This window comes from Zingiber officinale, chromosome 4A, assembly GCF_018446385.1.
Source record: "Zingiber officinale cultivar Zhangliang chromosome 4A, Zo_v1.1, whole genome shotgun sequence".
In the NCBI taxonomy this organism is placed as follows: Eukaryota; Viridiplantae; Streptophyta; class Magnoliopsida; order Zingiberales; family Zingiberaceae; genus Zingiber; species Zingiber officinale.
Genome location: NC_055992.1, coordinates 17783205 through 17854755, shown reverse-complemented (window position 1 = coordinate 17854755; position 71551 = coordinate 17783205). Strand labels below are relative to the sequence as shown.

At 39.3% G+C, this 71551-nt stretch overlaps 5 protein-coding genes across 7 annotated transcripts; 2 read left to right on the top strand and 3 right to left on the bottom strand.

Annotated features, from left to right (window-relative positions):
* The first annotated feature begins 26375 nt into the window (after positions 1 to 26375).
* On the top strand, positions 26376 to 29105 carry LOC121969651 (probable receptor-like protein kinase At5g24010). The gene has a single exon (XM_042519858.1). It carries the CDS (start codon positions 26427 to 26429, stop codon positions 28977 to 28979), a length of 2553 nt encoding a protein of 850 aa, XP_042375792.1. The 5' UTR covers positions 26376 to 26426; the 3' UTR covers positions 28980 to 29105.
* Positions 29106 to 30759: 1654 nt separating this feature from the next.
* Positions 30760 to 31677, top strand: LOC121969649. Its single transcript, XM_042519855.1, has 2 exons — positions 30760 to 31389; positions 31484 to 31677. The coding sequence occupies exons 1-2, from the start codon at positions 30973 to 30975 to the stop codon at positions 31493 to 31495; spliced, it is 429 nt and encodes a 142-aa protein (XP_042375789.1). The 5' UTR covers positions 30760 to 30972; the 3' UTR covers positions 31496 to 31677.
* Positions 31678 to 34399: 2722 nt separating this feature from the next.
* Positions 34400 to 41743, bottom strand: LOC121969648 (uncharacterized metal-dependent hydrolase YabD-like). Of its 2 annotated transcripts, XM_042519853.1 has the most exons (8): positions 41503 to 41743; positions 41359 to 41432; positions 41200 to 41281; positions 39875 to 39925; positions 39661 to 39761; positions 37946 to 38099; positions 37662 to 37847; positions 34400 to 34678 (listed from the first exon to the last, which is right to left on the bottom strand). In XM_042519853.1, exons 1-8 carry the CDS (start codon positions 41623 to 41625, stop codon positions 34559 to 34561), a joined length of 891 nt encoding a protein of 296 aa, XP_042375787.1. In that variant the 5' UTR covers positions 41626 to 41743; the 3' UTR covers positions 34400 to 34558. The 2 variants fall into 2 exon arrangements, with proteins under 2 accessions (XP_042375787.1, XP_042375788.1); XM_042519854.1 differs by lacking the exon at positions 34400 to 34678 and having other exon boundaries at positions 37684 to 37847; positions 37950 to 38099; positions 41503 to 41741.
* A 2632-nt stretch (positions 41744 to 44375) lies between these two features.
* Positions 44376 to 45193, bottom strand: LOC121969650 (heavy metal-associated isoprenylated plant protein 39-like). The gene is made up of 3 exons (XM_042519857.1): positions 45052 to 45193; positions 44903 to 44978; positions 44376 to 44814 (listed from the first exon to the last, which is right to left on the bottom strand). The coding sequence occupies exons 1-3, from the start codon at positions 45058 to 45060 to the stop codon at positions 44477 to 44479; spliced, it is 423 nt and encodes a 140-aa protein (XP_042375791.1). The 5' UTR covers positions 45061 to 45193; the 3' UTR covers positions 44376 to 44476.
* Positions 45194 to 45495: 302 nt separating this feature from the next.
* LOC121969646 (beta-carotene hydroxylase 2, chloroplastic-like) lies at positions 45496 to 47342 on the bottom strand. 2 transcript variants are annotated; one of them, XM_042519851.1, is made up of 5 exons: positions 46631 to 47342; positions 46291 to 46557; positions 46095 to 46238; positions 45950 to 46006; positions 45496 to 45841 (listed from the first exon to the last, which is right to left on the bottom strand). In XM_042519851.1, exons 1-5 carry the CDS (start codon positions 46991 to 46993, stop codon positions 45767 to 45769), a joined length of 906 nt encoding a protein of 301 aa, XP_042375785.1. In that variant the 5' UTR covers positions 46994 to 47342; the 3' UTR covers positions 45496 to 45766. The 2 variants fall into 2 exon arrangements, with proteins under 2 accessions (XP_042375785.1, XP_042375786.1); XM_042519852.1 differs by having other exon boundaries at positions 46095 to 46220; positions 46631 to 47336.
* Positions 47343 to 71551: the final 24209 nt, after the last annotated feature.

Sequence of the window (71551 nt, the reverse complement as noted above, 5' to 3'; positions counted from 1 at the left end):
TGTTTGACTTGACTTTTTGCCACATCACTAGTGAGTTGGCAAGATGTGGACCAATAGAATTGCTCCACATCATCAATGTGTGCCACCTCATGGAGGTTACAAGCCTCCATAGCATTTAATGTGGCCGGCCCACATTAAATGAGGAGGTTACACTTGTTGCCATGTCATTTAGTGAGGTGGCAAGATGTGGACCAATAGTGTTGATCCACATCATCCTAGAGTGCCACCTCATGGGGGTTACAACTCTTAATGGTCTCCACATTAATTGGAATTAATGTGGGGGTTACACCTCCTAGAAGGTGGCCGGCCACTTGAATGTGGAGAACAATTTTCATTTTTGAAAATTGATTCTATCATTCATTCCTTCTTCTTCCTCCTAGAGTTCTTCTTGCTCTCTCCCTCTCCTCCTTCCTTGGCCGAACCACATAGGTGCTAGCACACCTTGGTTTTTGGTCACCTCCATCTAGTGTGTCCGTGTGGATACTTCTAGAGGACCGTGCGCTTGACGGTCTTGAGATCCGGCAACATTTGGACGAGGCTGTGAGGCCGATCGCTACATTATGCTGTGCTAAATTACTATTGCAGAAATCTGGATTGATTAAAATTTTACTAAACTGATTACTGTAAAATCTGAACTTAATATTCTAGGTGTACCTAGGAGTTGTACACATGCTAGGGAAGATAATCTATGCCTCTCGGATGTCCTGCTAGCTGTAATCAGGCATTTCAATCGATCCATGAATCGATTGGGCTGCTAGATCGATCCAGTGATCGATCGGAATCTCTAAGGCACTGGATCGGTCGGTGACCGATCCATAAGCTATTGCTACGGCTATGGATCGGTCTGACCGATCCGGTACTGATCGGTCGGCCGATCCGAGCTCAGCGATCGGTCGGTGACCGATCGGTGAGCTCTACTCTGTTCACATTTGGATCGGTGGTGACCGATCCATATGACATAACTCTGTTACATTTGGATTGGTCGGTGACCGATCGATGCACAACCAATTCGATCGATCGTAGATCGATCCGGTTTCTGTTTCGAATCGAACCCACGATTTGACACTATTTCGTGCCCAACTCATACACATCAAGTCTATAACAGCTAGAAACATTTTTAACATGTATGAGCTAATATTCTAAACATGATATCACGCATGGTTCACTAATTCATGGCATGCAAATGTACTATGTGTAGAATAATAAGGTTCTAACAGTTAACTAATTTTGCTGAAAGTTCTAATGCATAAATAAAGCTTGTTAGATCCCTAAGATCTTTTATTCCAAGTTCCTTCCACACACATCTTCATCGCATTGTCCTCCAGCCTCCACTAGTCCATTTTCCCTTTACCTTTATCTGCAGTATAAGGAAAAAATATCTGTAAGCTTAAAGCTTAGTAAGAAACCAGCTACCTCACAAAACATGCACACGATGCAATTTATGTTTTGAAAACATGCTATTTGAAATACGTACTGAACATAGATAAGCATGACATAGCAAAGTTACTAAGCACAAATACTGAAACATAGCATGCATATCAAAATCTAAGCATGGAGCTAACTCATAGTATCAATCAGGAAGAACTAAACTGAAACTGAAACTGAACTAAACTGAGCTGATACTGAATTAAGTCCTGATAACATAGGTGACTGCGAGTTTTAAAAACTGTATACATAAGTAGATTAAAATAATAATCATGCTGCTGAGGTCCCTGGCAACTGTACGTGTTGTGCGCGCATCCCTAGCTAGACCCGGGATTGCAAGTTCCAAATCTAGTAGGGTTTACTAGGTTATCTGAACATAGGGACGACTGTGGGAGTCCAACCGAATGGATATCTGATCCTGTACAGTGCCACTGCTGAAAATAAAATACTGAATAGCTGTACTGTTTTATTTAGCCGTTTCTAGGTTATCTGAACCTCGAGCTAGGTTGTCTGAACCTAGAGGCGACTGTGGGAGCCCACCCATTGGACATCTAGTCCCATGAAAGCTGTAATAAAGCTAATTAACTGGATCAATACGTTTATACGGCATTTAACTGGGTTGAATAAATGCCCACTGAATCAAAAGCTGTCCTAATCTTTTTATCGAGCATTTGGTGTGCTCTAACTCTCCTCTCTAGTAGGGAGACCACCTCTAAGCACTCGACAACGTCAAACACCTCAAACTGAAGAGGGAAAACGCGTCCGGCCCATCTAGAGGTGCTCGACTAATCCCTAAAGCTGCGAGGAGGGTTAAATACACCCTAGGTGTCGACAAAAATCCGAGTAAAACTAATCTAAAAGCATGCATTCAAACGGAAGCTACTTATACTGCAGGTAAGGGGTTTCTTACCTCTTGTGCGAAGATTCTTACAACTCTAAGCGCTAGGTTTCCCGAAAGAACGCTCTTCACGACGAACCGCTCGCGTCCACGTGCTCTTCTCGCGGAGGGGAACGTCATCGTGTTGGAGTCGTCGCCAGAAAGTGATCCGAGAGCCCTTGGGGGCTTGGGCACCGATAGAGATGGAGAGGGAAAGGGGGCGGCGGTGACTAAGGTAGAGAGGTTGCCGAACCAACCAAAACCCAAAAACAAACCCCTTCTAATTAATTTGCTATTTATATTAAGTGGTTTATTTAACCAACTCTAATATAAATTTAGCTAATTCCCTTTTCTTTCAGCACACCCCTGCTGGGGCCTCCTGGCTAGCCGGATTCACTAGAGTCCCGGTTCAGTCCAAGGTCGCGGGTTCAATTCCCCGCGTGAGCTATTTACGGCGCTAATTATTTTTGCTACTTACTCTATTCGAAAAAATTCTGAAAAAATATTCTAAAATTCTAGAAAAATCGTAGAATATTTCTAAAATTATTTTGAGAATTTTCAGGTGTTACAGTAGCTAGTTCCGAATCTAGTAGGGTTTACTATTGTAATGACCCGACCCATTTGGCGACCCTCGGGTCGTCGACCGTCGACCGTCGACCGTCGGCCGTGCCGTTACTACTAGGTTATCTAAACCTAGGGACGACTATGGGAGCCCAACCCAAGGACAACTAAGAGTCCAGCACAGTGCCACTGATAAAAGTAAAATACTTGTTATCTTTTAATACTTCTAATATATAATGCCTTGGCATTTTAACAAGCACCTTGTGTGCCAAAAATCCCTAAAGTCTTGACTTTGGGATCTACTTAAGGCCTTGGCCTTTTTCTTTCTTTTCTTTATCTTTCTTATACTTGTTAATACCTCTAATAAAATAATGCTTCTTTAAAAACTGAAATGTTTAAACAAATTCTAACTTTGAAATGCATAAACAAAAAAAATCTGCATACTATGCTAATCAAAATTCTGCATACTATACTAATCAAGATTATGCATTCTATGCTACACTATTTCCACATACTATGCAAACATAAATTCTGCACTATAATATTTTTCTTTAAAATCTGCACTATAAGCTTACATAAAAATATGCACTATAAGCTTAATTAAAATCTGCACTATAGGCTTAATTAAAATCTGCACTATAAAAATCTGCACTATAAGCTTAATTAAAAATCTGCACTATAAGCTTAATTAAAATCTACACTATAGGCTTAATTAGAATCTGCACTATAAGCTTAATTAAAATTTGCGCTATAAGCTTACATAAAAATCTGCATTATAAGCTTAATTAAAATCTGCACTATAAGCCTACATAAAAAATCTGTACTATAAGCGCTTCTCATGCTTTGAATTCAAGAAGAACAAAGGTCTGAAACTACTACTGTAGGTGAGAAGCACTTACCTTTGCGTTCTTGGGCTTACAACCGGAAAGAAAACTTCTAGGGTTTGCGGGAATTGCAAGCTTCGACCCCTCCTTCGTGCTCACGGTTTCCCCTTGACAAGAGGATCACAACTATGTGAAGATCTCCCGGAAATCTCCTTTGGGCGACCGCCGGAGAGGAACCCTAGATCCCCCCCTTTTTTCCTTCGCCCAAACAGGAGACGATGTGCCGTCGAGAGAGAAAAGGAGAGGAGAGGTTTAGGTTTTGGAAAATAATCCCTAAGTTCTCCCTTTTTATAACTTAATATTTCTGTTAACTATCTTAAATAAATTCGCTACCTTTTCTAAACAAACAAATCCAACATCAACTTATCCCTTTTATAATCCAATATTTTGTTAACTATCTTAAATAAATTTTTCTAACTTTTCTAAACCGATTTGTCCGTTTGCATTCTTGGTCTACCGGATTTGCCCCCAGTCAGAGGTTGCGGGTTCGATTCCTCAGCCGAACCCTTTTTATTCCAATTTATCTCTTATTCTTTAACTACTACTTAAATATATATTTCTTCGTTTTAATCTGTAATGTTCGCTGGAACAGTTGGTCAGCCACGCGTTGCTTAAAGCTTGGCTCGTGGGTTCAAATTTCGGCTGCAACTTTTTTCTTCTTATTATTTCCTGTTATCAACTTCTACTACTTAAATATATTTCACTTCCTATTTTACCAGCAACGACCACTAGCACACTTGGTCAGCTGGGTTTTGACCGAGTCAAAGGTCGCTGGTTCGAACCTCGACTTGGATATTTTTTTGTCAAAACTTCCTTCGTTTAGTAAAAATACCAAACGACCTCCAAAAATTGTATAAAAATACTCTAAAAATTCTAAAAATCCCTAGAATATTTCTATAGCATTTTTAAATATTTTTAAATTACTTTTAGGACTCTAATTGAGGAAATTTGGGGCATTACAGGCAGATTATTTGAACTTAAGATGCTTATATCAGTGCATCAATACAAGTCTAGGCATTAAATACCAAACTAACAGTAATCATGTTAAGTTTTTTCAACTTAGTCAAACACTAACTGGATAAATTAACTTAACTTAACTAGCCAAGTAAAAATTGTTATCTTCTAATAGTTAATAAGTAACTAATGGTTAGATAGTTAACGACATTTTTTTGTTGTATATTTTGAAATAATGTCAAGTTCATGGAGAGGATTAATAACTTAAAAATTATTTTGAAAATTACTTCATTTTTTTCCTACTAGCATTTTCAAAACTGTAAAGTTTGTAAACACTTCAACTTTATCACTCTTAGTATTTTGTAAATTAGTTTGACCACTATTTAAGTTTTTGAAATATTATTTTGAAAGATATTTTTAAAAAAGAAATTCAAATATTTTCAAAAGTTATCTTAAAAAACCTAGTTATTTTCAAAATATTTCTTGTTTTTAATTTTCTAATCTTTAAAGTTGTTTTTTCAAAAACTTAGAATTATCAAATTTTTGTATCTTTTGGAAATCTTATATTTTCAAAATTTTTGTAGATTTGGAAAATAATTTTAAAATCACCTTATTTTTGGTAATCCTGACATAAAGTTTTTACTTTTAAAAATCACTTTACATGATCCTCTTCAAGTTAATTAACTTATTTTCTAAGTTGTTTTTAACTCCCCCAAGTAATCCTGAAAATCTTCTATTGTCAAAATTTTTTTGGTTACTTTACTTAGCAAGTTTTTTTTAGTATATTGTCTATTCTTATTTTTTGATGAATGTCAAAGGAGGAGGGTTAGATGGATTAAGTTAGCAAAATACCAAGCAATATCAAAACAAGACTAACTTAAAAACTATGTCATTTATTTTTGCATATTATTTTTTTCCTAACTTAACCCAGGTTGTCATTACATCAAAAAGGAAGAGATTGTTGGTGCAGGTTGCACTAATTATCTAAATCAGATTTTGATGAATGACAAAGTAAGTTAAGTTAGGTTTAATGTGATTTAACAATTTAACTAAGTGTGCAGGAGAAGTCCAGATAGGTCGACGGGCTGACCGTATATCTGGCAAGAAATCTAGCTAGGTCAACAGGCTGACTAGATAGCTGGTATGAAGTCCAGATAAGTCGACGGGCTAACTGGATATCTGGCAAATCAATAAGTTAAGGTAAGTCACTAGATGAGAGTAACTTGGTAAGGACGCGTTCCCTATTTGAGGGAGCAGTTGGCGTTGATACAACTAGATCCATTTGGGAAATCTAAATTGAGATCTTGATTAGATTCTGGTCTCGAGAAGACAGAATCTAATTACTACTCTAGACTATAATTGTGATCACACTTGTTTTGTAGGGTAATATAAGTTTTATTGTCTCAAACTAACTTCATTTTTCAAGAAATAAAGGCTGCTAGAAAAGTTGGTCCGGGCGCCCGGAGTGGTCCAGGAGCCCGGAGTGGTCCAGGAGCCCGAAAGTGATCCAAGCTCCCGGAATGCCTAAAATCAATCTTGTCGCCAGCTTGGAGCGCATTGATTAGATGGCTGACATCACGGTCCAGGCGCCTGAAAGGGATCTAGGTGTTCCAAATTGCCTATATAAGCAGCCTTCCACCAGGAGGAAAAAAGAGAACTTCTCTCTGCAACTGCTTTCTTGCACGCTGCTCCAAAGACGCTCTTGCGACACTGTGAAGCTTCTCCGACAACCTGCGACTCAGTTTTTATTTTCCTTGTTGTCGATAACTTTATTTTATAGTTCTTATACTTATTGTGTAATTCTTTTTCAAATTATTAGTGGATTATCCAACGCAAGCACTTCCATGTGCGGGCCTTGGAGTAGGAGTCAATAAAGGCTCCGAATCAAATAAAACTTGGTATGTTAGAGTTATTTTTGTTATTATTTCTGCTGCCTACTTTGACTCAATAACGATTTTTTCAACTATTGTTATTCACCCCCCCCCCCCTTTAGTGTTCTTTTCAATCCAACAAGTAAGGGCTTATAAGCCCAGTGAACGATCGCTCTTAGCCGTTCAATCAAGGGTTGCGGGAAATGAAGACAAAATCTGGCCATTAAATTCAAAACAGTGCTTGTCATATCAATCACGGATATCCGCCTGTCATCTCAAGCGTGCGGCGACAGAGATCAGGACACATGGGGTGGGCAACAGGGGAAATTAAGGAGTCTTAATTAAAAAGCATGGGCAGCATGCTCAACAATAATGATCAGAGATTTGCATAGTCTTCTAGAAATTGAGATGACGTCAACAACCAATAAAAAAGCACTTGTTCGAGGAAGCGACGAGATGTGGAAAAATTACTAAGCGTTGTTGCCAGCCATCCCAACCGGCAAAGATCTCTGACTAAATCAATAGCCAAGTGGTGGCTCTAAACTAGGGGCTTGGAGTGACTATAGTATTCCTTATAGTTGAGCGGCGGCTCTAAACCCAGGTTAGTAATTGATAGCCGAGCAATAGCTCTAAACTCAGGGGATAAAATAACTTCAACATCCTTTATATCCTAGCGGCGGCTCTAAAATAATGACAGCAAGTGGTAGCCGAGCGATGGCTCTAGAAGTCTAGAATTACCGATCAATCGTGAAGGTTACCCGAGACACTCCTTTAACTAGACTTAAGGGGAAGGCTTATAATGCGGCGATAAAGGGTGGCCCACTGAGCATGTGTTAAGGGCAAAGACACCAGTCGACGTGGAGGTCAAAGTTAAGGAAGTCAAAGCCAGAGGACCAATGGGCTCACCAAAAGTGGGTCGAGCGGTATTCGACGCCAACTGTCGATCGGTCACAATGTGTCCGATCGGCCAACAGGTTTATGGGGGCAGATTGTAAGTACCCCGTGGTAATTTTGATGTAAACAACCAAGTCAAGTTAGGTCCTGTTGTTGTTTAACCCCTATGTCTAAGTGTGCAGGAACTTAGGAGCACAAGAAGTCGAGCGAAAAATACAGCTAGTGAGAAGGATGACATGGGAGAGAGACGACGGGGTCGGTAAGTCCGAGGGACAAGGTGTTGCGGAAGAGTACGCTAGCGGATGAGAAGAAAGTGTGTAGTGTTTCTGAGGGATGAGAAGACAGAGCGGAAGCTTACTCGAGAAGAAGGTCGGAAGATGGGTTTGAGTGAGCCAAATTCCTGATAGACGAAATCACTCAATCGATCGGAGTAGTGGAAGAGCAAAGGAGCTAAACTACCTTATAGAAGGCACGTTCCATGACTTGGAAGGCGCCTTCGATGAACAGTGCGAAGGCACCTTCAAGCCATAGAAGGCGCCTTTTATGAAGTGTGAAAGCGCCTTCCCAGTGACCATTAGCGAAGATAAAACTTTATCTTCACACGGATAAAATTGTCATGCTGGAGGCACCTTCCACCCTATTGAAGACGCCTTCTAGACTTAGATAGAATTTTTTTAGAGGCTATAAAAACACCCCTAGAGCTAGGAATAATTCAGCAACTCTGATATTCATTTTTGAGCACATTTCTAAGCGTTCAATGAGTGTAATAGGCTTCTCCGCCTACACGAAGGAGATCTTTTCAGTGCTTTCTTCTGTCTTGGATTAACAACCGCCTAGGTTTTAAGCAACTCCTTAATGTCTTTAATTTATTAGTTGTTTAATTTCCTTTTTATAAGTCTACTACTAATCTGATTTGAAAGATCGAGAAGGGTTTTTATTTTATTTTTTCAACAGGCAATTCACCCCCTCTTGCCAGCCCAACCTGGTCCATCAAGTGGTATCAGAGCAAGAATGCTTCAGAAGGACTAACTGTCGATCGAAGCACAAGAGATGGCTGGACTGAGCATCAATCCACCTAAGTTCGAGGGGGAGTTCACGATTTGGAAGAAAAAGATGGAGGTATTCTTTAAGACCAATTTTAATTTAATACTAATTATGAAATTTAGTTTTGAAGAACTAGAAGGTAAAGAAGAATACTAATGGACGAAAAAGGAGCAAGTCGACTTTGTGGTAAATGGCAAAGCAGTGTTCCATTTGCTGAGCATCTTATCGCCACAAGAAGTCAACCAGATTGGAGCCTATGAGTCAGCCAAGGATCTCCGGGATAAATTTCTCGAACTACACGAAAGTACCTCAGAGGCAAAACTCACGAGACGGGATATGCTCCGGAGCCAGATCAGCAACATCAAATTAGAAGAAGGTGAAACCATCGCACACCTTCACTCAAGAATAAAGGAACTCATCACCAAACTCACAAATCTCGAAGAAAAGGTAACTAACTGAGATTCACTAAGGTACACACTTAACGCATTTCCTAGGACTACCGAATGTGCATCATTAGTAAATTCTTATTATATCTCTAAGGATCTAGAAGTAAGTACCCTAGAAGAATTGTTTTCAACTTTTGAAGTTCATGACACGAGATGTGCAAACCTGAAGAAGGAGCCCAAGCACAACCTCACCTTAAAGGAAAAAAATGGACAAACCAGATTTTGAATCTTCTCTCGATGATGAAAAAACGACATTCATGGTAAGGAAATTTAAAAAGTTATTTAAAACCAATAAATTTAATCAAGTGTAGGGTAAAAGAAGAAAAAGAAGGGTAAAATGCTACCACTGCAATGAACAGGGGCACGTGAAAGATAACTTTCCAAAATTGAAAAGCAAGGACAAGGACAAGGAAAAGAACAAGAAGTCAGCCCAGAATAAGTATAAAAAACTAAAGGCAACATGGGATGAAACGTCGTCTGAATCAGAGATCGAAGCTCTCGCCGAACTTGCACTAGAGGCATGTCACCAAGAAGATAAAGACGAATCAAGGTCGCCCGAAGTGAGCATCGAGAGCATCGATGAAGGGGGGTGACATCCAAAGAAAACAACACTTCAGGGGGAGCTTCAAATTACGGGATTAACAAGGTAAGTCAAGTACGGTCTCTACCTCCTGATAAATTATTTTAGTTTATAAAAATATTATCAAAAAATTCCTATAAATTAGAAAATGATAAATTAAAAGAAATTCTAGCAACATCTTGTCGATTAGAAGACTTTGACAAGATAAAAATAGAAAATGAAAAATTCAAAGTAGAAATAGAAAAGTTAAAAAAATTGGCATACTCACATATTCAACAAGTTAGAAGATCTAATGGATTAAATCGGTAGTTTAAATATCATAAGAGATATATTAGAAAAATATCATAGAAATATATTCCTAAGAAATTTTTTATTAATCCTATATGAAGGAATCTATTTTGGGTTCCAAAATCATATTTAAGTTAATTTTTTTTTACATGCCCTATCTTTTTTTATTTAAAATTTTTGAAAGTTAGACCTAACGCTTTCAGAAAGAAAATTAAATATTTAATTTCTTTAAAAGGTTTTGTGTAGAAGTGGTTGTTATTTCAATAACCAAGAAGGCCTAGTGATTCGCCGCAGCCTGGAAGCCAATTACTGAAATGAATGTTTAATTGATTAACTGTTAAGCATTAAATTATTATAAAATACTTTCAAATAAATTGTTTTACATAAATTCTATTAGAAATTAATTAGAAGTTAATTTTTTTAAGATAATTTCATCACTTATTAGTAAGAAAATTTTTAAAATTTTCTAACCGTTATTGAATTTTCTATGAATTATTTATCCAAATATAAATTTTTAAATATTAAAAATTCTTTAAAATTCAGTCTTTGAAAATTTATTTTGAGAAGTCAATTGCTATAATGTAGTTCAAGATTTTTCGTGATTAATAGCCATTTTTAAGCATTTTTTAAAATATATCTTAATGTGGAAAGGACTTTATTTCTGCTTAAAATAATTTCAATTTTATATGAAAATTTTTATCTGCCTTATATATGTCTGTTAGAATTTTTCAATAATTAAAAATATTTTTCAAAGATTTTTTTTATAAATCCAGATTTTTCAAAGTTTAATCTTTCAAAAATTTTTGGATAAGAGTATTTTTTTTTCTTAGACTTTGTTTTAGCTTTATTTTCAAAGTATTTTAAAGTACCCTATTTTTATGTGATCAAAGGGGGAGAAGTGAAGATTAAGTCTAAGGGGAGGGTATCATTGTTTTTTTGCACATTATTATTTGCAATATTAATTACCTTATTATTATTTATTTTTTTTCTCTTACTTAACTTGGGATTGCTCAAGAATTTTGATGTGAACAAACAAGTTAAGTTAGGTCCTGTTGTTGTTTAACCCCTGTGTTTAAATGTGTAGGAACTTAGGAGCACAAGAAGTCGAGCAAAAATTGCAACTAGCAAGAAGGATTGCATGGGAGAGAGTTGACGAGCTCGATGCATCCGAGGGAGAAGATGTTGCGGAAGAGTATGCTGGCAGACGAGAATGAAGCGTACGGTGTTTCCAAGGAATGAGAAGGCAGAGTGGAAGTTTGCTCGAGAAGAAGGCCGAAAGATGGGTCCGGGTGAGCCCAATTCCTCATGGACGATATCACCCAGGCGATCGGAACAATGGAAAAGTAAAGGAGCTAAACTACTTTATGGAAGGCGCCTTCCATGGCTTGGAAGGTGCCTTCGATGACAGTGCGAAGGCGCCTTCAAGCCATGAAAGGTGCCTTCCATGAAGTGCAAAGGTGTCTTCAATGCTTGAAGGTGCCTTCCCAATGACCGTTAGCGAAGATAAAACTTTATCTTCATACGGATAAAATTGTCATGCTGGAGGTGCCTTCCACCTTATTGAAGGCGCCTTCCAGCCTTGGATAGAATTTTTCAGAGGCTATAAAAACACCCCTAGAGCTAGGAATAATTTAACAACTCTTGTATTCATTTTCTAGCACATTTCTAAGCGTTCAACGAGTGTAATAGGCTTCTTTGCCTACACGAAGGAAATCTTTTCAATACTTTCTTCTGTCTTAGATTAACAACCACCTAGGTTGTAACCAAGTAAGTCCTTAGTGCCTTTAATTTATTAGTTGTTTAATTTTCTTTTTATAAGTGTACTACTAATCTGAGTTGAAAGATCAAGAAGAGTTTTTGTTTTATTTTTTCAACAGGTAATTCACCCTCCTCTTACCGACCCAACCCGGTCCAACACAGATTGTTCGTTCGAATGGGATCAGTACAGCTAGAACATCAGATGTTCGCAATTGACTAAGCGAGTGCCAAGCTGACCGGATCTCATGTCGGATCAGACTAGAAACAATCTACCGAACTGAGTTACTACGAAGAAAATCAGCTGAAGTCGATCGGGTGGGGAATCCTGGCCGAGCGGCTATCCCGCTCAGCCAAATAGTGGGATCCCTCCCATATCTCTTAATATCCCTCTGGGAGGTAATACCGCTGACAACAGGGCATGGTCAACAAGCAAATCGTATGACATAATTTTCTACTATCTTGTCAGGAATTTGCATGCCCTATTAAGGTATGGTGTCAGAGACACTTTTCGAACATGTCTTTTCATAGGACAGTTAGGAAAATATGTCCGTGTCTTGGGGAGTGTACACGTCGCCTACTGTAACATTATATAAAGGGGGGTCTATGCACCGGCGGAGGTATGTGATATTTGCTATTTACGCTTGTGCTTTCACTGTTACTACATTACTCCGCCTTCTTTCTATTATTCTGATGACTGACTTGAGCGTCGAAACGTCAATGTCAGGGACCCCTTCCCTAGCCCGGCACTAACGTTTCTTATATTGTAGATCGGAACGGAGTCTTCATGCGATAAACAAAGGAGCTACATTCCCAGCTAACCTTCTTCATGATTTTCGAACAGAATCATCCTTCATTAAATACATCAAAATATCTGATCGAACACAACAACTTAGGGCATGATTGCATGAAAATTCTTCACCAATTTGCACAAAGGTTGTGCTCTCAGATCTTCTACACACTCCCAGATTAAAGTTGCACCTCTAGGATTTAGTCCATTTGCCTAAAAGTCATGCTTCTACAACTTCATCATTTTCTCAAAATCTCACCTCTATAATTTCACTATTTGCTCAAAGGTCTCATCTCTAGGACTTCCTCATCATCTGTGAAAGACTTCACTTCTCATTTTCTCAAAATCTCAGCTCTATAATTTCACTATTTGCTCAAAGGTCTCATCTCTAGGACTTCCTCATCATCTGTGAAAGACTTCACCTCTAGGACTTCTGATCATATGAACTAAACTTGGTATGCAACCATCCAAATCCCTACAAGTTCAATGCACACATTAGATATACACATAAATATAACTTAAATCATTTATCATACATTAAAATATCTCAATTAAATTTAACTGCTTTAGGGTTCATTATACTAACAGTAGTATCTACTCAACTTCTTTATATCCCTGCTCAACCACCTGCCATAGTGAAAGGTGAGATAGAGTTAATGTCGTCTTGTTGTCGATATTGATTTGATATAATTTTTATATCAAATTATAAATCCCATTAACTCGGTATCTTTATTTAGCCAATGATCAATTATGAATTGGGATGCTAGATAAAGGTAAGACGAGCTCCATTATAATAAGGGTTTGATTCTTTTTTAAAATATATTATTTGTCCGGAACGCTCTGTCAACATTTATTTTGATTTGTATTTTTCGGATTTATTTTTGATAATAATTAGAAAAATTTTATAGGACTGAATCAATTATCTCCATGAAGAGTTGGATATTTAAATTATAATTATATATATTAAAATTATTAAAATTGCTTGTAGCGATAATTGCTAGGTTTTTTAACCATATGACACTATTTTGATTAGATCCAAATAAAACTCTACTGACTGAATGTATCCAACCTCTCGTTCTACAAACACTTAGTTGACTTTGGTCAGAGTCAATTTGTTTTAACTGATGACCTATCCAAGTCTATGATTGTCATCATAATTATGACATGATCACTACGTTCTTGAACAAATCCAACACAAGGTTGGCCTATGGAGTATCAGATGACTTGCTGGTCAAACACCGGTGCATCGATGTCATCAAAGGTCACTGCCACGGATAAAGATTACCAAACCAATTATTAAAATTTTTATCGACTAGTCAACCGATCAATTCATATATTAATTTTAATTAAAATTATCATATGAGAAATAGTTATTGAGTTATAAAATTTTAAAAAATATATTAAAAAATATTGACAGAACATGATAAATTATTCACTGAAAATTATTTTCAAATATTTTTTTTAAAAAAATATTAATTAAAAATATTAAAAGTAGTCATAAGTCTAAACTTTTACATGATTATTTTATACTTAAATTTTAATTTAAATAATTAGATGCCAAAAAGACAATTAAATTCCATTTATTATTGTAAAGTAATCAAATGATTTCAAAATAGTAATATGATAATTTTGTTTTGAAATTTTTATATGATTATTTCATGTTTAAATTTTAAATTTAAATATATTATTAAAATTCAACTATGCTTCAAAAAAAAAGATTAAATGACTATGTAATGATTTTAACTATCTATTTAATATTTTTGATAAAAAAAAATTATTGACCATGAGCACTATATGAATATAATAGTTTTAGATTAAAAAAATGCTATATTTGTATAGCATTTTTAGTCAAAACCTCTAGATTTATACAATACATTTTTGTTATATAACAATTTTGATCAAAGAGTTACATTTAATGGCATTTCGGTTAAAATTATTATATGATTTTTTAATTATTTAATATTTTTGAAAGTATGATTAAACTTAACATCTTAAAATGCATTCATATATTTAGATTTAAATTTTAAGAAAAAAATAATTATATATTAATTTTAGATCAAAATTATTATATAATTATTTTTGGGTTGCTTAATCATTTTAAAAATTTAGATGGACTCCAATAGCTTTAAAAGTGTAATTATACGTTTAGATTTACTTTTTGAGAACGGCTTTTACTGTACACATAGGTAAGATTTTAAAATTATCAAATCTTATAAGATAATTTTAAAATTATCAAATTACTTATTTATTTTTTATTTTATCTTTTATCAATCAAATCTATTTTACTCCGTTGAAAGTTTGAGTAAATTTTAAATCAATCGACTGATTTACTTTTAATCAAAATCAATTTTAGGTAAAATTGATTGATTGATCAAACAATCTCGGTGATACGGTTGGTAATAGAGAGACTCAAGAGGAAAGGGTGAGAAAGGTCAAGGCCATATGGCAGTCAAAAGTCAAGAGAACATGGCGGTCAATAGTCAAGCTGACTAGGCAGTCAAAAAGCCAGCATATGGAATAAGCAGAGGTCAGACAGACTTGTTGTTCAAGTAGGCGAAGCCGTTGGAAAACAAAGGAAGACGGCAGGCGGAATACGGGGTGCAGGTCGGGATCGGCAGAACCGGGCTGAGGCAGGTCGGGATCGGCAAAGCTGGGCAGAGGCAGCTCGATCTACAGGCCTATGGTCGAGGGACAGGTCACAACTCACAGGTCGGAAGTGTCAGGGCTGCGTAGAGACGGCTCGGTCCGCAGGTCTGCGACTCGAAGATCCGGAAGTGCAAGTCACAACTCACAGGTCGGAAGTGGTAGGGCTGCGTAGAGACGGCTCGGTCTGCAGGTCTGCGACTCGAAGATCAGGAAGTGCAAGTCACAACTCACAGGTCAAAAGTGTCAGGGCTACGTAGAGACGGCTCGGTCTGCAGGTATGCGACTCGAAGATCAGGAAGTACAAGTCACAACTCACAGGTCGGAAGTGTCAGGGCTGCGTAGAGACGGCTCGGTCTGCAGGTCTGCGACTCGAAGATCAGGAAGTGCAAGTCACAACTCACAGGTCGGAAGTGTCAGGGCTGCATAGAGACGGCTCGGTCTGCAGGTCTGCGACTCGAAGATCAGGAAGTACAAGTCACAACTCACAGGTCGGAAGTTTCAGGGCTGCGTAGAGACGGCTCGGTCCGCAGGTCTGCGACTCGAAGATCCGGAAGCACAAGTCACAACTCACAGGTTGGAAGCGGCAGAGATGTGTAAAGGCAGCCCGATCTATGGGCTTACAGTCGAGGGGTAGCAAATACATGGTACAGAATACAGACCATGATCGACAGGGCTGTTCAGGGTTAGCCCGACTAACAAGTAACGCTTAGAGGCGGGATCTGGTCGAGGGATGTGAGGTAGTTGCCGACCGCGATAAATAGGATGAGCCACGCTGTGCAGGGGTTGAAGGATCACAATTGTCCGTCAAGGGTAATCATTACATACCAGTAAGATGTGCGAAGGTTTCTAAAGGAGAAGATGCTCCCATAACCAATAGTAGCCTGACAGATGTCCTTCGCAAATAGGATGAGCCACGCTGTGCAGGGGTTGAAGGATCACAATTGTCCGTCAAGGGTAATCATTACATACCAGTAAGATGTGCGAAGGTGGAGGTTTCTAAAGGAGAAGATGCTCCCATAACCAAGAGTAGCCTGACAGATGTCCTTCGCTACAAGACAAAATCCAGGGGTAAAGGCAGAGGTTCCTAAACAAGAAGATGCCTTCACGACCAATAGCAGCGCGACGGGTGTCCGGCAGATACGACAAAGCCTAGCGTCTAACGTTTTCTGACAGGGTTGCAGGTTCCGGAAGCAAGGCGGATGCATAAAGAGGGGAGCATTCCTCGTACGCGAGTACGCGCGCTCTCTCGTCATTTTCCTTCCACAACTTTTCATTTTCCAGTCTCTCTGCTTTTTTGAGGAAAAAAGACCTGACTTGAGCGTCGGAGGGCCTGATCCGGGGACTTTTCCCCTGGGTTTCGGTCTCTAACGTGGAGGGAGGATTGTCTAAGTGTGCGCAGGGTGTTGCAGCAGCGTCAGCCACCCGTGGGAGCCGGATCACCTACGACTTTCCGTCAACAACCAGGCCACCACGACTAGCCTCCGTCCGACTCAGCCATCGGACGAGATCACTCGGATTGATGTAAAACTAGTTCCTATGTATTTGGCTATCTCTCTTGAAACGTTAATTTGACTTAATATATTAAGAGCAGTGATTTTTTAAATATAAATATATTTAAAAATTTTAATTCGTGTTTAAAAAATTATTGCTGTCAATATATTGGGTCAAATTGGTATTTGAGAGCATGGATATAAGTAGGAGAGGTAGATGAACATATGAGAACTAATTCATGTCAATCCGAGATCATTTAGTTCATCAATCAATTTTGTCCAAAATCGGTTGATAGACCAAATGATCTCGGATTGATATGAAACTAGTTTCTATATATTCGTCTACATCTCCTAATTATATCTATGCCCTCAAACGTCAATTTGACTCAATATATTGAGAGCAATAATTTTTAAAATATGAAAATATTAGAAAATTTTAATTTATATTTAAAAAATTATTGATCTCAGTGTATTAGGTCAAATTGATGTTTGAGGGTATAGATATAATCAAGAGAACTAAATGAAAATATAAGATCTAGTTTCATATCAATCTAATCTGATGTTGTTTGGTCCATCAGCCAGATTTTTTGAATATGAATTAAAATTTTCAAATATATTCATGTTCAAAAACTCATTGCTCTCGATATATTATGTCAAATTGATATTTAAGGGCATGAATATAATCAAGAGAGGTAGATAAAAATATAGGAAATGGTTTCATATCAATTCGAAGTCATTTGGTCCATCAACCGATTTTACTCAAAATTGACTAATGCACCAAACAACTTTAGATTGATATGAAACTAGCTCCTATATTTTCGTCTATCTCTTCTGATTATATTCATGCCCCCAAACATCAATTTGACCTAATATATTTAGAGAAATAATTTTTTAAACATGAATTAAATTTTTCAAAAATATTTGTGTTCAAAAAATCAATACACCTAATATATCGTCAAATTGATATTTAAGTGCATGGATATAATTAAGAGAATTATCTGAATACATAGGATCTAATTTTATATCAATTTGAGCTTGTTTGGTCCATCAACAAAATTTTTTGAACACTAATTAAATTTTTTAAATATATTCATATTCAAAAAAATTATTGCTCTCAATATATTAAGTCAAATTAAAGTTTAAGGACATGGATATAATTAGGAGAGGTAGATGCACACAAAGGAACTAGTTTCATGTCAATCTGAGATCATTTAGTCGATCAGCCCGTTTTGAGCTAAATCAATTGATATAAGTAGGAGAGGTAGATGAACATATGAGAACTAATTCATGTCAATCCGAGATCATTTAGTTCATCAATCAATTTTGTCCAAAATCGGTTGATAGACCAAATGATCTCGGATTGATATGAAACTAGTTTCTATATATTCGTCTACATCTCCTAATTATATCTATGCCCTCAAACGTCAATTTGACTCAATATATTGAGAGCAATAATTTTTAAAATATGAAAATATTAGAAAATTTTAATTTATATTTAAAAAATTATTGATCTCAATGTATTAGGTCAAATTGATGTTTGAGGGTATAGATATAATCAAGAGAACTAAATGAAAATATAAGATCTAGTTTCATATCAATCTAATCTGATGTTGTTTGGTCCATCAGCCAGATTTTTTGAATATGAATTAAAATTTTCAAATATATTCATGTTCAAAAACTCATTGCTCTCGATATATTATGTCAAATTGATATTTAAGGGCATGAATATAATCAAGAGAGGTAGATAAAAATATAGGACATGGTTTCATATCAATTCGAAGTCATTTGGTCCATCAACCGATTTTACTCAAAATTGACTAATGCACCAAACAACTTTAGATTGATATGAAACTAGCTCCTATATTTTCGTCTATCTCTTCTGATTATATTCATGCCCCCAAACATCAATTTGACCTAATATATTTAGAGAAATAATTTTTTAAACATGAATTAAATTTTTCAAAAATATTTGTGTTCAAAAAATCAATACACCTAATATATCGTCAAATTGATATTTAAGTGCATGGATATAATTAAGAGAATTATCTGAATACATAGGATCTAATTTTATATCAATTTGAGCTTGTTTGGTCCATCAACAAAATTTTTTGAACACTAATTAAATTTTTTAAATATATTCATATTCAAAAAAATTATTGCTCTCAATATATTAAGTCAAATTAAAGTTTAAGGAATTTCATCTGAGGAAGATCCTCTATCTCTTCGGGCTGGTATGGCTTCAGGGGTGCGAAATAAGGCCCGATGGAATGCGACGGTGGCTGGAGGTGTTTCCGCTCGGCCACCAGACGCAGATGTTGCTTGTTGCTCCGCCCGCTCGGCGAATGCTTTTTGTTTTTGCTCCATGAGTTTGGCGGCCCTCATCTCGACTAGAGCGTCCAACTCTTCTTGTGAGAGTGCCACATTGTGTATTCTTCCAGCCTCGTCCATTGTCTCTGTTCAGATGCAGGAGCGTTCCCACAGACGGCGCCAAATTGATCCTGTCCGAACCAGGGGTCAACGAACGCTGGGGACGTGGCGCTCTCTGCTGGATCCTCAGGTGCTCCGGCGAACCTGCAACAAAACCGAGCCGGGAGGGGTGTCCCGGTGACGGCCCTCCGACGCTCAAGTCAGGCGAGGAAATAGCAAAGGAGTGGCTTTTAAGTAGAAGACTCGTGTACCTCTGGTGAAGAAATGGAGACCTTATATAGAACTATCGAAAGAGCCCAAGCACGTCAATCGAAGTAGTCATCTGCTTTAGACCATACCCAAGTATGGGCCTGTCAGAAAAGCATACATGAGGCCATACTGCTACTGTATCCACCTCTCCTTGATGTGACGGCGAGATCTTCCATCGTGCAATCTTGTGTACGGCCTAATCATCAGACATGCCCTCTATGACATCCCATATCCCGAGACAAGCGATAGGCCGCTCGGCTACCTCTGTACCCTCGCCCTTATCTCGGCCGAACGGACCACCTGCTCGGCCCTTTGATCCCGGCCGAGCGGGAGATCCCGCTCGGCCATTCAATCCTCCTGCCTTGGCATCGGAAACCCAAGCCCATGGATGGGTTATTTCTAGCTCCGCTCGGACCATTACCCACTTGACCAGCCTTCCATCCGTCCTTAGGCTGGGACCCTTCAGAGGGTGGGCCCCCCATTCTTACCGCCGGATCACTTGCCTTCCCTTCAAGTCTAGTCGAAGGAGGCAGTGAGTCCGACTGACTGGACCATTTGTCCGAGCGGGCGGTCGTCGCCTTCCAGTCGCTTGGAAATGTGAGGCCTTCCATCCGGTCGACGTGCGCCACCAGCAGTACTTTTTCAATTGGTTGCTGAATGGCGACCGGCGTTATAGAACTTGCTAGTTTGGCCAACTCATCGGCTGCCAGGTTCTCCGTTCGGGGAATCTTTTGAATAAGGACCTCTCGGAAAGTGGCTTTGAGTTTTTCAAAGGCCTCAGCGTAGAGCTTAAGCCGAACGCTGTTGATTTCAAAGGTGCCAGAAAGTTGTTGAGCGGCCAACTGGGAATCCGAATAGAGGGTCACCCGACCGGCACCCACATGCCGGGCCGCCTGCAATCCGGCTATGAGGGCCTCATACTCTGCTTCGTTGTTGGTAGCTTTATAATCAAGCCGGACGGATAGGTGCATCTTTTCTTCCTGAGGTGAGAGTAGTAATATTCCGATCCCACTTCCGAGCCGAGTGGAGGATCCATCCACATATATTCTCCACATAGCTTCCGGCTCTGGCCTTTGCACTTCGGTCACAAAATCAGCCAAGGATTGGGCTTTAATCGCCGAGCGGGGCTGATATTGGATGTCAAATTCACTTAATTCAGTCGTCCATTTGATAAGCCGTCCGGACGCTTCTGGATTCAACAGCACTCTTCCGAGTGGACTGTTCGTTCGGACAATAATGGTGTGAGCCAAGAAATACGGTCGCAGGCGCCGAGCGGCTAGAACCAAAGCAAAGGCCAACTTCTCGAGCCCAGTGTAACGAGATTCAGCATCTTTTAAAATGTGGCTTAGAAAATACACCGGCTGTTCTTCGCCGTTCGCCCTCACAAGTGCTGAGCCTACGGCATGCTCAGTTGACGACAGATACATATAAAGTGACTCACCCCCGACCGGCTTGGCTAACACTGGCAGAGAATTAAGATATGTCTTCAACTCTTCAAATGCTCGGTCACATTCTTCATCCCACTGGAACTTAGTAGCCTTGCGCAGGATCCTGAAGAATGGCGCGGTTCTGGAGATGAATCTGGATAAAGCAGTTATCCGACCGGTCAACCTTTGCACTTCTCTTGTATTTCTTGGGGGCGGCATGTCTTGCAGTGCTTTAACCTTGCCGGGATTTGCTTCGATTCCCCGCTCGGTCACTATGTACCCCAAAAAACGTCCTCCTTTGGCTCCGAACAGGCACTTTTGGGGATTTAGCTTGACTCCATATTTGCGCAGCGTTCGGAAGGTTTCTTCCATATCCTTGAAAAGATCGGCCGCTCGGACGGATTTGATAAGAATGTCGTCCATATAAACTTCCAGATTCCGCCCGATCTGCTCCTTGAACACCTTGTTCATCAAGCGTTGATAGGTGGCCCTGGCATTCTTCAATCCGAACGGCATCACATTGTAACAATATGTGCCGTCGGCCGTTACGAAGCTTACTTTTTCTTGATCTTCCCGGGCGAGCGGCACTTGATGATATCCTTGGTAGGCGTCAAGCATGCAAATTAATTCGCAGCCGGCCGTAGAGTCCACCAGCTGATCTATCCGGGGCAGAGGATAAAAATCCTTGGGGCATGCCTTGTTTAAATCTCGAAAGTCGATGCAGACCCTCCACTTGCCGCCCGGCTTGGAGACCAGGACTACGTTGGCCAGCCAGCTCGGGAACTGCACCTCGCATATGTGGCCGGCCTTCAGAAGTTTTTCCACCTCCGCCCGGATAATGGCATTCTGCTCGGCGCTGAAGTCCCTTTTTCTCTGCTTCACTGTCGGACATGCAATTCATGCTGTGCTAGGCTCGGCGAAATTCCAGGTAACTCATGTGTTGACCAGACGAAGACATCATGATTTCGTTGGAGACATTGAATCAGCTTCTCCTTCTGTTCTTCCCCCAGATCAGAGGCGATAAAAGTCGTGGCCTCCGATCGGGTCGGATGGATCTGGACTTCCTCCTTTTCATCATAAATTAAAGCAGGAGGTTTCTTGGTTATGGCGTGTACCTCAATTCGGGGCGCCTTCCGAGCGGAACAAGCTTCTGCTCGGATCATCTCTATATAGCACCGCCGAGCTGCTAGCTGATCTCCCCGCACCTCTCCTACTTTGTCCTCCACGGGGAACTTTATCTTCTGGTGGAAGGTTGAGACAACCGCTCGAAATTCGCCGAGCGCCGGTCGTCCCAAAATGACGTTGTAGGATGAGGGAGAGTCGACCACCACAAAGTTTATTGTCCTGGTCCTCCTGAGCGGCTCTTCTCCCAGCGAGGTGGCCAGCCGGATTTGTCCGACCGGCTGAACTTCGTTGCCCGTAAACCCGTAAAGCGGGGTCGTCATGGGCAGCAGCTCGACTCGATCAATTTGCAGCTGATCGAACGCCTTCTTGAATATGATGTTGACCGAGCTTCCTGTGTCAACAAATATATGGTGGATGGTGTAATTTGCTATTACCGCTTTAATGATCAGCGCGTCGTCGTGGGGCACTTCTACTCCTTCTAAGTCCCCTGGTCCGAAAGTGATTTCCGGTCCACTTGCCCGCTCTTGGCTGCAGCTGACCGCGTGGATCTGCAGCTGCCGGACGCCCGCCTTTCTGGCTCGGTTGGAGTCTCCTCCGGTCGGCCCACCAACAATAACGTTGATCTCACCCCGGGAAGTATTGCTCCTATTTTCCTCCTCCCGAGCGGACGGTCGTGACCGCTCTCTGGACGCCCGGCGATTCTCCTGCCTCGAAGATCTATGCCGATCGGGTGTCTGCTGATGTCGCCCCTCGGTGCGGGTCCGGTCAGCTTCATGAGTCCTACGTCTCCTGTCGATGGGAGGCGACCGTCGTTCGGCTTTCCTGGGAACAGGATTGGACACAAAGGGAAGACTTCGGCAATCCCTCGTGTTGTGCGTATCCGTCTGGTGGAAGGTGCAGAACATAGGGGTCCACCTCTTCTTTGGCTTGGGCCGAGCGGCAGCCACTTCTTGTACGTGCGATTTGGCGTGAGGGGATCGAATTGCTTCGACCCTCGGTCCTCTGGGTGGCTGCTGAGCGGCGTGCTGTTTCCGCTCGGCATGGACAGGTGCGCGCTCGGCTGGAGTTTCCCTTTTCCGAGCGGCTTGCGCTTCTTCCACATTTATATATTCGTTGGCCCGATGTAGCATGTGATCATAATCTCAGGGCGGCTTTCGGATGAGCGACCGGAAGAATTCCCCATCCACAAGGCCTTGCGTGAAGGTATTCATCATCGTCTCCGATGTGGCCGTGGGGATATCCATCGCCACTTGGTTGAATTGCTGAATATAACCTCGAAGCGATTCTCTCGGCTCTTGCTTGATGGCGAATAAGCTGACACTGGTTTTTTGATAACGCCGACTACTGGCGAAGTGGTGGAGGAAGGCCGTTCGGAATTCCTTGAAGCTTGTGATGGATCCGTCCGGCAACCTCCGAAACCACCGTTGAGCCGATCCTGAGAGGGTGGTAAGGAAGACTCTACACTTTACTCCATCTGTGTACTGATGGAGCGTGGCTGTATTATCGAACTTACCCAGATGATCATCCGGGTCTGTTGTTCCATTATATTCGCCGATCGTCGGAGGCACGTAGTGCTTGGGCAGAGGGTCTCGTAGGATAGCCTCCGAAAATTGGCGATTGATCCGCTCGGGGGAGGAGTCCGCTCGGGGAGCTTTCCCCTTCCTGTCATCCCGCCTTGGCATTTCATCTGAGGAAGATCCTCTATCTCTTCGGGCTGGTATGGCTTCAGGGGTGCGAAATAAGGCCCGATGGAATGCGACGGTGGCTGGAGGTGCTTTCGCTCGGCCACCAGACGCAGATGTTGCTTGTTGCTCCGCCCGCTCAGCGGATGCTTTTTGTTTTTGCTCCATGAGTTTGGCGGCCCTCATCTTGACTAGAGCGTCCAACTCTTCTTGTGAGAGTGCCACATTGTGTATTCTTCCAGCCTCGTCCATTGTCTCTGTTCAGATGCAGGAGCGTTCCCACAGACGGCGCCAAATTGATCCTGTCCGAACCAGGAGTCAACGAACGCTGGGGACGTGGCGCTCTCTGCTGGATCCTCAGGTGCTCCGGCGAACCTACAACAAAACCGAGCCGGGAGGGGTGTCCCGGCGACGGCCCTCCGACGCTCAAGTCAGGCGAGGAAATAGCAAAGGAGTGGCTTTTAAGTAGAAGACTCGTGTACCTCTGGTGAAGAAATGGAGACCTTATATAGAACTATCGAAAGAGCCCAGGCACGTCAATCGAAGCAGTCATCTGCTTTAGACCATACCCAAGTATGGGTCTGTCAGAAAAGCATACATGAGGCCATACTGCTACTATATCCACCTCTCCTTGATGTGACGGCGAGATCTTCCATCGTGCAATCTTGTGTACGGCCTAATCATCAGACATGCCCTCTATGACATCCCATATCCCGAGACAAGCGATAGGCCGCTCGGCTACCTCTGTACCCTCGCCCTTATCTCGGCCGAACGGACCACCCGCTCGGCCCTTTGATCCCGGCCGAGCGGGAGATCCCGCTCGGCCATTCGATCCTCCTGCCTTGGCATCGGAAACCCAAGCCCATGGATGGATTATTTCTAGCTCCGCTCGGACCATTACCCACTTGACCAGCCTTCCATCCGTCCTTAGGCTGGGACCCTTCAGAGGGTGGGCCCCCCATTCTTACCGCTGGATCATCGGTTGATAGACCAAATGATCTCGGATTGATATGAAACTAGTTTCTATATATTTGTCTACATCTCCTAATTATATCTATGCCCTCAAACGTCAATTTGACTCAATATATTGAGTGCAATAATTTTTAAAATATGAAAATATTAGAAAATTTTAATTTATATTTAAAAAATTATTGATCTCAATGTATTAGGTCAAATTGATGTTTGAGGGTATAGATATAATCAAGAGAACTAAATGAAAATATAAGATCTAGTTTCATATCAATCTAATCTGATGTTGTTTGGTCCATCAGCCAGATTTTTTGAATATGAATTAAAATTTTCAAATATATTCATGTTCAAAAACTCATTGCTCTCGATATATTATGTCAAATTGATATTTAAGGGCATGAATATAATCAAGAGAGGTAGATAAAAATATAGGAAATGGTTTCATATCAATTCGAAGTCATTTGGTCCATCAACCGATTTTACTCAAAATTGACTAATGCACCAAACAACTTTAGATTGATATGAAACTAGCTCCTATATTTTCGTCTATCTCTTCTGATTATATTCATGCCCCCAAACATCAATTTGACCTAATATATTTAGAGAAATAATTTTTTAAACATGAATTAAATTTTTCAAAAATATTTGTGTTCAAAAAATCAATACACCTAATATATCGTCAAATTGATATTTAAGTGCATAGATATAATTAAGAGAATTATCTGAATACATAGGATCTAATTTTATATCAATTTGAGCTTGTTTGGTCCATCAACAAAATTTTTTGAACACTAATTAAATTTTTTAAATATATTCATATTCAAAAAAATTATTGCTCTCAATATATTAAGTCAAATTAAAGTTTAAGGACATAGATATAATTAGGAGAGGTAGATGCACACAAAGGAACTAGTTTCATGTCAATCTGAGATCATTTAGTCGATCAGCCCGTTTTGAGCTAAATCAATTGATGACCAAATGACCTCGGATTTATATGAAATGAGTTCTTATATATTCGTCCACCTTTTCTGATTATATTCATACCCTCAAATATTAATTTGATCAAATATATTGAGAGTAATATTTTTTACCATAAATTAAATTTTTTAAATATATTCATGTTCAAAAAATTATTACTTTCAATATATTAGATCAAATTGATGTTTGAGGTCATGGATATAATCAAGAGAGTTAGACAAACACATAAAAACTAGTTTCATGTTAATCTGAGGTCATTTGGTTCATTAACCAATTTTCCCTAAAATCGGTTGATGGACCAAATGACCTCAAATTGATATGAAATTAGTTCTTATGTGTTCATCTACCTCTCATAATTATATCCATGTCCTCAAACTTCAATTTAACTTAGTATATTGAAAGTAATGATTTTTTTTTAACACGAATATATATTTGAAAAATTCTATTAGTATTTAAAAAATCTGGCTGATATACCACACGATCTACATGAAATTATATCATATATGTTTGTCTAGTTCTCCTGATTATATATATGTTCTCAAATATCAATTTAACATAATATATTAAGAACATTAATTTTTTTAACACGAATATATTTAAAAATTTTAATTTATACTTAAAAAATTATTACTCTCAATATATTATGTTAAATTTTATTAATAGTATAAATATAATCAAAAACATAGAAGAAAATATAAAATTTAATTTCGTATTAATTTAAAATTATTTAATTTATCAGTAGAATTTTAAGTAAAACTCTGACGGCCTTTATAAGTAAAACTGTGACAGTCTTTATAAAGTGCTTTTATGGATTTATCTCTCAACTTCTAATAAAATAATAACAATATAGAAGTTCTATTGCAGGACTATTTTTAATAATTTTAAATTTTATAATTTTTAAAAAAAATATATTTTTTTTATAATATTTCCATGATGTCTGAATCGTCTGGAGCCGGGCATGCATTTTCCACTCGAGTCAAGTCAAAATTTCCACGCGTCGAAAATTTAGCAGCGCATTCTCTTCTTATTTTCGCGCACTTCTTCCCGGCGATACAACGGCACCAATGGATTACTACTACTTCTTCTGCTTCCTCTTGCTCCTCAGGGCATCCCTCCTCCTTGCAGCCGCCTCCACCGACTTCAGCCCCAGTTACTTGCTAAATTGCGGCAGCCAATTCAACTTCACCGACAACGAAGTCGAAAGCGCCAGTCGAAATTTTGTTACCGATTTCACCTTCCTCTCGAGAGAAGCCAACAACTCCTTCCCACTCTCCAACCCCTCCGCCTCCAACCGCTCCTCCTCCCTCTACTCCACCGCCCGAGTCTTCAACGGCACCGCCTCCTACACCTTCAACCTCAGTTCCACAGGCGTCTATGGCATTCGTCTCCACTTCCTCCCCTTCTCAACCGACGATCGGGACCTCTCCGACGCCCGCTTCCGCGTCATTGCCCAGCGCTTCGTCCTCCTGGATAATTTCTCAGTTTCCTCCGACACCCTCGTCATCAAGGAGTACTTCCTCTGGTTCAATTCTACCGCCTCCACAAACCTCGAACTCACCTTCGTCCCCGCTTCATCTTCTCCTATCGCCTTCGTCAACGCCGTCGAGGTCTTCACCACCCCCTCCGATCTCTTCAACAGCTTTTTCCCTTCAAACTTATCCAATCAGGCTGTAGTGGAGACTGTCTACAGGATCAACGTCGGTGGTCACAAGGTTACTCCAGCCAACGACACCATGTGGTGGACATGGATCCCTAAGGACGCCTATTTTTTCAGCAAGAACATCAGTTCGGTGGAAACAACCAATCCCGGAGCTATATACTACGGAAACGCAGATGTGACGAACGTTGTCGCTCCAGAGATTGTCTACACCACGGCTAGTGCCGTGAACATTTCAGAAGGCATGCGGAATGCCAATCCAAATTTCAACTTCAAAGTTAACTGGAATTTTACAGTGGATTCGGGCTACAATTACTTGGTCCGTGCAAATTTCTGCGATTTCATTTCACAGGCGGTTGAATACGACCCTATGATCTTCAACCTCTCCGTTGCCAACCAGTCTAAGGACATCAATTCAAGAGATCATGCTGCTTCCCCTAGCGTGACCTTTTATTTGGGCACAAGGACGGAGAAGTTGAGCTATTGGTGGATTAACAATGACGTTCTTGCGCCGGACGAAGCCACGGAAAGGAGGCCGGGGTCAGCAGGTGCTGGCAATCTTTACGGCCTTGAAATCTTCAAATTCAACGATGCGCTAGTCAATTCCAGCGACAGCAGCAGGAGAAGCGTGTCTGTTGCGGTCATCGCCTCCGCTACTTCCGGCAGCGCCGTCCTGCTGAGCCTAGTTGTCTTCTTTCTCGTTCTTTTGGCTTGCCAGCGTCGTCGGAGATCCAAATCTCGGCCGCTGCTTCCGAAGGAGACATGGTCGCCGTACTGCCGGGGAAGAACCATGCCGCGGGGAAACTCAGTGGACCTCTCGAGCAAGCCGACTGAAGAAACAACGGAGCTGACGGCGTCCCCAAGGCTGAATCTCGACCTCAACATCCCGCTGCTCGTGATCAGGGCCGCCACCAACGACTTCGACGAGAGCCTCGTGGTGGGAAGCGGCGGATTCGGGAAGGTCTACAAGGGCATCCTCGGCGACGGCACCGAGGTAGCAGTGAAGCGGGCCATGCCAGGGTCGAGGCAGGGGTATCCGGAGTTCCAGACCGAGATCCTCGTCCTGTCCAAGATCCGCCACCGCCACCTCGTCTCTCTCATCGGTTACTGCGAGGAGCAATCGGAGCGGATCTTGGTCTACGAGTACATGGAGAAGGGCCCCCTCCAGAACTATTTGTACGGATCCGACGACAAGCCGTGCCTTTCCTGGAAGCAGAGACTGGAGATCTGCATCGGGGCTGCCCGCGGGTTCCACTACCTCCACACCGGCGACTCCCACACCATCATCCACCGCGACGTCAAATCGACAAACATCTTGCTCGGCAAAACCTACTTGGCCAAGGTCTCCGACTTCGGGATCTCGAGGTTGGGGCCCTCCACGGGAGAGTCCCATGTGACCACCGCGGTGAAGGGCACCTTCGGCTACTTCGACCCCGAGTATTTCAAGAAGCAGCAACTGACCGAGAAGTCCGACGTCTATTCATTCGGAGTGATGCTGTTCGAGGTGCTCTGCGCGCGCCCGGTAATCGACCGGAGCCTGTCGCAGGAGCAGATGAACGTGGCGGAGTGGGCGTTGCATTGGCAGAGGAGGGGCCAGCTGGAGAAGATCATCGACCAAAGACTGGCGGGAAACATCAACGCGAACTCGTTGAGGAAGTTCGGGGAGACGGCGGAGAAGTGCTTGGAGAACTACGGCGACGACAGGCCGTCGTTTGCCGACGTACTGTGGAATTTGGAGTACGCGCTGCAGCTCCATGTGACGGAACTGAAGAGGGAACCGCACGAGGACAGCGGCGCAGTGGATCTGCAGATCTCCGTGCCGGCGACGCGGCAGGTGGATTTGACGACCGTTGCCAACGTGGACGAGGAAAATAACTGGCGTACGAGGAGCATTATTATGCCGTTGGATGCGTCGGGCAGCAACGTGTTCTCCCAATTGGTCTCCAGCGAGGGAAGATGAATATCATGATCGGTCGGATTAGAGCATCTCCCATGGAGCTATTCTGAAAAATCTCTACAAACATGCATAACTGGAGATCAAACAGTTAATATCTGAGTAAGAACTTGATACCCTGCATTGTAGTCCTGGAATACTTTGGATGCTCTTAGAGCCAAAATAAAAGGTTGATTAATATTTACATTCTTCGTTTACTCGCATAAAATTAACTCAATCGGCTCGGCTGCATCTACCTATCCAACCATTGATCTCCATATCCGACTTGACCACAATTTTGATCAAATAATATGCCCATTTTCTTCCTTCCTAGCATGTATATATTATTTTTTAAAAGAATTAAATATAACCAGGATCCAACTCGTTTCAATTTTCCAAGAGTTGATTTGATGCCCTTCATTTTGATGATGGACCAGGCCGGCGGCAGGCCCAATTAAGCAGGTCCAGATTCAAGCTATGGTTCAATGCTTCTCTTATTTAGCATATGCAAGTTGTTATCCTTGAGTATCTTAACACAAATACTTTTTTTAAAAACAACACACTTATTCTCAAATGTAATACGATCAACTTGATTCTCAAGCAATCATTCTTCAACTTAGGGCTTTCCGGCGGAATTAGAGATAATCAAACACTTGACCTGTGCATTTATTAATTGTGTAACCAAATCGTGGAGAGTTAAGTTTTATTCTTAATTTGAATTAAACTTTTTTATTTTGGACTCTAGTAAAAAAACAAAAAATTGATCCATTATCTTACAGGTCTTCTAATACTGACCCGCCATATGAAAGGAGATAAATACATATATAAAAAGATATTAGACGTTAGGCGTTGGATTATAGCATGTCTAGAGCAGAAGATTTGTGTTCAAATTTACCAACATAATTAAATACACTAAGTCAAATAGTTAACTATTCAATTTAACTAATTTAAGCAGATGTTTATTTTATTTTTATACAATTTAGATCTTAAATTATAAGTTTAGTTTTATTTGGTGATTATATTTTTCATATTAAATTAAAATATTTTAATAAAAAAACTGGAATATTAATACCAAGACTTCCCCTAGTACATCCAATAGAAGAGAGTAATTTTATGATGAATAAAAATTTAATTAAATCAGATTAACCGATTGAAACTAATTTAAAATTTTAATTCTATTTTAATTTTTTCGATAATTTGATTTGATTTTAATTTTAAAACTCTTAACTCGGTCAAACATAATAAATTAAAATTTTAATATTTATTTTTAAAAATTAACACCATAATAAACATCGATACTACACAACAGATTCTGAAAATCAAATTAACTCATATTTTATCAACTTAATTTTTATTAAAAAATTTAATCAATTTGATTAGTTTAAAACATAAAAATTTTATACAGTTTCGATCTATTTGGTTTTGATTCCGATTTTAAATCGATTATTCCGTCCTGACTTTTACTTTTTTTTCCATCTTTTAATTTTATTTTTTTTATATTTTTTCTATCAAGTCTAAAGTTGGTTTCATCATCGGAAGAATCACGCCGACTGACCTAGTAATGCATGTTGAACGTGCAGGCTCCGGAGCGCGATTTAAGGGGAAGACTCTACCGGTACCAAACCATGCGGGCGAGAGAGAGCCGCACATCCGCTTCAAGTATTTATTCGTGACAAAGATCTCCACCCGATCTAAACGTGGAATGAAGAGGATTATCATCTTAATTTTTTTCTGTCTTCGAGTGTGATTAATGTGAAGGCAGAATTTCACAAGAAATCATCTCACTTTTTAATCCCCGGATCGGACCAAGCGGATCCAAACCATGAGAGGGAGGGGGGCAGGCATCACGTGCCCCCTCTCCTCCCAGACTACTACTTTAATTTCTTCCTCGCCAATATGGTGGCTCCGGTTGCCTATTTCTTTCTTCCCCTCTCACTTCTCACCGCGCCATGCGACTACCATTCTCCATCACGCTAGCTAGCCGTCTAACAAGAGATCTTCGGCCTCTCCTCCGACGAACATGATGAAATCCTCCTCCCAATCATCACTGACCGCGAGGGCGACGCTTCCCTGCAGGGCGAAGCTGGATTACTCGCGCAGCCCAATAATCAGCTCGTCGTCGCCCATAGATCTGATTCCTTCGTCGAAGATTTGGAAGCTGGAGTACTTGTTCGGGGGCTGCATGAGGGCTGCGAAGAAGACGTTGCAGAAGTGCCTGAGCTTCCTCGTCCCCTCGGCGCACCCGACGCTCAGGTGCTCGAGATCGGTTTCCTTTTCCAAGTCGACGTCGACCCGGGGCGGCTGCAAGGACTCCGCCAGAAGCAGCGGCGCTTCCAACGCCACTGCAGCTGCGGCCTCTTCCTCCAACATGCAGTTGTGTCGTAGCAACGCCGATATCTCCATCTACGACGCGATTGTTCACTGCAAGAAATCGATCGTAATTCTCCCTGGCTAGCTGATTTTGTACTCTGTACGTAGCTCAGTGCTCTCTTAATTCTCCCTGGCTAATTTTGTTCCTTTAATTTCTTCAGGGACAGAGTTAAAGGTGATTGAACTACGAAGATTAAGAAGAAAAATGATTGGGTTGTCAAATAATTTATCTCGTAATATAATTGGTGACGATCTATCATCATAATTGATCAGCGACTACAAAGCGCGATATAATGTACATATATGAATGAAAAATTAAGACTGTTTCAAGTCATTTTGTCTAGCTAGCAAGTGTCATTTTTATGAGTTGGAATGTTGTAGGGGATGTATTGCAAAGATATATATGTCAACCTCATAAATCGATGTAAGTTACAAAATGGTTTAATTATTTTATTATATGTATATATATATATATATATATATATATATATATATATATATGAAAGAATTGTAGAAGAAGCAAGGGGCGGTGGATTGTATTGTGACTTGATTATGTGGATGTGCAAAAAAAAGACGAGCATTTATTTGTCTCTTTAAGCCCCCCACAGAATAATTGATTTTATCCTCAGCAACTCATCATTCATTGTATCTTATAAGAAATACAATCTTTCTCTTATTCTTTTATTTTTTTACTCCCGTGGATTCATTACCATAAAAAGAAAGTAGAGATGTGAAAGATTTGATATATTGTAATGGTGAGGATGGTAGGAGAGACTTAGTCGTGACCAATCTTCTATGATTCTAAATGTTCTAATGTATAGGGGTCTAGGATTTGCTCCCATGCCATGATACAACAACAAGGCACTCTAGTAGTTTCTCAAACATCCATAATTTGAATCCAAGGGCACTACAAGGCACTCTAGTAAGCATGGTATGATTTACTATAAAAGGAGTAGAAATAAACTATGTTATTTTTCTAAATATTAATTTGAGTGGATAAATTGGCATAGATAAGTAAGCTTAAATTAATGAGTTAATATTTTCGAAGTATCATCATTTAACCACGGATGGAAGTGAATTGACAAGGTGATAAAAATTAAATTTCATCTAACATATGTGATAAATTTAGAGCAACAAGTTGTCACAAATAATTAAAAGACTTAAGACGTAATTCCTTTTTCAATTTCTACAAAAAGAAGTGCCACTCGATAGTAATTCAACCTCCTCCCTTTCTTGTAGCCTCCTGCGCCGATTCCAGCGCGCGTAGTCATGGCTTGCTGCTACAACCTCAATTGGCTGTTCCAACAAACATGCATGCATGGAGCGAGATTCGGAATAGTAGAAGTTGTGGTCGATCGTCGCTGCTACTGCCAATAATGAGCAGTGGTTAATTAATTGATGGTTTCACTAGATCAATGATTTGTTATGCAAAATCTAAATCTTATGATAGATTTATCACTTTCAAACGTTACGATATAAATTTAAATTCGTCCAAAAAATTATGGAGCAATGAAGGTGGCAAATTGTTGTGTTGGTCCCCGTAGCTAGCTGCAAAATCATATCCTTAAATTTCAATCGCCGCCGTGACAATAATGTTGTGTGGGCACGCAGACAATTGGCAATTCCAGGTGCATGTAACATGGCGTGTCTAGGCCACATTTATCTCTCACTTTCCAGTCCCATCACTTCCTCCTCCTCCCCCCTTGGTTACGATTACGAAGACTCGCAGGCTCTCTTCTCCACGATTTGCCAGCACCATGAAAACAAACAAACAGAATCCAGAGAAAACAGGAGAAAAACACAGGACATTATATTCCCTCAATGCGTCCCTAGAACAAACACCACTGGATGCTTGCTCTGCTTTCGTTGCTTTCAGATTTTGCCCATTCCGGTGGACTGCTCCGAGTTGGGAGGGCAGCCTGCGTACGCACGGGACCAAACTGCGACTGCGACGAGAGAGACGGAGACAATTACATTTTCTACCCTATTGACTATGTGTTCATTTCGTGCCCTTCCGTTTCATCTCGCTCGTTGCGGACGCTGGCCGGGCGTGATCTTTCCTGCTCCTGGACGCTGACGTTTGTCACCTCAATCCATCGATAAGACAAAGAAAATATTTGCTACGTATTAAATATGTGTCCATTCTGTGCCCCTTCATTTCATCTCGATCGTCGTGGGCGATGATGGCGATCTTTTCTGGTCCTCGACGCTGATGTTATTTGTCATCGACATCCCAATTGCAAGAGAATTGGCTAGCTAGCTGGTCTGAACCAATTGAAGTTTCCGAGTACGTTCTTAATTCCTATTGCTGAAATTCAAGCGCGTCACAATTTTTCTGCAGGCATTTATTAGACGATGGTGTGTTTTGCCGGAGTCTTTAATTGAGCGGAATCTTCCTCGATCACTCACAGATGCTGACTCCGGTTCGTATTCACACGAAGCAAATAGTAGATAAGAACAAGTTAGAGGTCACATGATTGATACAGCAAATTGTTAAATTAAAATCTAATATATGTTTTTATTTTTTTTTAAAAAATAATCTAATAAAATATTTTCAATTTAAGTTACAATTTAGCACATAGTATTATGCTCCTACTAAGCAAAATAATAATTCGCGATCGATTGAATTATTGATTTGTGTTAAAATTCAAATCAGTATCTTTAGTGAGTTGGTATACGTCACGTGGACATCACATCAATATTTAATAGGTATTTAATTTTTGATACGAATTGTAAAGGCTATATTAAATTTAAAAATAATAATAAAATAGTGCAGCACTAAATCTATGAAGATGTCTTAATTAAGTTTATCAGATAAATCATTTTAAAATGTAAGAAAGCATACAAAACAAAAATGTCTAAAAATTTAATTATTTATCCTAAAATTTAATCACAGTATAAAATTATTTCAACAACAGGCAATAAAAATAACAAATCTTAGATTAAATAGAACCCCAGAAAAAGGCATTACTTATTTCTATTTCTTTATCCGTTTTCACCATTTCATTACTTTCCAATGAACTTAACTTCGTACGTGCACAAAGCCTAGTTATTAAAGGCAAAAACTCATTTTCGTGGACAAGTAAATAGATTTTATTTAAAAAGAACTGCAGTCAGTTTTACAAAATATTTTTACAAGAGGGAGTCGTTAATATTAAGACCTGCAAATAACCATGAGTAGAAGCGGATGGTTCCAGTACTGGCTTAGCAGCTACCCACTAGAAGTTGAACAAGCTTCATCCATCACAACCAACCTTTGAACCGGGATAGGAGAATAAGCGAGAGGCATTTTGGAAACTTAGCTCAGCTAGTAGTTCCTCAGGCATTTCCAGCAACGTCGCAACATAATTCAAAACCTGAAAGGTACGGTTGTCATTTATTAATATCACATAATTGGAGAGTAGGGTGGGAACTTAGTGTCTGCTCCTCCTAAGTATAAAAAGGCGAAAGATGAAAAAGTGAAAAATTGAGTCGATATGAATAAAAGAAAGTTTTGGTTTTTATTAATATTTACTCTTTTTTTTTCTATAATTTTATTGAAAAGCACACACAATCCAAATTGACCATATTCCTAAATAAAAGTTTAATCTGAACATAAACCAGAAACCCCCAGCTAAAAGAAAAATGAGCTTCTGTAGTCTAACACTTCAAGCGTTTCTTAGAAATGCCTGAGAAATGAAAAAGCAATGCTCCATCTATGCCTTCCTCATTCCTACGATGATGTTCTGTACTCTTGTGAAGAATATATGAAGAGTTTTCTAAAACTCTAAATGAGACCTAAAGTGATTGTTAGCATGAGATGGGACTCTATATACATCTTTATCAAAAGCTCAAATCTCTTATAGGAGGATATTTATATAAAGTTGCAGCTAGAAGCTATACCCTTATAGAAAATCCTTATACAGAATTGAAGTACCAACACACCACCATCGATGGGCACAATGATGTTGCATTTCCTAATATTGTGTATGTTTTAGATGTTGAAATTTAAGGAGGTGTACTCTAAGACTCAATTCATTTTGAACTTTCCAATATAAACTATTGTACTAAATGGAGTATCAAGCTTTAACGCGCACATCATTAATTGGCCACTATATTACATCTAAATAACAAATCTAATTTTACGTCTTTCTTTTCATTTAAGAAACTATGGTATTTTGTGTGGATTATTATAAAAGAGAAACATCCAAAAGCAACTCCCTAGGAGTGTAAACGAGCCAAGCCGCTCGCAAACTATTTGGGTCTTGGCTCGAAAAAATTTCGTTTGATTAAGTTAACAAGCCGAGCTCGAGCCTGATTTCGAGCTCGAAAACATTATCGACCCGAGCTCAAGCTTAACAGTATTTGGCTCGCGAGCTCGTGAACATATTTGTTTAGAGACTCGCGAATGTGCTCATTAAGAGGCTCACGAACATGTTCGTTAAGAGGCTCGTATATATCACAAATAATAAATATAATAATATATTATTAATTATTATAGCTAATTATCTTAAACGAGCTCGAACTAAGCTTGTTTAATTTTTAAACGAGTTTTTTTCGAGCTGAACTCGAGCTATTTAATTTTATTGCGAGCCGAACTCAAGCTTAAGAACTAAAGCTCGAATCGAACTCGAGCCGAGCTCGAGCTTAGGGATAATGAACCAAGCCCGAGCTCAAGCCTCTTACTGTTCAGCTAAGCTCGGCTCGTTTACAACCCTAACCTTAATCTTTTTTATCCCACATCATGAATTTGTATTTCAAACTCTCTCATACATTATCCCTTGTTTCTTTACTCTTTTTAACACAAATGTGGGCACATGGTTTCGTGGCCGAGAGGTCTAGAGGGTTCGATCCTCGAGGTGTTATTATGTTTTCAGCTGTGTACCTGTATTTACCTCCCTCCATATATGTGGGACCGGCTCTAGGAGGCCTACTGATGTGGCAGTTCCACATTTTTTTTTTGTTTCTTTACTTTTTTGAAAAGCTTCCTACCAGTCATGTGGACTTTTGTAAGATGGGCTCATTAATGGGCTTATAGGATTATAATTATTTTGTAAGATGGGCCCATTAATGGGCTTATAGAATTATAATTTTATTTAATTTTCTGGAGAAGGGGGCATGAGAACATGTAGGCAGTTAGGTATCTTGAGCTTAATTTCAAATTAATTATTATTTTTAATTTCAATATGTTTATTTCTGTTATCCTTTATATTAACAAATAAATTTAGTCTAAGTTCACAGCTTATTTATATTTATCCAAATAATATGATCTCTGGTCGAGATTTACTCTCAAAATAAACCAGGCATACTTCTTCTATTATGTAAGCCTAGTTCTCATGATTCATTGTTACCTACTAAACCAACTTGAACCTTATCATATTTGAATTTGACTAGGTTTGGATAGATTCAAGTCAACCACCTATTGGATATGTGTAAAATATCTTTCACAGTTCACTCTCTCGAAAACAATATGCCACTTAGGTTTCTAGAATCTATGACTAGATAACCATTTGTAGTTGGCATAGGCGTTATTCCACTTGTAGGACATGGATCTAGGTAACCCTATGTGAAATGCCAACATCTTGCCTTAAAACAGACTCCTCTTGGGTCAATTTTAATTGTTCTTTTTTTCCTTTATATTTTTGTATGATATTATTTATTGAACTTAGAACAAAATTATTTGTTTTTTCTACTTTTACATCACAGAACTAGCAGCTTGCACCCCATCAATATCCTATGTTAATTTATGATCCTGCAAGGAACTCTTCAATGTTAGGAATTGAAATGACTACGAGAATTTATGCTTCATTGAACTATTAAACCCAGTATTATATGCGAAGAGAATTATGCTTCATTGGTTAATGTTAGGAATTGATATGCTACCTTATGCTTCATTGATAACGTTTACTAAGATAATTCAAATGCCCATATGTTAGGAATATCAAATGCTTAGTAAATTGTCAAGACAATTTTTATGATATTTAAACTCAGTATTATCCAATGCAACTTTACTGAACATTAAGTAAGGGAACCAAGATATATTGCTAGGGTAAAATCATGTTCCTATGAGCCTAGGAAGTCATAGGAGCATGACGGACACTGATATTTGAATGTGCAGAACGAAATGATGAATAGATAAAATATTTTATACATAAATGACGATGAAGGATGAATTAGTATAGTTAGTTACCAAATACCAAAATATTCGTTCTTTTGAATTTTTCTTTTATTTCCCCTTATCGCAACTCCAAGATTAAATTGTAATATTCTTTACAGTGGCACAGTCACGCCAAACTGTTGGGTCATTTGCTAGAACAAACTGCATTTGGTTCACTAACAAGAGCTAAAGAATAAACTTACACTATGAATGTTAGCAGGATGATTTAGTCCTTCCCTTGACAGACTTGCTGGCTGCGGAACAGAACCTCCAGATTGTTCTTCCAACTCTGTTATGGGAACATCAGGGATTGAAAATAAATGATCTGTTTTCAATCTTAGCAATCCATCAGGCGCATCTGTCTCAATCAAAATTCTGTCTTTAGGTACCTACATAACAAGTAATTGGTTTAAAATCAGTGATCACAGAAACTGCTTCTGAAGGAGTTGCCTAGTACTAGCATTAAACATCAAAATGCAATACTAACTGACTGGACAACTTTCTTTGCTTTCTCTGGCTTCATGGATGTGAGGTGCCCAGAAAATGAAAAATATGAGCCCAACTTTGCTAAACAAGGGACCAACTCAGCCGACCCTATATAGGAATGCAGAATAACGCCTGCTTCGAAAGGCCCAGTACAGCTGGTCATTCATATAAAATCAATGTTGAGATGTTACAGCATAGGTAAAGATATCGAAAGATATAAATGCACTAAGAATCTACCTCAGGTTCGCTGTTGCCATTATCAGAAAAACAAGTTCTTAAACAATTTAAAAGCAATGATGATGTACATTTCATTTTCAGTACATTAACAAATACTAATTATAGAGGACTATCACGAAGAATGCAAAGAAAATCTTAGATTACTGAATTTGAAGGCTAGTTTCCACCCAGTATGCAGATCAACTTTCAAAGATATCCAGCTTTGGTGGAAATTCTGCCTGTAGTTCCAAGTCCATCTTAAACCGATAGTTTACACTCAATTATGCCATCATGGCACATAGACTGGACAAAGTAAACAGTATGGATATCCAGTAGTCCCTCAAAGTCTATTACAAGCTTGTCATGCTAGCTCACCTTGTTCTTAACAGGACAGAACGCTATTAAAGCTAAATCTTACAATATTAGAAAATAGCATATATTAATCTTTTCTATTTTCTTATATTAATTATATATTTACCTTTTCTACTTTTTATTTATTAAATTTCATAAAAAGAGGATTATGTCATCTAAACCCTAGACTTAATCTGTTATGTCCTCCATGGCTACTGGGCCTAGTGCCGGGTCATGCCAGTGTCGGTCGGCCGGCATAACGAAATGTTTTGCTTGTTTCAACGGGTCGACACGGTATTTTAATCTCATTTTCCTTAAAATAATCTAAAAGAAGCAAAGAACCTTACAATTACTTTTTTTTTCCCTTTGTGTCATGTATTTAAATCTTGTTCGTTGTCGATCGACATAAGCAAAACTTCTAATTCCACCTTCTAACCAACACATGAAACACCCGAATACAACGAAGCTTTCTTCAGCGTCGAATCGATTTCCTCTAAGAAATCGTATGTGTTTTCCTTCTTAGACATCAAATCAAACATGAGGTAAGCTTCCGAAGTTAAATTGAATACGAAGAGGGCTTCCAACATTGAATCAAACACGAGGTGAAATTTGGTGAAGGTGAGGCAACCTTCCAACATCAAATTAAACAAAAGGCGAACTATTGTTCGTCTCCATATCATCTTCCAGCATCCATTCTAGTCTTCCTCTACATTGTTTTACAATGTTGACACTACACTTGACTCTATGTCGTCTTTGAATGTGATTTCATCTATCTCTATGTTCATCTTCCATCATCAATTATGGTCTTCCTCCGTATTCTCTTCCACGCGTTGATGTACATCATCCCCTGCACCCCCTTGGCACAACACATGTCCAACCTCTTCCCCCCTTCTTCTCTTGTTCCGCTTATATTCTATAGTTTGACACACTACTAGCACTAACACCTGACATGCTTGATTCTTCTCATTTGACCAGAGAGCCAAAACCCTAATTTAAAATGAGATTTCAAACCTTAACTTTCAGTGAGCTTATGCATACATTATTGTTCCAATCAACCAACTTATTGAGTTTATTTTCTTGGAAAGGAACTTCTTGTAAACAAATATTATTTAGAAACTTTTAATTGCCAATAATTAAATTAAGCCTTACGACATGATATCTAGAAGTTCTGCAAAGGCACCAACACAATGGACAGAAACAGGTTTCTCTAACACTTTTGCAAGTTCAAGTTGTTGCTTGAACACATCAACCTAAAAGAAAGACAACGATCAATAGAAACAGGATAAGTAAATGAAGAATGAGAGCCAAATGTCAGTATACAATACAGGTTAATTGATTGAATAGTTTATAAAGTGGGCAATACCTGATCTGAGAAATCAGTCAGTTTACCATGTGCACCTTTATGAAGCCCAATCTGCACAACATAAGTTAGCATCAGTCATGTTTTTCAGGAACTGAAGCCACTCTTACAATGACTGGCTGCAGTATACAAACGTAAGACTGAGGTCCATATAATCTTGGGCCCACAGTCAAGTTTTTAGTCAGGCTCCTGTTGATCAAGATTATTAGATTCCCTAGAAGCCAGTGAAATCTAGTGGTTAAGAATCATATATAAGGTTTAACTTTTATATCTTAAATGATTGATATGGATTTTGGGCTTATGTTACATGTTTTATTAAAGGCCATTTAATCATATAATTCATCATAATCGTTATCAATCATTGTGATCATCATCAAGCAATATTTCTACCTATTATTTGAGGCTGGCTTACATTTTTATTATCCATTGAATTATTGTACAAAACTATGCACTAATTATTAACATAGCATACACATTGTCTTAATAAAATGCTCAAGTCAATTGAAAATATTAAGTAAATGCAGTAAATTAATGTGTAACAAATTAATGTCATATTTTAAGTTGTATGCAACATAGCCACATTGCTTGTAATGTAATATAATAGATTATTCTCATTTTTAAGGCTATGCTTACCCTCATGGAAGGGAGAGGAGAGGAAAGGGAAATCTAATCCTCCTCTTTGTTTACTTGGATAAAGAGGGAAAAAAACAGAAAAGGAAAAGAGGGTATATGATGAGACTGTCCTCATCCTCCTCCTGCACCGCCTTCCCTCGTCTATGTCCTTCATCCAGGCCCACAACCCTTTGTTGACCTCAACCACCCTCGTTTGAGCTACCCCATCAGCACCATTGTATCTTTCGCCTGAAGTGACAACCTCACACTTGTTGACCTCGTCTGATCCCACAACCCATGCCTATCAACCCTGGTTGACCTCGACCACAACCACCCTTCTAAGTTACCTTTAAGCACCATTGCACCTTCACACCAGGACCATGGAGGGAAACAATGATTTCACATCAATTCTGCCTGAGGGAGCACATTTACACACCCAATTTTTGGCCAATGCGAAAACCTCGAAAATGCTCTACAGAATCCCAGAACTTTACTGTGCGCACTCCAATACTCTACTTTCCTCTCCCTCCTACGAGGATAAACATAGCCTAAAGCAAGAATAGATCTCTAGTATGATTGAAAAAATTATAAAATTCACTTCGAAGATCAATACAATTCGTCCAGAAAGATGTACTTATCAAAAACCAAAAGAACAATTTAGAAGAATGAAGTAGTTTTGTTTTTGAGCGACCAATAAGAGAGAGTTTTCTTCTAACCTCTCCGACGGCAGCAGCCGGTGTATCAACCAGGAATTCCTTCAGCGAATTAAACCAATTTGGAGATCTCTCCACAATGAACCTGATTGACAGTAGAGGAAACCATCCGTTAACAAGTCGTTTAAGAAGAACAGAAAGAAGTAAACAATAGTTTCGCACCAAGGATGAAGACCAAAGCATGGAACTATGCTAGGGTAGTCGTCCCCCATCTGCTTGACAATATGCCAGTCCTCCTAAAAGGGAGGGGGAAAGGATAAGTACGGATCGGGCTCATATCAATATGATCGACGCTCGTTTACCAACCTCCGAGACTCCATTGACGACAAAGCGTTGGACGCCGGAGTCGAGGGCTACGCGGATCAGCTGCGGTGCGACAGCGGCGATCCTCCGGTCTTGGAGGTGGCAGTGAGCGTCGAAAAGCCTCATCGCCCGAGTCTAGCCTTCCACACTGACGACACCCCCACGTTGACTCCACTCGCGCGGCCTGCGGAATTCGCATCGGGAATTTTACTCAGCCAATTCTTTTAATTAGCCTCCCAGAATTTTCCACACTGATCTAAAATTAAAGGGTGATGATAAAATATTCTCTTTTTATTTTGATTGGGGAGACGAATATCAAATTCTTCATCATCATTTTATCTCTTATGAAATTGTTCATCGTATTTCTTGTCCTCACACTCTAGAACAAAATAATTCTGTTGAAAGAAAACATAGACATATAGTTGAAACTGTCTTAGCTCTTCTTCATCATGCATCGGTTCCACGTAAATTTTAGGATGAAACGGTTAGCATTGTAGTATATCTCATAAATCAACTTCCTATTTCATTGCTCAATCATAAGTGTCCTTTTGAAAAACTTTATAATCAAACCCCTGATTATACTTTCCTTCGAATTTTTAGTTGCGTATATTATCCATGGTTACGCCCCTATTCTAAACACAAACTTGACTCTTATTGACTACAATATATTTTTCTTGGTTATAGCAATTTACATCATGGTTATCGTTGCTTGTATATACCAACAGGACGAATTTATATTTTACGACATGTTACTTTTGATGAGTCTCTATTCCCTTTTTCGGTAGATTCTTCTATCTCTCCTCCAGATATAAGTGACACCTTCTTAATGCCACCTAATATTATCAGAAGTGATGACATCCTAGGTCCTGCTCCGGAATTCTCTAATAACTCCCCTATACCATCAGAATAACCTCAAGTTGCTGCTCCAATCTTGGATGCCTCGTCGGTCGAAGAAAATATGCTCTCTAGTTCTGGATCCTCGGATAATGTAAGTATGTCATCTACATCACCATGTCAGCCTACTTCCTTGTCGCCATCAACAAGTGATTCAAATGATAATACTCCTCGTATCATGCTTCCCGTTAGTAACATTTATGAACGTTGCCCACCAAATGCAACTCGATATCCCCTTTCACGAGCTCTAGTGGTCTCTTCAAAATCTATTGAACTAACTTGTTTTACACAAACAAACAAGGATCTAAACTGACGTAGTGCAATGGCTACTGAATTTGATGCACTTCTTCGAAATGGAACATGGAGTCTAGTTCCGCGCACTCCCTCAATGAATGTTGTGTACTCTAAATGGGTATTCCGTCTTAAGCATCGAGCTGATGGTTCTCTTGAATGGTACAAAGCTTGACTTGTAGCTAAAGGATTTAGTCAACAACCAGGTATTAACTTTAATGACACTTTTAGCCCAGTCATCAAAATTACATTTGTCAAACTATTATTATCAATAGCTGTTAGTACTAATTGCCCTGTACGATAATTGGATATTTCAAATGTGTTTTTCCATGGTCATCTTGAGGAAATTATATTTATGGAGCAATCACTTGGGTTCATTCATCCACAATTTCCATCTCATATTTGCTAACTTAAGAAATCCTTATATGGTCTTCGACAAACTCCTCGTGCATGGTTTCATCGACTATCTAATTGGTTACAAGCTCAAGGATTTTCTGGATCAAAGACTGACTCGTCTCTATTTCACAAATATAATGATGGATCCATGATATTTTTTTCTTATTTATGTTGACGACATTCTGATTACCGATGATCACAAGGGTATCACAACTTTATTAAATTTTCTCAATCAAGAATTTCCTACTCAAGATTTTGGTATTGCTCATTTTTTTCTTGGTATTGAGCTTATTCCATATGAGGATGACTATCTTCCCTCTCAGAGCAAATATATTACTAAACTTATTCAAAGAGTCAAAATGAATGAAGCACGTCTGGTCTCTACACCAATTGCTATAAACAACTCTCCAACTTCATCCTCTCCTGCTCTGTCTGATCCGTAAATTTATCGAAGTATTGTTGGAGTCTTACAATATGTCACTATCACACGCCCTGATATTACTTTTGCAGTAAATCGTGCTTGTCAATTCATGCATGCTCCAACTGAACAAAATTGGGATAATGTAAAAAGAATACTTCACTATCTCATAGGTACTATTCTACGTGGTTTTCTTTTATATCGTCAATTGTCTCGAGATTTTACATGCATATAGTGATACAGATTGGACAAGTTCTCCTGAAGATAGACGCTCTACTAGTGGATATTTAATATTTCTTGAACGAAATCTTATCTCATGGAATTCGAAAAAGCAACCTATAGTATCTCGTTCAAGCACTGAGGCAGAATATAAAGGTATAGCAAATATAACGTCAGAAATTATTTGGCTTCAATCACTTCTCTCTGAACTTCATCTTGCATCAAATATTGCACCAAAAATTTGGTACGACAATATTGGAGCAACATATCTCACAGCAAATCCAATCTTTCATGCTCGTACAAAATATGTGGAAATTGATTTTCATTTTGTCCGTGAACGTGTAACAACTCAACAGTTATCCGTCTCTTATATTTTTGTTGAAGATCAAATCGCTGATATCTTTGCTAAGTCATTATCCGGAGAACGTTTCAACAAGTTAGTAAGCAAACTCAACATCAAAAAGCTCCCATTAAATTTGTCAGAAGATAAAAGAGATAAAAGAGAAGTACAAGAATTGATCGAATCAAATCACCAAATCAAATCAAATTAATATTTAGATTATTCTAATAATTCTATTATAATTATTAGAATAAGTCTCAAAATTATTTTTAGAATTATTTTATTATTTATTAATTGATCAATTGACCAAGTACATATTTAACATATATCAATGAACAATATATTTTATTACTTTCATATAATTTTTTACTCTCTTCCTATTCTTATTCTTACAATATCCTGTATAATAAACGTATCGATCAGAGGATGGTGCAAGCATTTGGATCCTCCTCGACCCACTGCACATAGTAATGGTTGTTCATATGAGTATTATAGCCTCTATATGCGTTGACAAGCTCAGCTAACAGTTGCTCGTGGGGATCGGGTTTCTTCTCTTCCTTTTTGGGCTCCTCTTTCTTCTTCACTTCCTTCTTCCCTTCCTCTTTCTTCGGCTCTGCCTTCTTCTCCTCTGCAGGCCCAACGGAGACTATGATGGCCTTCCATGACCTTCTCAACTTCTTCACGACGTCGATAGGGTCGACCGATCCGACTACGGTCAGTTTTTGCTCTTTCATGTCCAGTCCAACGGAATCGATCCCTGTTAGATAATGGCTTTTAATTTGTATTGTTCTCGTCTGAATTAGGAATCATTAGCTTAGAGCAAAACAAGGATGCTGTATGTGTACCACGAAGAGTAGAGACGGCCTTCAAGACCTTCTGTTTTTCCTTGTCATCGTGTAGATCCAGTTTCACCGCTATTTTCTGCACACAAAGCTTAATTAAATATGATGAACCAGCGAGAAAATCAAGATAAACAAAATGATCGATATCTCACCTTGCTCATCTTCTCTTGCAGGAGCAACAGATCGAGCCAGCAGGACAAGTAGAATGACAGAGGGATCTGAGGATGGAAAATGAAATGTCTGTAGAATCGAAGGGGTTAATTTAATTGAAAGGACAATGAGGAGAGATGGCCGTAGTTAGATTTTTTGACTGATTCAATTGAAAGAAAAAAAAACATTGAGTGACAAAAGAGATGGCAAACTCATTTTCCTTTCTTTTGTTTGCCTTCTAGATATATTCGGGTTGAATTATATGTATTTCATGATGTAGTTTTATCACTATCAAACGATTCAAACGAGCAGGTTGTTTAATTTTGACAATGAGAATGATTTTTTTCCCCTTTGAGTGGCTTTGACTAGTCGATATGTACTTAGGAATCCACAAGGACAAAATGAAAACGCTTTGACAATCCGTGGCAAATGGCAATGCTACAGTATAAACTAAAAAAGGTTTTCTAATTTAGTAATTTCCTCCGGCCATATTGTAGTCATAATTTTATGACAAATTTAGCATCTGTTGTCATAGTGTATAGTCATAAGCCACCTACAGAGGATATAGGAGGAACTTTATGCTAGCAATGACAAGGCGTAGGGATAAGATCAATTGTGGGACGTCATAATTGTATCACTGCGAAACACAGCAATACGACCAATACACAAGGGTTGATTCTTGATCTCCACCGAGCGACATTACAAACAACTTCAGTTTTAGAAGCCGGAGAGTTTATTCCTCCTGCTGATCACCTCTTCCAGCTCCTCCAATCCACCCACCTCTTCCAGCTCCTGCAGTTAGATCTTGTTAGAGATGTGCCAAGAGCAGTAATAGTGCATTGTCCTCCATCGATCTTAATTCTTTCTCGCGGTGCATGCAGGGGACGTGGACTCACTCACCTTCGGGCCCAGGAACAGGCCGTAGGGCACCCCTCCAAACTTGTGCGTGTGGTGGATCTGTCACAGTCCCCGAGCAGTATGTTAAAATTAAGCTGCAATATCGAATTAATGGCGATCGACGGAGTGAATGGTACCGGCGAAGTACCTGGTGGGCGGCGGCGACGCGGCGGAAGTAGGGCACGTTGGCGATTGGGCCCACTGGAAACCGGCGGTGTACCAGCCCGTCGTGGACGAACATGTAGGCGATTCCGAACAGCGTGAACCCCAGGCCCTGCACGGATTGATGATTCTGATTGGGGGAGGTTAATTTAGTAAATTTGGTGGTCGGTTTAGTTTCTTACGGCGCCGAAGCAGAGGCCGGGGAAAAGGCCGCGGTGGAGTAAGCCGTAGGCCATGAGGGAGATGGCGGGGACGGCGTTGATGACGGCGAAGACGTCGTTGAGCTCGAAGGGGCCGTCGCGAGGGCGGTGGTGCGACTCGTGCATGGGCCACAGCGAGGCGTGCCACAGCGCCCGGTGCGCCCACCGCGCCCACAACTCCATTCCCACCGCTGCGCCCACGGAAAGAGCGAACGTCCCCAACATCTCCGTCGCCGGAACCTCTCCTCCCTGCAAAATCAATCCACTGGTATTGATAGAATTCATTAAAAATGGAATCCAAGTTGGGGACACAATAGTCGACCTCCATTTGCCAGGTGAAGCGGTAGTAGACGGACGCGACCGCCATGGAAGTGATGCCGAGACTCGACATCACCGCCGCGATCAGGTACGTCCGCCGCTCGGCCTCTTTCCGCGCCTTCCTCTCCGCCGACGACGAGATACGCAGCTCCTCTGTTTCTTTTGACTCACTTTCCCCGCCGTTGGCCTGATCATCAGCCACCGCCTTGGGCGCAAAGAAGATCGAGCTGTGTCGCCGACGCAGGCACGGGTGGCGCGTAAAATCTCTGCCGCAGGAAACGCGAGCCGGGAGCGGCCGGAAGCGGAGGTAGCCGTAGCCGGGGGCTCCGGGAGGCAAGTGGCAGGGAATTGTAGTGGTGACCGCCATGTTGCCCCTCAGTCGGGCCTCTCACTCCGATTCTTTCAAATTTTGGTCGGTTCCGTCGTCGTCAAGCGAGAAATGAAGCCAGGAGAAGATGCATCAACGGCATGGAGATCAAATTGCCACCCTAACCTTTAAATACAGAGATGCCTATGCTTTACATTCTTCAGTATATCACAGCTGCTGTTAAGCTGATAAAACTTACGTAAAGCATATATCTTTATATAAGTTAGTTTAATTTGAATTATACAATATCATGATAATGCATGCATGTAAAATTAAGGCATGATTAAAGAGAAAGATGACACTATGTTGGTTTGGCTCCGGACGCAATTCGATTTAAGCAACATTTCATTTCATGAGGGATTGGCCATGAGCCCACTGATTCTGATTTGGGTTTTTCGTATCAAAAGGCAAAGTCGCACTCGATTTCAGATTTTGTAAATTTATTGGGGTCTGTGATTAGATTAAACCTAGAGGATTTAATTATTATACCATTGGCCAGGGTAAAAAAAAACTCCAAAACTTTTTTAGATAAAGTTAGTCAGATTCAATGCACCAATTACCATCCACCATCCCACTTAGAATTGAATCCACCACTTTCTGACGCTTACCGGCACGTTGGGTTCAGTGAAGAGGATGAAAAACAAGTGGAGGTTGGCAACACGTGTACGTTAATTCGATCATCTTCGGAGCGATTTGTGGATTCTTCAGGTTGGAGAATCCCACACGTTGACGACTGTCTATTAATTCTCGTCTCCTCTTTCTGATAATGATCGACGGCCCCACGATGGAATATTTGAAGTAAGGAGACATGTGAATTGTTCGATCGTGCCGTTCTAGCTCCACTTGCTAATACGACGAAAATTCCCATGGAGCTTGGTCTTCAACTCATGCAACGTCAATCATGGCTGCGGTAGGTTTGTGATAATTTGACCAAAGAGTACTGGAAGACCCAACCAGGCGTGAGAATTCCCTTGGAGAAATAAAGGAAAGAAGAGAGGATAAATAATGAATGTTCTTTGTACAATAGAGTTACGCATGAATCTGATCTTAATAAATAGTTTGCTGATAGAAGAGATTTAATTTATTCCAAATCTTATTGGCTTGGAGTTTTTAAATGACAATTAGTACTGTAAATACTATCTTAAGTGATCTGAGCGTCATGCTTGGTTACTGTGCTGATCTCATTTTTTGTTGGGTTGTATCAAACACAACCATCCCAATTCATCAACTTTGCTAGTACTATACTCCATCTTTAAAATAGAATAACTTAATACACCATGATCGATTATTTGATAGACAAATTCTATTTTATTTATGGCAGCAAGATTAAACACTCTCATTTTTTGTATAGTGTTTTTTTTTTAGTTCACTGGCTGGTATGTAAAAATAGGTAAGTAAAGGTTTGGTTAATGTTTTTCAGGTCCAACCAGCCAATCTACTCCTAAAGAAGACTCCATTATATGTACAAAGAAATAGTCTACTGAGAAAAAGATGAATGACAACTCTAACCTGCAAAAAGAAGTTAAATGTCATGAACTCCACAGGCCGAAGGCCATAGTAAGCAGCACCAACACCAATGCCTGCAAAATCAGCCGGTCTGCAAGCACAGATAAATGCATGCGATAATCGGATGATACGGGGTATAATGGACAGATCTTAGGGATGATGCAGCAGTTAATCTTAAAGTTAAGATAATAGGACAGTCAAATTAAGGAAAAATGAAGCTAAATATAAATGAAAACATAGAAAAGATGAAGTTAAATAGAAATGAAAGAGTCTAAGTGTTGATTGAGTATTTCTTATTATTATTAGCTTCTGAGAGCAGGGCTATTTATATAGTCCTATTAAGGGTGTCTGGAAGCGTTCTAGACGTCTGGAATAGGATAGAAATCTATTCCCGACGCAATGGTCAAAGGTCACGTCGATCTGAATAAAAATCGAGTTCCGAGCGCTCGGAAGGATTCCGAGTGCCTCGAACTGGTCCGAGTACCCCGACTTGTTCTGGGCGCATCGGTCCGGGTCTTCCGCTCCGGCTCCGCTCGCTTGAGTGATTTTGGCCATCCGGAATAGGACTCACCCGAACCCAACTTCAGACCTTCTCAAGCAAGTTTCCGCTCCGGCTTATCGTCCTTCGGAAATGCCGCGCGCCTCCTTCTCATCCGCCTGTGTACTCTTCCGCAACACCTCGTCTCTCAAACGCACCGAGTCTGCCAGCTCTCTCTTGTGTCGTCCTTCTCGTTAGCTGTGTCTTTCGCTCAACTTCCTGTGCTCCTAAGTTTCTGCACACTTAGACATAGGGTTAAACACACAGAACATAACTTAACTTATTTGATCACATCAAAACTACCTTGGGGTACCAATAATAACAACCCATATAGGTTGCAATGGTCCAACCCCTAAAGTTTGAAAAACTGATCTTAGCATTACATTTATGGAAGCTCCCAAATCTAACATAGTATCCTTAAAAAGATTGCTCATAATCTCACAAAGTACAGTGAACACTCCAGGATCTTCATACTTCTGAGGAACTAGTTGAATAAGTGTTGATACATTCTTGCTCATGCTAATCAACTCATTCCCCTTCAACTTCTTTTTATGCACACAAAGATCCTTGAGAAATTTTACATACTTGGAAATTTGCTTAATCATTGTCAATAAAGGAACATTGACTTCCACTTTGTTAAGTAGATTCACAAGCTCTTGATACTCTTTAGCCTTTTCCTCCTCTATATTTTTTCTTGATTGTACTTTACGTTGAGGAAAGGGTAAGGGAATACTGGGCTCGACTCCTTCATGATCTGAATGCTGCTGTGTTAGACTTCTAGAATTTCTAGAATTTGGAATTTTTGTCGGAATTGGAACCGATTCAGTTGGAATGTAGCTGCTGGAATTTTCTGGATTCATGCAACTCTTCACTTGTTCTTGAACTAAAATCATTGGATCAATATGAATTGGATTAAAACTTGAATTTAGAGAAAATTGGATTGCTGGAAACTCTAGAATAGTGTCCTTTGAAGCTGGAATTTGATGGCTATTGGAATTTGAAAATTGAGATGCTGGAAATTTCCCATCAAAACCTACTTTTCTTGAATTCACATATGAAATTTTCCTTCCACTTCTTAGAGTTAATGCACTAACATTCCCTTTAGGATTAGGAGTTGTTTGTGAAGGCAATCCTAAAGGAGTTGTTTGTGAAGGCAATTGACTTGATTCTTAACCTTGCATTTGGTTTCTACTAGAAGTTAATTGTCCAATCTGCCTTTCTATGTTCTATAAAGCAGAATCAGTTCTTTGCTTATTTTGTTGCTACTGTAACATTTGCTGCATCAACTTCTCCAACCTACCTTGCTATGCATCTGAACTAGAGGTTGTATTGGAACTTCCTTGAGTCAAACTTAGTCTTAAGGGTGTTGGAAGTGCATGCTGGTTTTGTAAATTCGGGAAATTCTGAGATTGGTGATGTTATGGCTGGTTTTGCTGAAAATTCTGTTGATAAGGCTGAAATGATTGCTGAAATTGATTCATAGGTTGATAATGATGCCAAAAAGGTTGTGATTGTTGTTGGAATCCTTGTTGAGGTGACTGGAAACTCTGATTTTGCTAGAAATTCTGATTTGAAGATGATTATTGATAAAATGAGTTGTCATACTTTAAATTTAGATGATCTCTCCAACCTTGGTTGAATGTAGAAGAAGAAGGGTCATATTTTTGTTGGAATTGAGCTCTTGAAAATGCTGCCAATGATCCATCTTGATAAAGATTTGGACATAATTCTGAAATGTGATCTTGACTTAATCCCCGGCAACGACACCAAAATTTGATGTCAATCCTATTGCATGTCACATTGCACTTCAAATTACTAATTGTTAAAAACCCTTCTTAATTCAAGAGGAGATATGTAATATAGGTCCCAAGTCATATTTTTCCAAGGCTAGCCAATAAATGTGTGCTTGACTTAGATCTAAATTCTTTTTGGGATTTCTATTTAGAAATGAGTGTTTGTTTTTAAGTTTTCTATCTAAATAAATGTTGAAATGTAATTGAGAAAAGTAAATGCCCTTAACCGAATCTAACCAAAAATAGAAATCATGTCCTAGCTGTAAACTAAACTGTGTCCATAAGAAAATTTATTCGTTAGCACATTGAAGAAGAACTAGACTTGAAAAACAACTAATCTAAACATCAACTCTTCAAGAAGAAGATGAAATTAAACCCCTACAATCAAACTGAAAACAAACTAAACAAAATTTGCTTTGACAAATTGTCATACTAAATTGAAAAAAACTAAATAACTAAACTAGATCAAGATGTCTGATACAAAATTAAAACGTGTGGCAATTGAATTGCAGGAACTAAATACAAAGATCAAGAGTTTATGATTTAGTAAAGTAATGGATAAAAAGCTTCAATCAATTTGCTGAAATTCAAAACTGAAATGTAATTGTAGATGCAAGTAATCAGATCATCAAATCTGAGCAAATAAATGGAGAAATAAAAGATAAAGAAAATGTTCCTCAACTCAAATCATGATCGAGCTCCTTCTTCCTGTTGTTAAATATAAATGCTCCTAGAGAACACCCTTCAAGTAATTAACAAGAAAATCCAAGCTCCCTGTTAGTACAGACTATGCCTATAGCTCCTGGAGAACACCCTTCAAGCTAGCGATCATCCGACAATCTCAACGCTCAAAGATTCAGAGGATCAAATTCTAGAATCGTGAGCTCTAATCGATTGATCGGATCGATTCAGGACTCGCGGATGTGTTGCAATATGAAATGAGTATATAAGCTTCTAGAAAACTCTGTCAAAACCCTCTAAATGTTGATAGAAGTCACAGATCAGGAAAACACCCTCAATCTATGATGCAGCACATGAACACAGATGGTAACATCACGATGTGGGAAACTCCTCGCCGTCGCCCTTTTATCCCTTTGGATGTTGATCACTGGTAGCTCAAGTTCACCGTCGATGAAGAGAACTAAATCTGGGATCTAGATGGAAAAGGGACTCTGCCTCGTGCTTCCGAGAAGACGCTGACACGATGAATAGTAGTGAAGCTACTGTTCATTATGCCGAAGTTGGCTTTTAAATCTCTATTTGAACCCGGTTCAATAGTGACTCTTTAGTTGGGTTTTAACAGTGGCTAGGTCTGAATTCAACTTCCAGGCTGGCTGAACTTGAGTGAACCCGAGTGTGACAATGTGTCCAACTCTTTACCTTCAAAACCAAATTAAAACACATTAAGCACAAATCATGAATTAATAGTAATGAATTAGATTATCTCAAAATATTCCTTGCTTAGCAAAAACCAACTCTCCAATCAATTTCCTAACCAAAATAATCTCCATAACCAAATCATTCCAACAAAAATAGAACGTCACATGCCCAACTCTTTACCTATAAAACCAAATTAAAACACACTAAGCACAAATCATGAATTAATAGTAATGAATTAGATTAGCTCAAATATTCCTTGCTTAGCGAAAACCAACTCTCCAATAAACTTTCTAAACAAAATAATCTCTATAACTAAACCATTCTAACAAAAATAGAATGTCACATGAACACACTATCACCGACCCACCTCACAATCGACCGACCATAAGTCTGGTCAGCATAAGGATCAATGTAACGCCTCAAATTTCCTCAATTAGAGTCCTAAAAGTAATTTAAAAATATTTAAAAATGCTATAGAAATATTCTAGGGATTTTTAGAAATTTTTAGAGTATTTTTATGTAATTTTTGGAGGTCGTTTGGTATTTTTACAAAACGAAGGAAGTTTCGACAAAAAAATGTCCAAGCCGAGAATTGAACCCATGACCTTTGACTCGGTCAAAACTCGACTGACCAGGTGTGCAAACGGATTTTTCTGTTTAGAAAAGGTAGCAAATTTATTTAAGATAGTTAACATAATATTGGATTATAAAAGGGATAAGTTGATCTTGGATTTGTTTGTTTAGAAAAGGTAGCGAATTTATTTAAGAAAGTTAACAGAATATTATAAAAGGGATAAGTTGATGTTGGATTTGTTTGTTGAGAAAAAGTAGCGAATTTATTTAAGATAATTAACAGAATATTAGATTATAAAAGGGATAAGTTGATGTTGGATTTGTTTGTTTAGAAAAGATAGCGAATTTATTTAAGGAGTTAACAGAAATATTAAGTTATAAAAAGGAATAAGTTGATGCTCTGTTTTCCCGTGACTTAAACCATTCTCTCCTTCTCTTCTGCATACGATGGCGGAGCTCGGGCAGAAAACGAAAGGGAGTTAGGGCATCATCTCCGATGGCCGGCCAAGGTCCTAGAAGCCCTTTTTGTTTGGTTGTGAGTCCAAGAAGCAAGGTAAGTGCTTCTCACCTGCAGTAGGAGTAGTTTCGGACCTTTGTTCTTCTTGAATTCGAAGCATGAGAAGCGCTTATAGTGCAGATTTTTAATTAAGCCTATAGTGCAGATTTTTAATTAGGCTTATAGTGTAAATTTTAATTAAGCATATAGTGCAGATTTTAATTAAGCTTATAGTGCAGATTTTTAATTAAGCCTATAGTGCAGATTTTAATTAAGCTTATAGTGCAAATTTTTATGTAGGCTTATAGTGCAGATTTTAATTAAGCTTGTAGTGCAGATTTCTTAGAGCTTAAAATGCAGATTTCTTTAGAACTTGTAGTGCAGATTTTTGGTGGAACTTATAGTGCAGTTTTTAAAGAAAAAGATTATAGTGCAGAATTTATGTTTGCATAGTATGCAGAAATAGTGTAGCATAGAATGCAGAATCTTGATTAGTATAGTATACAGAATTTTAATTAGCATAGTATGCAGATTTTTGTTTATGCATTTCAAAGTTAGAAACATTTCAGTTTTTAAAGAAGCATTCTTTTATTAGAAGTATTAAAAAGTGTAAGAAAGATAAAGAAAAGAAAGAGAAAGGCCAAGGCCTTAAGTTGATCCCAAAGTCAAGACTTTAGGGATTTTGGCACACAAGGTGCTTAAAGAAAATGCCGATGCATTATATATTAGAAGTAATAAAAGATAACAAGTATTTTACTTTATTTAAGAGGCAAGTACCCGACTTCCGTTCCGAGGTCTTGGCCCTGGTAGACCGAGGTCTGCTCTTTTAGGATTGGTGGCTCGCTACCCCAACCTATTAGGGAACGCGCATAAGATGGTACTACGCCTGGGCCCAAGAAGAAAGTTGATTATTATTTTGAAGTATTAAAGTATAAGTTTTTAAACAAGTGAAATAAGATTCAGAAAGTGTTTAAAATTCAGCAAGATTATGCTAGCATGATTGTATAGATTTGTTTTACACGTTTAACATTTCAGTATGTTTCTTTTGCTTGTAGATGAGCATGAGTAGTTTTCCTTTTGAGCATTCAGCTTTTAGATTTCAGTATATTCACATGCATATTCGAGTTTTGTGAGTTAGATAGCGCTTACTAAGCAATTTACTTATAGATGCATTTTCCTCTTACTGCGGATAAAGGAAATGAAAAGTTATAGCAAAGGAAGGCGACAAGGAGGTGCGGATGGATGTGTGATGCCCGGACTATAGAAGCCTTGGGACCTAGCATAAGAATTTATTAAGATTACCATTTATTAAGAATGTATTAGATGAGTCATTTAGTCTTCCGCTGCTAGTTAATTGTATGTTTTGAGTTTTTTTAGAGTTTATGTATTGATCTTTACATGTGAACAACTCTAATTAAGTAAAGTTAGTAGTCCAGTAGCGCTCCGCCCTCACAGTCCAGTAGCGAGGAGGGTGGGGTGTTACAATCAATCTCCCTGATTCTTATAAATCCTTCTATATACACTCGGTTGACCCTATTACCGACCAACCCTACGGGTTTTCACGAGACCATATGCCTGTGTATCTAGTTAATGTTTAACTAAAATGGATCACTTAACCTCATCACTATAATTTTGATATTTTTTGCTCAAATTTATGTTGATGCACTGATATAAACATTTGAAGTTCAAGCAATAGGCCTATGCATCTCATGTCCTTCTAAGTTTTTGAATACCCAATCAAGGTAGACCTAATGTATTTATGAGATACTTTGTAACGCCCGAAAATTCTCAAAACTATTTTAGAAATATTATATGATTTTTCTGGGATTTTTAGATATTTTTCCGGAATTTTCCGAGTAGCGGAAGCAGCAAAAATAATTAGAACCGCAAAATAGCTTAGGCGGGAATCGAACCCGGAACCCCTCGAATCCGATAACTTTTAGTTAGCCTTAGTAACCGGTGAACCCAGCAGGGCCGTGCTGAAAGAAAGAAGAATCAATTATATTTATATTAGAGTTGGGTTCAATTATCCACTTAATATAAATAGAAGAGTTAGGTTGGGTTTTGTTTATTTTAGAATTTGGTTCGGCAAACTCCTCCCCTCCAAACCCTCACACCGAACACCCTTCTTCTCTCCTTCTCTCGGCGCCAACCACAAGGAAGACCTAGGGTTCTCTCCCTAGGGCCCCAAGGACATCTTCCGGCGATAACTCCGGCACGAGGACACTCTCCTTCGCGAGGGGAACGCTTAGACGCGAGAAGATCGTCGAGAAGTCATCTCCACCGGAATTCTAGCGAATAGAATTATAAGGAAATTAGCGTACGAGGTAAGAAACCCCTCACCTGCAGTATAAGTAGCTCCGTTTGAGTTTTCTACGCATTAGTTTAGCTATATGCAGATTTTTATCGACGCATAGCGTGAAATTGACCCTCCTCTCAGGTTTAGGGATTTAGTGAGCACTTCTAGATGGGCCGGACACGTAATCCCTCTTCAGTGGGGGTTTCTAGACATTGTCGGGTGCCTAGAAGTGGTCTCCCTAATAGAGAGGAGAGTTGGGGCACACCAAGTGTTCGATAAAATAGCTAGTTAAGTAAAAATGCAAACTAGGTATTTTAACAGCTCAGTTGAATGCATTAGAAGCATCTAAATCAGTAAATCAGTTTATTCTAGCTTATATGGGACTACGGTCCAATGGGTGGGCTCCCATAGTCGCCTCTGGGTTCAGACAACCTAGCTCTAGGTCCAGATAACCTAGAAACAGCAATTTAGAACAGTTTAGCTATATTCAGTATTTTACCTTTCAGTTGGCACTGTACCAGATTAGATATCCATGGGGTTGGACTCCCACAGTCGTCCCTAGGTTCAGATAACCTAGTAAACCCTACCAAATTCGGGACTTGCAAACCCGGGTTTAGTTAGGGATGCGCGCACAGTAAGTACAGTTGCCGGGCCCAACAGCACATGATTATTATTTTGATCTACTATGCTATTAGTTTTCAAAACTCATAAAATCAGTTATGTTAGTTGAGTTTGATTTCAGCTTCAGGTTAGCTTCAGTTAGCTTAGTTCTCTATTATTGTTCTATGTGATTAGCCTGTTATGCCATGCCTCAGCTTACATGTTCAGTTATTTCAGTTTATGCTTGCAACCAGAGTATGCCATGCCAGTACATGATTTCAAACAACATTCTTTAAAAGCATGTTTGCATCGTTGCATGTTTTAGTGAGGTAGTTGGTTTCTTACTAAGCTTTAAGCTTACAGATTCTACTTTCCTTATACTGTAGATAAAGGTAAAGGGAAAATGGACTAGCAGAGGAAGTTGGAGTTCAATGCAAAGATGGTGTGTGTGGCAGGAACTGGAATAAAAGATCCTCAGGGGTTTTAGCAAGCTTAAATAGTTGAATTCTTAGTATTTCTTCTTTCATGCATTTTTAGACCTTAGAATGTTTAAACCATGGGAGATTTATTTAGTTTGTTAGTAATTATGTTAGAATGCTGGTTAATAGTTGCTAGAATATATTCCAATTGATTTTAGAATTGTTGTGTGAGGTTTTGGCACGCTGGAGTGCTGAAATCAGAGTTTCAGGGTGAGATCAGACCGATCAGAGTCGAGTTGTGCCATTGGATCGGTCAGCTGACCGATCCATGCGCAAACAGAGAGTTTATGGATCGGTCAGCCGACCGATCCATGTGCGAACAGAGAGCACAGACGCTCACTGATCGGTCAGCCGACCGATCAGTGAGCCACTGGATCGGTCTACCGACCGATCAGTGTGCTCCTGGATCGGTCGGTAGACCGATCCAGCCGCATACAGAAGCAATACGGCCAATGGATCGGTCAGTCGACCGATCCAGATTCCTTCTCCGTGCCAGTATCAAGCTGGATCGATCACTGGATCGATCCGACAGCCCAATCGATCCATGGATCGATTGAAATGCCTGATTACAGCTAGCAGGACATCCGAGAAGCATAGATTATCCTCCCTAGCATGTGTACAACCCCTAGGTACACCTAGAATATTAAGTTCAGATTTTACAGAGATCAGTTTAGTAAAATTTTAATCAATCCATATTTCCGTAATAGTAATTTAGCACAGCATTACGTAACGATCGGCCTTACAGCCTAGTCAGTAGAAGGCGGGTCGTTACATACTTGATACCTAGATGTATAGGAATATATTTTATATTGATTTGATCTAGTCTAAGACCAAAACATATTTTGAAATACTAGAAAAATAGAAATTTTTAAAAAAACATAAGTAAAGAATTTTCCTAGAATTTTCAAACCATTTGAAAATTATTTTGAAAATAACAGTCCTAGTCTAAAAAGATTTTTCTAGATTATCCAAATAAAGTGGCCAATAGTAGCTAAATTCATAGATGAAGTCAAACAGATACACAATGTATAATAGTGTACTAAATATAATCAGGTCTGGTCATCATCAGCAAGTGGAGTTGGTGGCTGCTCAGGCACTCGTAAAGATTGAAGGATCGACTGCATCTATATATCTAGCTGCCGAAATCTAGTGATCATCTCCCCTCGGAGAGAGGTGAACCCCTTCGAGACTGATTGTCAGATCTACATAGAAGACTCCTCAAGTCGAGCAAGTTGGTCCTTGACGAATAGCGAAGTCGAAGGTTGGGTCAAGGTTGAGGGTTGGGTTAGAAGAGGTTCAAAGATCTCCTCAACCGGAAATGCTGGCATCTCCATCCCCTCGACAGGAATGATAGGTGGAAAATCCTCCTCGGCCTCATCTGGAGCATCTGGCTGTGGTCCCACTCTCTAAACTAGTCCCCCCTAAGTAATGACGTCTATATGTACTAATGTAAGTTGATGCTAACCAATCTCATCATATGTGTTAAGGGAAGTGGATGTACTCTAGGTCATCTACCCTATGTTCAAATATATGTAAGTCAAAATATGATAGTAAGACATATGAACCTGTTGCCTAGTGATGGAACTGCATGCATGGATGACATTCTGAAACATGTGTAATGTAATGTTGATGTCTAGGCGCTAGCATAGTGCATAAAGAAAGAACAAGTGGGAAGGATGCATCATCGCAACATCACGAGATGTAATGGGCAAAATACAAATGGTCAAAACTTGATACAGGACATAGTCCTGAATCCTAAGAGAGAGAGATCTGAAGTCAGTCACAATAGGTAGTCTCTCCTCCCCCAAAAAATACATATGGATAGTATCCAATGTAATATAGGAGTAAAGTTCGTCAAATGGCAAATTCCTACTAGGGTAAAATAAAAATGGGCATGCAAACCTCCTAAAACCTAAACTATGATACAATAGAAAGGGTGAGAACCTAAAGTCCTTACCACCCACTCTGGTGGAGTATGTCAGGCCATCGATCTTAACTAGATTATTATAAAACTGGGCACAAAAGTCTAAGTTTACTGAGTAACTGTAGTAGACTAGCCTATCTAATTGATAATAGTCTATAACCTCTATAAAAGATGCACAGTATTGGGTGAAAAATGACCTACTCAGAAACTTAGATTTTATTGCTATATATGAATGCTGTAGGAAATCAAGCATAAGTTGCTCAGTGGGAAATCTAGCATTAGTAGAGGGGATATGCTTGAACTATGCTAGTACAGAATAACATTCTGTCTTTTCATAATTTAATTTATACATGTAAACATTCATAAAAAAAACATACAAATAGCTAAAAACAACTAGATATATCGAGTTAGAGTGTACCGAGGAGGCATTATCGGAAATCTTGGAAGAAAAAGTGAAGAAAAGGTGGAAAAATCTAGCTGGAAGGTGCCTTGAAAGGAGAGATTTTGCAAACAGAGAAAGCCTCTATTTGCAGGGTTGAAGACGCTTTCAGCCCGATGGAAGGCTCCTTCCATGTATTATGGAGGGCGTCTTCAATAGACTGAAGGCACTTTCAATAGATTGGGGTGGAATTTTTCCCACCCTTCTAAGGGCGCCTTCGATTATATCGAAGGCACCTTCGATGGCGATCTTTCTTTTTTTTTTTTCAATTTTAATTAAGTTAAATTTAAGTTTAAGGTTAATTTGTTAAGCTTTAATTTTAATTTTAAGTTTATTTAATTTTGAGTTTAAATTTTGAGTTAATTTCATTTAAGTTTAAGTTAATTTAATTTTGAGTTTAATTTTAAGTTAATTAATTTGAATTTAATTAATTTGAATTTAATCTTTAGTTAAATCTTTATTCATCTCACTTGATCTATATTTTCAATCAGGGAATCTTATAATTTTTTGAAATGAGTTAAGTTGAATTTCAGGGTTAGGTTTAACTTGTGTTAGATTTAAGTTTAGATATGGGTTCAATAAACAGATATTTTTTGAATAAATTTCTAAGCTGTGGTGAGTCGCCTGGACATCATTATAGTAACCATGCCTTTGAAAATTTTCAAATAGTCTTATCCACTGAACTTAATACAAAATATTGGTATAATCAGTTAGGATTAGTAAGGGGTAGCTTCAGTTAGTTCCACTAAGCCAAATATATCAAGTCGAAGTTATATCAAGTCGAAGTTATATCTTCCTAGACATGCATAGACAGAGCTTCCCTAACCTACTATCATCCAAAACTTCTCTAGTATCATTTATCAAGTTAAATATTTATGTAACGCCCGAAAATTCTCAAAATTTATTTTAGAAATATTCTATTATTTTCTAGGATTTTAGGATATTTTTATGGAATTTTTAGAGTAGTGGAAGTAGCAAAAATAAATAGAAACGTAAAATAGCCTAAGCGGGGATTGAACCCGAGACCTATAGGACTCTAAGTCTTATAAATAACTCTAGTAACCAAGTGAACCCAGCAGGGCCGTGCTAAAAGGAAAAGGAATCAATTATATTTATGTTGAGTGGGGCGAATTAATTTCCTTAATATAAATAGGAAAATTATTAAGTGGAGAATTGTTTTAACGACAATTCTCTCCGCAAACCCTTACACGCAGCCCCCTCTCCCTCCTCTTCTCCTCTCGGCGCACCAAGCCCCAAGGGCTAGGGTTTCATCCCAAAGTCTCCAAGAACACCTTCCAGCGACAACTCCGGCACGAGGACGCTCCTCTCCACGAGAAGAACGCGTAGAAGCAAGAGGATCGTCGAGAAGATCATTTTTCCAGAAAACCTAGCGATCAGATCGTAAGGAAAATTAGCGCAGGATGTAAGAAACCCCTCACCTGCAGTATAAGTAGTTTTTCGTACGTTTTATGCATTAGTTTAGTCATATGCAGAATTTTCAGTATATGGGGTGTGAATCTGCGCACACCAAGTGTTTGCTTTAATGCTTCGCTCAGTAAAATGCCACTATAGGCATTCCAATAGTTTAGATAAATGCAGTAGAAGCATTTTATAGCACAGTTAGCCTTGCTACAGCTTTTATGGGACTACGGTCCAATGGGTGGGCTCCCACAGTCGCCTCTAGGTTTAGATAACCTAGTTCTAGGTTCAGATAACCTAGTAAGAGCAAGGTAAGGTATATTAGCTACAAATCAGTATTTTATTTTTCAGTGGCACTGTACTGGACTTCAGTTGTCCTTGGGCTGGGCTCCCATAGTCGTCCCTAGGTTTAGATAACCTAGTAAACCCTACTAGATTAGGGACTTGCAACCCCGGGTCTATTAGGGATGCGCGCATAGCAAGTGCAGTTGCCGGGCCCATCAGCAACATGATTAGTATTTTCATCTATTTATGATAAATAGTTTTTTTCAAAGCTTCACAATTTAGTATGTGATTACAGTTCAAGATTTATATCAGCTTAGCATTGGGTTAGTTAGCTATTGTATCAGTTTAGTTCTATCTTGTTGATACTAGAAGATATTGCTATGATCAACTTTTGTTTCCTATGTTTGTATGCCAGAATGCCATGTTTTAGCATGTTCAACACATATTTCAAATAACATGTTTTAAAAGCATAACTTGCATCGTATGCATGTTTTGTGAGGTAGATGGTTTCTTACTAAGTTCTCGAGCTTACAGATACTTCTTTTCCTTATACTGCAGATAAAAGGTAAAGGAAGGATGGATTAGCGGAGGCTGGAGGACAATGCTACAAAGATATGTGTGGGCAGGAACTTGGAATAAAGATCTTAGGGATCCAGCAAGTTTTGTTTTGAGCATTAGAACTCTTTAGCATTTTATTATTCCGCACCTTAGTATGTTAAATGCCATGAACTAGTGAATTATGTACGATGCCATGCTTGGAATACTAGTTATTTGATATTAGGATGTTTTCCCAGCCATTTAGAACTGATGTATGTAATTTGAGCACGAAACAGTGCTGAAATCATACTCCTGATACGAAATCAGAAACCCCGATCGATCAGCCGATCGATTGGAGGCTCCTCAATCGATCAGCGGATCGATTGGGCAACTAGTTCCGCAAACAGTAAACTCCTGGATCGATCAGCCGATCGATCCGGTAGCGTTCTGTAGAGAACAGAGAGCTCTGGGATCGATCACTGGATCGATTGACTAAGTTGAATCGATCAGCCGATCGATCCATAAATTCTTACGTGCACAGTAGCACGCTGAATCGATCAATGGATCGATCAACCAGTCTGGATCGATCATCCGATCGATCCAAACGAAGTTTCTGTATACAGTAGCAAATGGAGTCGATCAACGGATCGATCCAGTAGCTGTCAATCGATTGAGTTCAATCTGAATCGATTGGGAAGCTGGGGTTCGTCCAGGAAACCTGGTAACTCAGCTCCTTGACCTTAGGGGATGTAGGATACGCCATGTATACCTTAGAATGCACCCCTTAGCACAGGTAGAACCAAGAAATTGTATTAGTTAACAAATTCTTAAATTTGTACAGTTTTCCGTACATTAAGAATAGTTTAGCAACAGCAGAATGTAACCCCCGGCCTTACAGCTTAGCCAGTAGAAGGCGGGGCGTTACAATTTATCCCTATTTATTTTAATCCTAATTATCCAGTTGAGTAACTTATTATTTTTAGATGTGCCAACTAAGTTGGAGTCTCCTCCTAAATTATTGAACTTTGAGTTTAGGTTTATGTCAATTTGCTTTATAGTTATAATAGACTTGGTTATAATTTGGGTTTAGATTAATTTTGTTTTTATTTAATTTAGGTTTAGTTTTTGATTTATTTGATTTGATTTTATTCTTTAGGTTTGAATTTAGTTTTGAATGTTTAATTTTTGAAATTAGAGAGAGTTATTTAGTTTATTCTAATTTAGGTAGTGAATTTTATTTTTTTGGTGCATAGTATTGATTGAGTCCTACTTGCATGGTTAGGCACACTTTCGAAACTCAAGTTTTAGTTAATTTTTTTATTTTGAGTTAGAGTTAAAAATAATTTAAATATTGAGTTAGACTTATATCCTGAAGGCGCTGGAATTCCGTTCTGTTTAAATTTTCTTGTTCAAAAAATTATACAAGTACAGAACTTTTCCTAGCAACCCGCATGTTCGATCAGACATATGTTTGATCAATCAAGCAATTTCTTGACGGATCAAAGCACACCTTGATCGAAGTACAAGATCGCTGACCTCTTGTGTTGGTATTGAAAATCGATACGAAGAAAACAAAACTAGTTACGCATCAGAATTAAATAACTAGTTGTACCTCTTCTTTGTAGCTAAAGACCTCTTGATCTTCTGTCGTATTCCTCTCCTCTTCTTGGACATCGTGTGGGCGACGATTTACCAAGATAACACCACCCTCCTTCTCTTCTTGGTTTCCAAACCGCTGGCTACAAAAGGAGGCTCTAGGATGGGGGCACCTTCTAATCTTCTTCTTCCTTTTCTTCAAGCCGCCGCCCACCAAGGGAGAAGGGGCGCCGACCCTAAGTAAGGAGGAGGGGGGTGCCGGCCCTAAGCAAAGATGAAGGGGGCGTCGTGTTGGTTGCTACTCAAAAAACCTAATGGTTCCACTGTACAAAAATTTTGTACAAAGGTCTGAACTTTTTTCCTAGCTACCATGTGTTCTTTTAAATTAAACTTGGATCGCCTGCGGAACTTAACACGTTTGATCCAAATTTAATCTATTTGTTCTTTTAGGTTTTGACTTGGATCTCCTGCGGAACTTAACACGTTCGATCCAAATCACCTAGGTTATTAATTCCATTAAATATTAATTTCCAAAATTGGTTTCCAGTGCTGACGTGGCGAGGCACATGGCCTTCTTGGATATGGGAGCAACCACCACCGACTAGACAAAACCTTTTAAGGAAAACTAATATTTAATTTCCTAAAATAACTTTAGGTCAACCAAAAAGACCAATCAAATCACAAGGAAAAGAAAAACAAAAGAACATTACATCGAAAACAAATTCGAAACACTAAAATCGTATGCCTCTTGTATTTGGTATTATTTCCAAAAATAACTAGTATGATGTGGAAAGGAAAAATACTAGTTATACCTTCTAGAAAAACCTCTTGATCTTCTACCGTATTCCTCTTCTAACCTCGGACGTTGTGTGGGCAACGATCTTCCAAGATGAGAACCACCAAAACACCTTCTCCTCCTCCTTGCTAGGTTCGGCCAAATCAAAAGCTTCACCAAGGATGAAGAAAAACACCAACCAAACTCCAAGGGATGAAAGCTTTCTCTCCTTCTTCTTCTTCTTCTCCAAATAGTATCCGACCACCACAAAGAGCTCCAAGCAAGAGAGGGTTTCGACCACCACAAAGAGGAAGAGATGGAGAGAGGATGGCCGGCCACAACACCAAGGAAAAGAGGGAGAGAATAATAGAGGTTGTGTCTCATGAAGGCACCCCAACCCCCTCTTTTATATTCCTTAGCTTTGGTAAATAAGGAAATTTAATTATAATAAAATTTCCTTAACTTTCCTTGACATGAATTAATTGAGAAAAATAAAATAAAATTCCCCAATTAAACTTGTAATGGCCGGCCACCTCATGGAGAGCAAACAAGACAATTTTCAATCAACAATTAAAAATTCCTTATTTGTCTTTGGAAATTTTAAAAAATAAAATTTCCCTTTAAAATCCCTTCATGGTTGATAAAAAAAAATTTCTATAATTTTAATTTTTCAACATGTGAATAATTTTCAAAGAGAAAAAATAAAATATCTTTCCTATCTACAAATAAGGAAAGAGATCTAATCTCTTTTCTTAATCTTTTGTAGAAGAGATATTTTAATTTTAATTCTCTTAAATAAATTATATTTTCCACATAAGAAAATTTTAAAATTAAAAATCTTTTAAATTTAATGGGGGCCGGCCACCTAAGCTTGGGTTCAAGCTAGGGCCGGCCACCCATGAACCAAGGCTTTGCCGACCCTAGCTTGAACCATAAGCTAGCTTGGCCGGCCCCCTTATCATGGGTATGAAGGTGGGTATAGTACTCTATAAATAGAGGCTACGATAGGGACCGAGAGGAGGAATTGATTTTGGTCTCCCGATAAAATTAAGCATCCTGTGTTCTCCCCGAACACACAACTTAATTTTATCAATAATAATTCATTCCACTAGAGAACTATTATTGAACTACCACACCAATCCCAAATTATATTTTTGGGCTCCTTCTTATTATGAGTGTGTTAGTCTCCCTGTGTTTAAGATGTCGAATGTCCACTAATTAAGTGAGTTACTGACAACTCATTTAATTAATATCTTAATCCAAGAATAGTACCACTCAACCTTATCGTCATGTCGGACTAAGTCCACCTGCAGGGTTTAACATGACAATCTTTATGAGCTCATCTTGGGGACATTATCAACCTAGATTACTAGGACACAGTTTCCTTCTATAATCAACAACACACACTATAAGTGATATCATTTCCCAACTTATCGGGCTTATTGATTCATCGAACTAAATCTCACCCATTGATAAATTAAAGAAATAAATATTAAATATATGTGCTTGTTATTATATTAGGATTAAGAGCATACACTTCCATAATAACTGAGGTATTTATTCCTTTATAAAGTCAGTATAAAAGAAACAACTTCAAATGGTCCTACTCAATACACTCTAAGTGTACTAGTGTAATTATATAGTTAAGATAAACTAATTCCTAATTACACTACGACCTTCCAATGGTTTGTTCCTTTCCATTTTGGTCGTGAGCTACTGTTTATAATTTATAAGGTACTGATAACATCCTCTTCTGTATGTGACACCACATACTATGTTATCTACAATATAAATTAATTGAACAACTACAACTAAATGTAGACAATTTGACCAAATGTGATTCTTTATTCAAAATAAATGTTTACAAAAGCTTAGGCTTTCAGTATACACTCTAACACGTCAGCCCTTGTTGTGGAGGAGGAGGGGCGTCGACCACAAGGAAGAGATGTGATCAGCCCTAGGTGGAGATGTGGCCGACCCTAGCAAGGGAAGAGGGGCGCCGGCCACAAGGAGGAAGGGAAATTGTGGAAAATTAGAAAGTTAGGTTTTAAGGACCACCACCTACTCCTTTTTATAGGTTTGTCGTCGGTTACAAAGAAAGAAAAAAATAACAGAATTTTGTTTAGAAAAAATCTAAATCAAACTATGTTAAACCAAACCAAGTTTAACCAAACCAAGTTAAGTTAAACCAAACCAAGTTAAATCAAACCAAGTTAAGTTAAACCAAATCAAGTTAAGTTAAACCAAACCAAGTTATGAATGGGTGGATGCCAAGCTTTATATGTTGGTGCGGGAAGCATCTTACGATCGACTGTTGTTCTGATAATGGCAAAGGAATTCAAAGTTAAGTTGTTTTGTGATCTAAGGTACTTAATTGAGTGTTTCAGGAAAGTCCTAGCTGCGGTTAGGCAGGTAGAAAACCCTAGGGGGTGATAACCCTAGGTCATAGGGGGTGGTAATCCTATGCGGAAAGTCTTGGTGGGTCGAGAGCTTCAGGCAAAAGTCCTAGGGGGTAACCCTAGGTGGAAAGTCCTGGTGTCACGAACCAGGTGAAAGACTAGACGAGCTGGGAAGCGGGAGTCCAACAGAAAGTCCGAAAGCTTCGAACACTGAGCAAAAGTCCAGTCGATCTGGAGGATTGCACTGGCAACAGGTAAATCTCCTGAGTGGAGTAGGTGAAGACGCGTTCCCCGTAGAGGGAATAGTAGGCGTCAGGTCGACCTAGGGTTTTCAATTGGAAATTCGAAGTTAAACCCGGACAGTCCGACGACTGTCAATTATATCTATCATATTGTTTCTGTGATAACTTTGTTTTGCAGAGTTTGTGTTTGAGACTAACACATTTTGCAGGAACAAAGAAACAACTTAGACCTCGGATGAACAGTGTTCGAGGCGCCTCCATGGGGCTTGGAGGCGCCTCTGGTGCTAGCCGAAGCCAGCTATCCAGAGATGCTGGAGGCACCTCGGAGGTCACTAGAGGAGCCTTGGACCAGGCGTTGGAGGCGCCTTGGAGCAGCTTGGAGGCGCCTTCAGTGGGATAAGGTGCGACCAGATCAGAGCTGATCCACGCGTGCGACTCGTCGGCCTGGAGGCGCCTCGGACAAGCTTGGAGGCACCTCCAGCACTGTTTATAAGGAGGGTTCAAGCAGCAACTTAGGACAACAATTCTCAAGCGACCTTTCTCCTGTGTGCTGCTAACAAGACGACCCAGAAGTGCTACGACAAGTTACCGACGACCCGGAGCTGCGATTCTTCAATCTGTTGTTGTCGGTATTATATTTCAGTTTATTTTTATCATAATCCTTATTGTACTTCAGTTGTAATATTTTTCGAGCTTATAGTTGTTGCCCACCGGAAGCGATCAACGATTGCGGGCCTTGGAGTAAGAGTCACCACAGGCTCCGAACCAAGTAACTCCTCGTGTCCTTGTGTATTGTTTTTGTTCCCTTTTCTTTATTCCGCTGCTTAAACTCGTATGATTTACAAATTCGAAAAGAGTGAAAGCCACGAGCGCTATTCACCCCCCCTCTAGCGCTTTCGATCCAACAATTGGTATCAGAGCGGGGTCGCGTTGATCTGGTGCAACCACCAATCACGCAACTTTTCATGGTATTTTCAATTTTACGGAGTCAATTAGATTTAGCTTAATAGCTATATTCTAATTATTTTTTTGAATCGTTGTTTGCTCGAGGCTGGTGCAACACCACTCGAGTTCGTTAATTCTTAACCTTATTTCCCGCACTGCTAATACAAGACATAGTCTTGGGATATTTCTGCTATTTTTGTTTTGCATATTTAACAAATGGCCCAACAAGAGGGTTTCAGCACCGTTCGTCCCCCGCTCTTCTCTGGAGAAGACTTCGGGTACTGGAAGAGACGAATGGAAACTTACCTGAAGATCTAGTTTGATACCTGGATGATTATCAAAACTGGAATACAACTGCCAACCGACGAAGACGACAAGCCGACACCCTGCGTAAAATGGGAACCGACCCTAATCAAGAAGGTGGAAGCTGATGCCAGAGCGACCTGCACCCTCCAGTGCAGACTGACCAAGGAGGAGCTCAATGGAGTTGGACCGTTCTCCAGCGCAAAAGAGCTTTGGGAGAAGCTGATCGAACTCCACGAGGGCACCTCCAACACCAAGGTTAGTAAAAGAGATCTTCTATTCAATAAACTATATAATCTAAAAATATAGGAAGGAGAGGCGACAAGTCAACTCCACGCGTGTATACAAGACGTTCTCAACGCCCTCCATGCAATCGGGCAGAAAGTCGAGAATCGAGACATCATAAGGTACGCACTAAACTCGTTTCCAAGGAGTACATTGTGGGCATCAATGGTAGATGCCTACAAAGTCTCCAAGGATCTATCTTCTATAAAATTAGATGAGTTATTTTGTGAGTTTGAATTACATGAACAGACTAATACACAGCCAATCGAGAAGGGGGTTGCTTTGGTTGCAGGTACCAGTCGAACACGAGAACCAAAATCACGGCGAAGAACTGAACCGGAATCGGAAGTCAAACCTAACTCAGACGATGAAGACAATGAATTGACAACCGAACTAGTAAATCTTGTAAAGAAACTCTACAAGAAGAAGAAGAGCTTCAACAAGAGAGACCTAAGGAAAGCAGTACAATCCAAGGAGGGTCAACCCAGCTCAAGAGTCAAATTCGAGGTGATCTGCTACGGATGCAACCAGAAAGGGCACATCAAGGCCAACTGCCCAAATCAGAAGGATGCAAAGAAGCAGAGGAAAAGGAAGGTGCTGAAAGCGACTTGGGAAGAATCCTCAGAAGAAGACACCGACGATGAACTCAATCAGACGAGTCTACTTGCGCTGATGGCTCGGGACCAAATTGAACTGTCCGAGAGCGAGAGAGAGTCAGAAGCCGAGTCCGAGCAAAGCCACGGATCCGTATCTATTTTTGAAGGGCCTGACCCCGATGTAAGTGTTCCTCGACTTAATAATTTAGTTAATTACTTACTACGCAAATTAGCTAAGTCAAACCTAAAGGTCAAGTCATTCTAAAGGAAGTAGCAGTCCTTAAAGAAGTGACTAACCCCAAGACCTTACCTGACCCAGTTCAGACTGGAAGTTCAACTCGAGTTCAAAAACTTGAGAAAGAAAATTCTAGTCTGAAAACTCAGGTCGAGGATTTGAAAAACACATTAGAACGGTTCTCTTTGGGCTCCAAGAAGCTTGACCTAATTCTTGGGACACAAAGAGCCGTTTACAACAAAACTGGGCTAGGTTATAAAACTAAAAGAAAATATAGATCTTACCTATCCTTAGTAAATAGACAAAATAATAAATCAGTCCAAGCATGGGTACCCAAGTCCAACCTGGTTAATCAAGTTGGACATGGTCAATATTGGGTCCCTAAGGATCAAGTACATTACCTCGATAGACCATATCGAGGCTATGATCCAGGAGGAGCTAGAAGAAAAACAATAAAAATAAACTTAAATTAAATTTAAATAAAATTAAATTAAAATTCAAATTAAATTAAATTCAAATTCAAATTAAATTAAATTAAGACTCAAATTAAATAAAATTAAAATTAAATTCAGAAATTAAATTCAAACAAAATCTTAAAAAACCAAGGGAAGGCTCCAGAATAGCTAACACCTCCAAACTTAATTCACCCGACAAGGATAACCAAGAGTAGAATACCCGGCAGGGTGATTAAGGTTAGAATAAAAAATGGGTTAGGGTTAACTTGAATCATGGTACTGGTGAAATATTGGATGATAGTACGTTGGGGAAGCTTAGTCATCGCATGTCTAGAAAGATATGGCTTCGACCTGGTGCATTTGGCTTAGTGAAACTGACCGAATCTACCATTTATGGATCCTATCCAGTTAGACCAAGGTTTTGTACTAAGTTCAATTGGTAGGACTATTTGGAAAACCTCGAAGGCATGGTTACTTTAATGATGTCCTTGTGACTCATCATAGCCTAGAAGTTTATCCAAACAATGTCTACTTGTTGAATCCAAAGCTAAACCTGAATCTAACCAAAGTTAAACCAAACCCTAAAATTGAACCTAATTCATCTCACAAAAATTATAGGATTCTCTGATTAAAAATTTAGATCGGGTGAGATGACTAAGGAACAGAAAATTAAATTAACTTAAAATATTTTTCAAAATTAAATTAACTTAAAATATTTTTTAAAATTAAATTAACTTAAAGTATTTTTAAAAATTAAATTAACTTAAAATATTTTTCAAAATTAAATTAACTTAAAATATTTTTCAAAATTAAATTAACTTAAAATATTTTTTAAAATTAAATTAACTAAAATATTTTTCAAAATTAAATTAACTTAAAATATTTTTCAAAATTAAATTAACTTAAAATATTTTTCAAAATTAAATTACTTAAAATATTTTTCAAAATTAAATTAACTAAAATATTTTTCAAAATTAATTTAACTTAAAATATTTTTCAAAATTAAATTAACTTAAAATATTTTTTCAAAATTAATAAACTTAAATATTCTTTCAAAATTAATTAAATTAATTCAATTAAGTTGATATTCCTTAAGAACTTAATAACTTTTTTAATCTTCTTCAAATTTTTATAAACCTCTTCAAAGTTAAAAAGCATAACCAATTAATAATTTTTCTTAATCAATTAAAAAAAAAAGGAAAGGGACACGTGGTGCCGGTCAGAGGCGCCTCCCACACAAGGGAGGCGCCCTCAACAGCGGTGGGAAACTCCCGCTGACTTACCTAAGGCGCCTCGGATCATCTCCGAGGCGCCTCCAAAGGCGCCTTAAGAAGCCTTTAAGGCGCCTTCAACCCTGAATATCGCCACGAACAGAAGGCTTTCTATTCGTTTTCTACCGAAGCCGAGCACGAGATTCTCGTGCGATTTCTCCCCAACCAAGGCGCCTTCAACCCACCTCTTCCTCCTCTACTCCTAGCAATGTCTCCTAGGTATACTCTAAACCTCCATTAATCATCTATTACATAAATTTCGTACTAGTTTTGCTATTTTGCTTGTATATTGTCAAAAATAGGAAACGTCGCATTGTTGATCCTACACCGGCTAGGGCCCCTTCTACGGACCCTAGATTCCCCTCGGAACAGCATAGGATAGATTTTGCTAGGTTTACCTTTGAGTCCATTAAACCTAGGTATATATGTAGGGCATTTTTTGCCCAATTTTGTCTCCCCGCAGTCCAGATGATAGATTACTATCACCTAAAAAAACTGGTTGACTGCAACACCACAGTAAATCAAGACTTGTGTGCCCAGTTCTATCACAACCTTGAAAAGGTTGATGATAGCACCTATTCCACCAGAGTTGGTGGAACTGATATTCAGTTTACTCCCTCCCTACTTCGCACTAGCTTAGAGCTTAGGGAGTCTCCGTGTACATTCTTATGTTACTCGAGTAGGGATCTACCATTCGGTGATCCCTATTCCCATATTACCTTAGATGACATCTATATGCACTTTTTTGGGGAGGAGAGACCTCTTGGACTGACTGAGTTCAGGTTGACCCTTCTTAGAGTTCAGGACTATGTTATGTACACAGTCCTGACAGCTTGCATTCTGCTCATCACATCTCGAGACGTCTCGAAGATATGACCATCCCACTTATTCTTTTTGTACACTCTTAGCTAGCGCCTAGATATAGACATTGCACTGCATATGTTTCATAACATCATTCAGGCATCTAGTACAGTCACGTCTGGAGTGATCCATATGCCCTACTGCCATATCCTGACCCAGATTTCTCCACCTCTAGGACAGACACTACCAGAGGGACACTCATCCCACTTACCATATATGATGAGTTAGGTCAGCGTAGTCTTAGATTAGTGGGTGTAGAGGTCACTGCCGAGGGGATTCTGGCCTGGAAGGGCCGGCCACCGCCAATCGCTGCTCCTAGTGCTCCAG

What these genes read in the sequence shown, in the direction of transcription:
- LOC121969649 (XM_042519855.1), top strand. Translation starts at nt 30,973, where the DNA reads ATGATGAAATCCTCCTCCCAATCATCACTGACCGCGAGGGCGACGCTT.
- LOC121969651 (XM_042519858.1), top strand. Translation starts at nt 26,427, where the DNA reads ATGGATTACTACTACTTCTTCTGCTTCCTCTTGCTCCTCAGGGCATCC.
- LOC121969650 (XM_042519857.1), bottom strand. An exon ending in GGCCGTCTCTACTCTTCGTG is followed by an intron (nt 44,815 to 44,902) that starts GTACACATACAG and finishes ATTATCTAACAG; the next exon opens with GGATCGATTCCGTTGGACTG.
- LOC121969646 (XM_042519851.1), bottom strand. Translation starts at nt 46,993, where the DNA reads ATGGCGGTCACCACTACAATTCCCTGCCACTTGCCTCCCGGAGCCCCC. An exon ending in CCGGCCTCTGCTTCGGCGCC is followed by an intron (nt 46,239 to 46,290) that starts GTAAGAAACTAA and finishes TCCCCCAATCAG; the next exon opens with AATCATCAATCCGTGCAGGG. An exon ending in GCCTGTTCCTGGGCCCGAAG is followed by an intron (nt 45,842 to 45,949) that starts GTGAGTGAGTCC and finishes ATCTAACTGCAG; the next exon opens with GAGCTGGAAGAGGTGGGTGG.
- LOC121969648 (XM_042519853.1), bottom strand. Translation starts at nt 41,625, where the DNA reads ATGAGGCTTTTCGACGCTCACTGCCACCTCCAAGACCGGAGGATCGCC. An exon ending in TCGTCAATGGAGTCTCGGAG is followed by an intron (nt 41,433 to 41,502) that starts GTTGGTAAACGA and finishes CCTCCCTTTTAG; the next exon opens with GAGGACTGGCATATTGTCAA. An exon ending in CGGCTGCTGCCGTCGGAGAG is followed by an intron (nt 39,926 to 41,199) that starts GTTAGAAGAAAA and finishes TATGTTGTGCAG; the next exon opens with ATTGGGCTTCATAAAGGTGC.